The 55,072-nt window shown below is 32.0% G+C and overlaps 4 protein-coding genes across 4 annotated transcripts; 2 read left to right on the top strand and 2 right to left on the bottom strand.

Moving 5' to 3' along the window:
* Window positions 1–13,524: 13,524 nt before the first annotated feature.
* On the bottom strand, window positions 13,525–46,351 carry LOC8262764 (B3 domain-containing transcription factor ABI3; the record flags this gene model as incomplete). Its single annotated transcript, NM_001323705.1, is given in 12 exon segments — window positions 13,525–13,537; window positions 13,539–13,543; window positions 13,545–13,577; window positions 13,684–13,688; window positions 13,690–13,705; window positions 13,707–13,736; window positions 13,922–14,022; window positions 14,140–14,232; window positions 14,395–14,979; window positions 20,758–20,766; window positions 38,872–38,883; window positions 46,336–46,351. Coding segments are annotated over 12 exon segments (910 nt in total), but the record flags the coding sequence as incomplete, so codon positions are not given.
* Window positions 21,970–23,054, bottom strand: LOC8262766 (uncharacterized protein At4g13230). Its single transcript, XM_002521093.3, has 3 exons — window positions 22,860–23,054; window positions 22,635–22,760; window positions 21,970–22,334 (listed from the first exon to the last, which is right to left on the bottom strand). The coding sequence occupies exons 1-3, from the start codon at window positions 22,977–22,979 to the stop codon at window positions 22,119–22,121; spliced, it is 462 nt and encodes a 153-aa protein (XP_002521139.1). The 5' UTR covers window positions 22,980–23,054; the 3' UTR covers window positions 21,970–22,118.
* On the top strand, window positions 32,551–33,250 carry LOC8262767 (acanthoscurrin-2). Its single transcript, XM_002521094.4, has one exon. The coding sequence runs from the start codon at window positions 32,647–32,649 to the stop codon at window positions 33,034–33,036; it is 390 nt and encodes a 129-aa protein (XP_002521140.1). The 5' UTR covers window positions 32,551–32,646; the 3' UTR covers window positions 33,037–33,250.
* LOC8262768 (glycine-rich protein 5) lies at window positions 37,477–38,352 on the top strand. Its single transcript, XM_048376867.1, has one exon. The coding sequence runs from the start codon at window positions 37,672–37,674 to the stop codon at window positions 38,131–38,133; it is 462 nt and encodes a 153-aa protein (XP_048232824.1). The 5' UTR covers window positions 37,477–37,671; the 3' UTR covers window positions 38,134–38,352.
* Window positions 46,352–55,072: the final 8,721 nt, after the last annotated feature.

The raw sequence follows: 55,072 nt of genomic DNA, 5'->3' as shown, positions 1-55,072 counted from the left end.
ACAGATTAACTAAAGTCAATATCCAAAACATGCAGTATTTATCATTCTAAAATTTAAAATGCAGCACATAAATAATAAAAATAAACATAAATTTCCAAAGTTCATAGTTGAATCACAAATACCCATCCACTTTAGTGATTTATCGCATATATAAATATATAAATGGCCTAATTAGAAATTACTAATTAAATTATTTATATTATATTTTTTAATAATTTTATTTAATTATCTAAAATTTATTTTTAATTAAAAAGATATTAAATTATATTTAAAAGATATACAAGTCAATTCAACTTAGATATATAAAACATTTATATATATAATGTAGCCGAGAGCTGTTCATGGCATAACCCTCATGCTGTAAACTCAAAGCATGGACAGATCCTCAAGTTAAGACACAAGTGGCCTCTTGCCATGGGGGTCTTTCTACTCTTTTGGATCTTTAAATTTGCTGAGTTAGCTCTTTTGGATTACACCAGAAACAGATCGTAGCAACTATTAGAACATTGCCATTGGATCAAGAGAAGAGAAAGGAGAAAGTTAGAAAGCCATAAGAGAGTATATAAGAAAGAGAGGTTTTCTTAGAGAAACTTGCTTGAGATTTTATTACCAAGGACCTCTCCTTATATAGAATGGAGAGTCGGAACAAACCTACAAAAGATAGTGGATATCCCACTAATTCTAATAATTCAGCAAAAGTTAGTGGATATCCCACTAATTCTAATAATACAGCAAAAGTTAGTGGATATTCCACTAAGGCTAACAAACAAAAGTTCCCACTAAGGCTAATAAACAAAAGTACACCACAACTATAGCGGCCTCCCACTATCACACGGCCTACCACTATCACCCATAATATACTCCACTTACTGAGTGGATAATTATTCATAATAAAGACACACACAATAATACAAAAGAGTGGCCGACAGTTGCATGTGAAACACAATTATACAGGAGAGTGGCCGACAGTTGTATGTGATCAGGAGACGTCATCATATGAGTCATCATCCATTGGCTGGGAGTCTTGCATGAGAGCTTCGCCTGGTTAAGGTAGGGTCATCTAGAGGAGTTGGAAGATCAGAGAAATAGAAATGTTCAATGGATTGTCCAGTTGATTGATGTCCATTGAAAGTGCAGACTAATGGTGCAGAGACATTAGCTGTCCTTAATTCATTCCTGTATTGCAGGGCCCGCTTTAGTTCTTCTGTGATTGCTGGAGGAGCAAGATGTAAAGGGTTATCAAGTGTTCTCCAATAGTGACAAATATTTTGAGTTGCATATGTGTCTTCTGATAGTCGGAGATAAGGCCTGTGCAATATGAAAATAGCATGGTATTCCGAAGCTCTGGAATTGTTGTCTGAGAATAACTGTTGCTCATGAATAAGTTTAAGGAGATCTCCGTCCATTGATATGGAGTTTTGAACCAGGTAAGGAATCTCCATGGATAAGACCCCGAGTTAGCTTCATTGTTGAAGAAGTGTAAGAGATTCATAATAGGCACCTCTATAGCATGATGATAGACTGTAGATAGGCACCATAGAAACCATAACTCACTTTCATGCTTTGGATGTTCAGGGGATAAGTGGTAAATCAAACACCAAGGGTAGTTTGGAAAGAAGAAGTTGGGTTGTATTGGGAGTGAGAAGGTTTGTTGAAAGTTGCCGGATAATGGAACATCATGTTCCCGCAAAGTCCGTGACTTGTTTGGTTGTAAGGTTGTTGGGAAGATCTGGTGGTGAAGGAGGTTGCAGGTTGGATCTGGAGGATGAGGAAGCCATAAAGATTATGGGAAGATTTATTGTAGAGGTGAGAAGAACTATAGGGCTGATTCCGAGGGCTTGGAAAGTCCGGATAAGAAATCCGGGATTAGGTTTCTTATCCCTTTTATATGCTCAACCTTAAAGTCATACCGAACCATGATTTTAATCGCAATAGTTGGGGCTCGTGCAAGGTCTTCCGGTTGGATTCAAGAATCTTTGGGAAGGAAGAGTTGTCCATTCGAACCGGGAAGTCTTTGTCCAATCAGGAAGAATTCAAACTTTTTTATCCCGTACTTGACCACCAAAATTTCCTTGTAGGTTGTGTGATAATGTTTTTCTGAAGAGGAAAACTGACCCGATGCATATCCACACAATTGTTCCTTGTCGTGGAGCTTTTCTAGGAGGATGGCCCCCCATGCATAGTCAGATGCATCTGTTTGGAGAATAAGTTCTCCTGCTGACGGGATTGTAAGAGGTGGCGGATTGTGGGCCAGCTCTTTTAATTTTTTGACAGCTGTTGTTTGTTCCGCTCCCCATGGAGGAGGGTTCTTCTTGAGCATCTTTGAGAGGTGGCACGTGTAACTAGACAGGTGTGGAATGGCCTCTCGAACATAATTCAGGATTCCAAGGAACTGTTGAATTTGTTTTGCTGATAAATTCTCTTCCGGAAAATTATCAAGTTCCTTTGTCAGGTGGGGACCATATGTGTACTGGCCATTCTTGAAATGCATTCCGAGAAATTCAATTTCTCGTTGGCCAATAAAACTCTTCTTTTCAGATAGCATAATGCCATATTTTTGGATGATGGCAAGGAACTGTTGTAACAGTTCGTGATGGTCCTCTACTGTTTCTGAGAATAGAAGGATGTCATCGATGTAGATCAAAGAAGAGTAAAGGATGGGCCCAAAAATCTCAATCATTGTCTTCTGGAATTGAGATGGGGCCGTCTTGAGCCCAAAAGGCATCACAGTCCACTGGTATTGGGCATTAGGGATACAAAATGCAGTTTTGTATCTCTCTGTGGGCTGGATACCGAGTTGCCAAAAGCCCGCTTTTAGGTCAAATTTGGAATAGTACTCGGTCTTTTGGATGTGGACCTTGAGATTTGAGATTCGAGGGAGAGGAAATTTGTTGTCTTGAAGGAAATGGTTTAAGGGTTTGTAGTCTATGACAAGCCTCTTCTTTCCTCGGATTCTTTCAGACCTTTTTTTCACATAAAGGGCTTGACAAGCCCATTGTGAAGTAGTGGGCTCAATTAGTCCTTGCTGTAACAGTGTCAGGCATTCTGATCGGGCAAGGGCTAGGTCTGTGGGAGACATTCCCATGTGTGTGGCTTTAGTAGGGTTAATGTCTTCATTAAGTTTGAATGGGAGGCTGATATAGAACTGTGGATTTTTCCACAGAGGAAGAGGATGTTGGAAATGTGAATGAGATTCCGGACAGAACTGAAGGAATTTTTCTGTGTATGGAAGGAATGGAGGAATAGTATCCGTCAAGGAAAGAGATTTGAAGTTTCGGTGTATGACCAAATCGCCTCTTGAACTTTATACCATTTGGAAGGATTTGGAGCTTTTGAGCTTGGTGATAAACATCAAATCCTATCGGGATATCCTTGTTTGGAAGATCTGAACCAATGATGTGCGTCCATACAACGCAATCGGGAAAGAACTGAATTCGATCTTCCCATCTTGTGATCGGAGTGGTTTTGAAGGTTTGACCGTTGGGCCGCCTGAAGAACTGATCATGGGCTTCCAATACTCGATGGGAGAACCATTGGGTTCATCATGCTTCTTTGAGCTCCGGTGTCAAAGAAAGCTATTCATCGAGCTTGGAGTATTTTGAGGACGATGTCATGTGGGAATATATGGGACTGGAGGAGGTTTTATAGTAAATTGAAAAGTTTCAGGAGGTGGAGAAGAAACAAAGAAGGAAGATAATAGGGTTGGAGAGAGAGGATATTATATTACATCTTCCAGAATATTCTTCTGACTTTCTTCATGCAGACCAATCATCAAGATTGGTATTTCACTATCATCTGAATCTGAAGAAGATTCTTGTGAAGACTCTGTGGAGTCTGAGAACTCCATTTCTAACCCAAATAAGCTTTCTGGGGTAAGATCATCTTGCTCTGAAAGTAGAGATTCTATTTCCTCTTCAAAAGAGTCTGCAAGAGATAAAGACATGCTGACTTGTTGAATCATCTTTGCTGACTTTTCTGGATTCCTAGGACAATTTTTTGCATAGTGTCCCTTCCTTTTGCAGATGAAACATCTGTCAGACTTGTACCCCTGGTTCCGTTTTTTACGAAAGTATTTGAATTTCTTTGGGTTCTTTTCCCTGAACTTCTTGTTGCTGCGCGTGTATTTCTGGAAATGATGTCCAGATTTCTTCTTGTGATTTATACAAACGCAGTTGGCGGTTTTGCACTTAATCTTGAGGTGGTTTTTGTTGCAAGCCTTTTGGACTATCAAGTCCCTTTGAGACAACCTTTTGAATAACTCCTGTTGATCACACAGTCTCTTAATGGAAGAGAGTGTGAATTGCCAGATTTCTCCAAGTGTAATAGAGGTGGTAGTCTCTTTGTAATCATATTGTTAACCTCAGGTTGTATCTCATCCGGCAGAGAGGTGATGAAGGTATACTTTAGTGTATCATCACCATCATGTCCTCCAATGACATAGTAGAGCTTGGACATAGCCGAATAGTGCTTTTCCAGATCCTTTATCTTGAAAGAACAGCATTTTCGATCAAAGAACTCTTGTTTCTGCTGTCTTATGACAAGGTCATAACTTCCAAGGAACTGATTATGGAGGATCGTTACTGCTGCTGATGGAGTCGGCAGAGTGACAAATTGAAGCCTAGTGTATTCAGCCGAGATCAAACCGCCTCTTAAGCTTCCCAGAACCTTGTGACAAATTCGGCAAGGACTTTTTTGAGTGTGGCCCCTTCAAGGGTCATCTGAAGATCAATCCATGCCAAGAATTCAGAAAGCTTATCCTTCCATTTTGATGGTGGCAAGTCATCAAAAGTGAACCAAGGTCCTGCGCTAGCTGGTTTTGACCTTGGGTTTGGAGCTCCAGCGGGAGCAAAGAATGACTGAGCATCATCGTCTTCATGTTCCACTACTTTTGGACTGGGATCAGTAGCAGAAGTATTCATAAGAATCTCAGTGATATCCGCCATCTCTGAGTTGTCTGAAGAGGATTCTGAATCATACGGACTGATGAGAGATTGCTCTGGAAGTTTGTCTTTAGAGGCTAGAGGAGGAGAGGATTTCTTTTGCTGGGTTTCTGAACTTTTTGGGTAAAGGTGAGAAAATGTGCCAAAGGGTTGATAAAGGGTTTCTTGTGGTTGTTCTGGTTGTGAAAGAAAAGGGAAAGAAGAAAAGTATGAAGGAGTAATAGCCGATGAGGTTGAAGCTGCCGATATGAATGTTGGAATTGCAGTAGACTGGTCTTTCCGGAGATCATTTTCAATTTGATCTATTTGCTTCTTCAGCCGGGAAATCTCCTTTTGCTTTTGCATAAAAGAGGGGGTGATCGGCTGAGGTATCCGGAGTTCTTTGTCCAGAGCTTGATATTTTGCTGTCAGAGATGAGTACAAATGTAGGACTTCTTGTGAAAAAGTATCCAGCTTGTGATCTATGTTTTGAACCAAGTGCAGTGCTTGATCTAGTTTGCCATCTATCTTCTTCAAATAAGTGTTTTGGACAATAGAATTAGATGTTTGCCAGTTGAGTACTTCTTCAGGGGGTGTCAGCGGCTCTAAGTTTCCAGAGGGAGAAATCCGTGTAGGAAGGATTTCAGATCTTTTGTTCTCTGTTTTTCCCAAGGAAAGGACAAGTCTCACAGCTCCGAGATGGAGATGAGAATAGCCTTGTTTCCGCCATTGTTCTATGAAAGAGGTGGGAATTTCTAAAGTAACATACTACTCTTGAGAAGTAGCAGTAAGTGAACACTGAGAAAGGGAGGAGGATTGAACATATTCTTTTATGGTGAGGGGTTTTTTGTGGATGATTTGGTTAAAGGTTTCTCTGACAAAATTTTGTTTCTTGAATATATTGTAAGGGTTGATGATAGGTACTAAAGTATCTTCTATCTGTACGTTATAGAAGAAGAGAAAACTCTAAACACCATGTCAACTGAAAATACCTCTCATACTTCCACCCTTCAATTATCTCCCTCTTGTAAGAAAACCATATCTAACAAGATAGATCATCTTGTTGAAATCTCCCATATTCCTGATAACGTACAAATAGAAGATACTTTAGTACCTATCATCAACCCTTACAACATATTCAAGAAACAAAATTTTGTCAGAAAAACCTTTAACCAAATCATCCACAAAAACCCCTCACCATAAAAAGAATATGTTCAATCCTCCTCCCTTTCTCGTTGTTCACTTCACCGCTACTTCTCAAGAGCGATGTTACTTTAGAAATTCCCACCTCTTTCATAGAACAATGGCGGAAATAAGGCTATTCTCATCTCCATCTCGAGTCATGAGACTTGTCCTTTCCTATCATGGAAGGATGGGATTGCTGTTACAAAGACGAATGTCGCTTTTGGACACTCGTTATCTCAAGTACGAGCATGCGTTGATTGGGACAATAGTCACAACACTCAACACTGGTAGTGTTGTTTTGACTTTCTTCCCAAACTATAACCTCTCTTTGAGTGATCCTTATCTATCCACTGCCTTAAAAGTACAAGTCCAAATCACGGGAGCTAGTCAAGTTGAAAATGCTCTCTCAGCGACTCTTCACCATCAGATCGTTTATCGATTGCAGGATCATGCACTTAACTTGCAGATCCCAGGCTTCCAAGCCTCATCAGATGCTTTGTATATCATGGCTGATTCGGTCAAACCCCTACAATAGTTCAAGCCCTCGGCGACAAGGAAGATCTACAGAAACTAATTCCTATTGAATGGGTAACAAATTATGAGAAGCTCCAGGCATCTCAATCAAAACCAGTACAAGCCACAGATCCCCTCTTTATTCAGCAAAAGGATGGGACTGTTAGGACGATCTTTACAAAACGCTGGAAACCCGGTACCCGTCCAGTTTTGTACAGGAGGTACAAAACGCTGGGCCAGGTATAACAATGCCACGAACTTTTGGACCTACTTGATCTCTGTCACCTATATCAGCGGTACAACCCTTGGTTCAAGAATGTTTCATGTTACAACCAGAGGATTTCCCTCCCTTGGGAAAAACAGAGAACAAAAGATCTGAAATCCTTCCTACACGGATTTCTCCCTCTGGAAACTTAGAGCCGCTGACACCCCCTGAAGAAGTACTCAACTGGCAAACATCTAATTCTATTGTCCAAAACACTTATTTGAAGAAGATAGATGGCAAACTAGATCAAGCACTGCACTTGGTTCAAAACATAGATCACAAGCTGGATACTTTTTCACAAGAAGTCCTACATTTGTACTCATCTCTGACAGCAAAATATCAAGCTCTGGACAAAGAACTCCGGATACCTCAGCCGATCACCCCCTCTTTTATGCAAAAGCAAAAGGAGATTTCCCGGCTGAAGAAGCAAATAGATCAAATTGAAAATGATCTCCGGAAGACTACCATCGCAATTCCAACATTCATATCGGCCTTCAACCTCACTCGGCTATTACTCCTTCATACTTTTCTTCTTTCCCTTTTCTTTCACAACCAGAACAACCACAAGAAACCCTTTATCAACCCTTTGGCACATTTTCTCACCTTTACCCAAAAAGCTCAGAAACCCAGCAAAAGAAATCCTCTCCTCCTCTAGCCTCTAAAGACAAACTTCCAGAGCAATCTCTCATCAGTCCGTATGATTCGTAATCCTCTTCGCATAACCTCGAGATGGCGGATATCACTGAGATTCTTATGAATACTTCTGCTACTGATCCCAGTCCAAAAGTAGTGGAACATGAAGACGATGATGCTCAGTCATTCTTTGCTCCCGCTGGAGCTCCAAACCCAAGGTCAAAACCAGCTAGCGCAGGACCTTGGTTCACTTTTGATGACTTGCCACCATCAAAATGGAAGGATAAGCTTTCTGAATTCTTGGCATGGATTGATCTTCAGATGACCCTTGAAGGGGCCACACTCAAAAAAGTCCTTGCCGAATTTGTCACAAGGTTTACCGGAAGCTTAAGAGATTGGTTTCAGTCTCAGCCTGAATACACTAGGCTTCAATTTGTCACTCTGCCGACTCCATCAGCAGCAGTAACGATCCTCCATAATCAGTTCCTTGGAAGTTATGACCTTGTCATAAGACAGCAGAAACAAGAGTTCTTTGATCGAAAATGCTGTTCGTTCAAGATAAAGGATCTGGAAAAGCATTATTCGGCTATGTCCAAGCTCTACTATGTCATTGGAGGACATGATGGTGATGATACACTAAAGTATACCTTCATCACCTCTCTGCCGGATGAGATACAACCTGAGGTTAACAATATGATTGCTACAAAGAGACCAAATACCTCTATTACACTTGGAGAAATCTCGGCAATTCACACTCTCTTCCATTAAGAGACTGTGTGATCAACAGGAGTTATTCAAAAGGTTGTCTCAAAGGGACTTGATAGTCCAAAAGGCTTGCAACAAAAACCACCTCAAGATTAAGTGCAAAACCGCCAACTGCGTTTGTACAAATCACAAGAAGAAATCTGGACATCATTTCCAGAAATACACGCTAAAGAACAAGAAGTTCAGGGAAAAGAACCCAAAGAAATTCAAATACTTTCGTAAAAAACGGAACCAGGGGTACAAGTCTGACAGATGTTTCATCTGCAAAAGGAAGGGACACTATGCAAAAAATTGTCCTAGGAATCCAGAAAAGTCAGCAAAGATGATTCAACAAGTCAAGATGTCTTTATCTCTCGCACTTTTCAAGAGGAAATAGAATCTCTACTTTCAGAGCAAGATGATCTTACCCTAGAAAGCTTATTTGGGTTAGAAATGGAGTTCTCAGACTCCACAGAGTCTTCACAAGAATCTTCTTCAGATTCAGATGATAGTGAAATACCAATCTTGATGATTGGTCTGCATGAAGAAAGTCAGAAGAATATTCTGGAAGATGTAATACAATATCCTCTCTCTCCAACCCTATTATCTTCCTTCTTTGTTTCTTCTCCACCTCCTGAAACTTTTCAATTTACTACAAAACCTCCTCCAAATTCCATATATTCCCACATGACATCGTCCTCAAAATACTCCAAGCCCGATGAATAGCTTTCTTCGACACCGGAGCTCAAAGAAGCATGATGAACCCAATGGTTCTCCCATCAGAGTATTGGAAGCCCATGATCAGTTCTTCAGGGCAGCCAATGGTCAAACCTTCAAAACCACTATGATCACAAGACAGAAGATCGGAATTCAGTTCTTTCCTGATTGCGTTGTATGGACGCACATCATTGGTTCAGATCTTCCAAACAAGGATATCCTGATAGGATTTGATGTTTATCACCAAGCTCAAAAGCTCCAAATCCTTCCAAATGGTATAAAGTTCAAGAGATGCTTCGGCCATACACCGAAACTTCACATCTCTTTTCTGTGACGGATACTATTCCTCCATTCCTTCCATACACAGAAAAATTCCTTCAGTTCTGTCCGGAATCTCATTCACATTTCCAACATCCTCTTCCTCTGTGGAAAAATCCACAGTTCTATATCAGCCTCCCATTCAAACTTAATGAAGACATTAACCCTACTAAAGCCACACACATGGGAATGTCTCCCGCAGACCTAGCCCTTGCCCGATCGTAATGCCCGACCTACAAAGAAGGACTAATTGAGCCCACTACTTCACAATGGGCTTGTCAAGCCTTTTATGTGAAAAAAAAGGTCTGAAAGAATCCGAGGAAAGAAGAGGCTTGTCATAGACTACAAACCCTTAAACCATTTCCTTCAAGACAACAAATTCCCTCTCCCTCGAATCTCAAATCTCAAGGTCCACATCCAAAAGGCCCAAGATTATTCCAAATTTGACCTAAAAGCGGGCTTTTGGCAACTCAAGATTCAAATTTACGAGAGATACAAAACTGCATTTTGTATCCCTAATGCCCAATACCGGGATCGTGATGCCTTTTGGGCTCAAGACGGCCCCATCTCAATTCCGGAAGACAATGATTGAGATTTTGGGCCCATCCTTTTCTCTTCTTTGATCTACATCGATGACATCCTTCTATTCTCGAAATACAGAGGACCATCACCAAGTACGCTTCCTTGCCATCATCCAAAAATATGGCATTATGCTATCCGAAAAGAAGAGTTTTATTGGCCAACGAGAAATTGAATTTCTGAATGCATTTCAAGAATGGCCGACACATATGGTCCCCACCCCGACAAAGGAACTTGATAATTTTCCTAAGAGAATTTATCAAAGAAACAAATTCAACAGCCTCGGAATCCTGAATTATGTTCGAGAGGCCATTCCACACTGTCTAGTTACACGTGCCACCTCTCAAAGATGCTCAAGAAGAACCCTCCTCCATGAGGAGCGGAACAAACAAATGTCAAAATTAAAAGAGCTCGGCCCACAATCCGCCACCTCTTACAATCCCGCCAGGAGAACTTATTCTCCAAACAGATGCATCCTGACTATGCATGGGGGGCCATCCTCCTAGAAAAGCTCCACGACAAGGAACAATTGTGTGGATATGCATCGGGTCAGTTTTCCTCTTGGGAAAAACATTATCACACAACCTACAAGGAAATTTTGGCGGTCAAGTACGGGATAAAAAGTTTGAATTCTTCCTTACTGACAAAGACTTCCTGGTTCGAATGGACAACTCTTCCTTCCCAAAGATTCTTGAATCCAACCAGAAGACCTTGCCTGAGCCCCAACTATTGCGATTAAAATCATGGTTCAGCAGGTATGACTTTAAGGTTGAGCATATAAAAGGGATAAGAAACCTAATCCCGGATTTCTTATCCAGACTTTCCAAGCCTCAGAATCAGCCTATAGTTCTTCTCACCTCTACAATAAATCTTCCCATAATCTTTATGGCTTCCTCATCCTCCAGATCCAACCTGCAACCTCCTTCACCACCAGATCTTCCCAACAACCTTACAACCAAACAAGTCACAGACTTTGCCCGGAACATGATGTTCCATTATCTGGCAACTTTTCAACAAACCTTCTCACTCCCAATACAACCCAACTTCTTCTTTCCAGACTACCCTTGGTGTTTGATTTACCACTTATCCCCTGAACATCCAAAGCATGAAAGTGAGTTATGGTTTCTATGGTGCCTATCTACAGTCTGTCATCATGCTATAGAGGTGCCTATTATGAATCTCTTACACTTCTTCAACAATGAAGCTAACTCGGGGTCTTATCCATGGAGATTCCTTACTTGGTTCAAAACTCCATATCAATGGACAGGAGATCTCCTTAAACTTATTCATGAGCAACAGTTATTCTCAGACAACAATTCCAGAGCTTCGGAATACCATGCTATTTTCATATTGCACAGGCCTTATCTCCGACTATCAGAAGACACATATGCAACTCAAAATATTTGTCACTATTGGAGAACACTTGATAACCCTTTACATCTTGCTCCTCCAGCAATCACAGAAGAACTAAAGCGGGCCCTGCAATACAGGAATGAATTAAGGACAGCTAATGTCTCTGCACCATTAGTCTGCACTTTCAATGGACATCAATCAACTGGACAATCCATTGAACATTTCTGTTTCTCTGATCTTCCAACTCCTCTAGATGACCCTACCTTAACCAGGGCACAGCAAGAAGCTCTCATGCAAGACTCCCAGCCAATGGATGATGACTCATATGATGACGTCTCCTGATCACATACAACTGTCGGCCACTCTCCTGTATAATTGTGTTTCACATGCAACTGTCGGCCACTCTTTTGTATTATTGTGTGTGTCTTTATTATGAATAATTATCCACTCAATAAGTGGAGTATATTATGGGTGATATTGGTAGGCCGTGTGATAGTGGGAGGCCGCTATAGTTGTGGTGTACTTTTGTTTATTAGCCTTAGTGGGAACTTTTGTTTGTTAGCCTTAGTGGAATATCCACTAACTTTTGCTGTATTATTAGAATTAGTGGGATATCCACTAACTTTTGCTGAATTATTAGAATTAGTGGGATATCCACTATCTTTTGTAGGTTTGTTCCGACTCTCCATTCTATATAAGGAGAGGTCCTTGGTAATAAAATCTCAAGCAAGTTTCTCTAAGAAAACCTCTCTTTCTTATATACTCTCTTATGGCTTTCTAACTTTCTCCTTTCTCTTCTCTTGATCAAATGGCAATGTTCTAATAGTTGCTACGATCTGTTTCTGGTGTAATCCAAAAGAGCTAACTCAGCAAATTTAAAGATCCAAAAGAGTAGAAAGACCCCCATGGCAAGAGGCCGCTTGTGTCTTAACTTGAGGATCTGTCCATGCTTTGAGTTTACAGCATGAGGGTTATGCCATGAACAGCTCTCGGCTACATTTTTCCTTGAACTCATCATAAGAAACGTCAATGACTGTTTTTCCTTCTTTGGCAAGAAACTCAATTGCCTAATAAATTATCGTTACTTAATTCATAATTTATTATTTTTAAATAATTATTATACTAAAAGGACTCTCCACATCATTATTTTATTTTAAAAATCTAGACATTTTTTTCAAAAAATATTTTAAAATAAGCTAAGAAAATAAATATTTATCTTAAAATTTTGAAACAATTAAATAAATTTATTAAGATATTAAAAATTCTATAGTTAAGCCCACACAAATATATAACTTAATGTACTAAAATTTATTTATGATTTGCAAATATAATTTCTGAATTAGAATAAGACTTTCTATTTGCTGCCCAGAACTATTTTCTCCTGTATACATGCTAAAATATTCCAACAAGAAGAAGGAAAAAAAGAAAACGAAAGAGACGAAAAGATTAGAAAAAGGCCATTGGATTAGACCCTTACATAAAGCAGTAACAATACATTAGGTATATCAACAATTACCAGGGCACAACAACCCAACACTGTGTAGTAGTATAATGCCAAATGAACAAAGATTAGAGGCAACTTTAACAACATTATATAGCTATGGTCCCCGACAAAGTAACAAAAACCAAATCATACAAATACTAATATATATATTATATATACACATAGAGAGAGAGAGAGAGAGAGAGAGAGAGAGAGAGAGAGACCACTAAATTAAAGAGAGGCAAATTCAATTTACTGTTGAGCCTCCTTGGACAACTCCTCCTCCTCCTTAATAGTCTCGGCAGTTGTGATCTGCCGCAACAGCACTATTTAACACTTTAAGTTTTTTGACTGATCATAAGAATCAGAGATCAGTGATTGGATTGTGCAGAGAATCTAATTTAAGGGTTCTTCTATACCAAACCAAACTACCCGTAGAAAATCTTCACCATCCACTTGTCCATCCATTTTCATGCATGAAGGAGAGAGAATGTGCTTGTATTGATTATTATTCTTATTATAATAATTATTATTATTCGTCTTCTTCTTCATTCTTTACTTTACTGTTTGTGTCTCTGCTTGGCGGAGCGATGTAGATGATGAACTTGCATTTGCATGGGCGTTTCTTTGTGATTTTCCTGCTTTCTTGCTCTCTGACTTTGGCCCCGGCTGCCTTACCTTAACTCCTCGTATCAACTGTCCAACAATTTTTTTTTAATACATTTTAATGTTTATACAAAAAAAAAAGAAGAAGAAGAAAAAGAGAGAAAAGGGTAATTATAAGTGCATACGTATTTGCCACATTTGACGTCCGAGTATATGACTATGAAATCTCCTTCTTGGAGTCCATTTGTTCTCACAAAGTCTCCTGAAAATCAATACCATTAATGCAATTTAGTTGAGAAATGATGCTTAATTTCCTCTGTAAAGAGTGATAAGAAAATTAAGAAACAAAAAATATTCAAGACACCAACCAGTGTTTTCCAGGAGATACATCCTGCTTTTGTTGTTGGGCCAGAATCTGAAACTCCAAAAGAGAAAAACGGAAAATAACAGCAAAATGTAGCGATTTAGTTTGCAAGTCAGCAAGTCATGAACATGAAATTGAAACGAGGATCAAGTAAAGGAATTTAGAGGTTAATTAAACATGTAATCCAAGATCAGATCATTCTTTTAATCTTTTTTTTTTTTTTTTTTTTACATTTAGAATACCTATAGCGCATGTTCCATACACGAGAAGTCCCTATATCTTCCATTGCAATAGAAATTCCATCTCTTGCCTCCAATTCTGGAAGATGGGTTTCTGCTTCTTTCTACATGATAAAAATTCAATTATACAGAAAACATTATCAATACCCGAAATTAAAAATCATATAAAGATCAACACTACCGATCAATAAACACAAAAAAAAAAAAAAAAATAATAGTACCTTTGGCAACACTATTCTTCCTAGATTACCCACGTCGCTCTGCTTCAACACTTTCTGAAGTAAAAACCTCAGGTTTTTCTCAGGTTTCCAACCCTGAAATAATCAAGAAGCATTCATTCATGACCAAAACAACAGATTTCATCTGCAATTTATTATTCACTGATGATATTCTTTAATCGTAAAATGCATCATTTGCAAATCTGATAACGGGATCGATAATCCCTACTAATAAAACTACCAGATCAAATAACCTACTTGTCGCTTATCTGATGCTGCTTGCTGCCTCTGATTCTGTGCTGTTTGCATTGCGGGCCGATCTGCAGTACGCACTGGGAGGACTGGCGCGGCTGAAACAGCACCATGGGTTGGTGGAGCTGTGGGCCAATAAACCCAATTCCCAGGGTGGTTAGCTTGAGGTGTTGCTGGCACACCATTATCATTTCCAAGCCTTGCATGTTCGTCTGCACCCTGATTTTGGTGCTGGTTTGGTTGATTACTGTGGTGATTGTGATTCCTGTGATGTGATAAAAACCTTTTTTGTCTAGCCATCCTTTTCTTCCTTGCTTCTTTGGTAGCTGAAGAACCCAGCCTCATCAACCTATCACCACCTTGTCCTGGGAGATATTGACATGGGTATTGATTTCCATACCCAGTAAAAACTTGTCCGTGGCCCGGAATAGGTTGAAGATTATTGTCAGGATATGGTGAATATTGAGAAGCCAAAGCAAATTGTGATGCAGGCCAAGACTGGGCAGAGTCAAGCATGTGGTATTCTGCTGGCTGTGGTGGTGGGTAAGAGTGGCCAGCCATAGTAGAAGTTCCATTACCAAACTGGTCACCCACATAACCAACCATAGGTGAAAAACCAGGCATGACTGTCGACGGATCAGAAACATAAGGTGGTGGAGCGATCCAAGGTGATTGTGTGAAACAAGGGGTTGATTGCTCAGGTGGGATAGAGTTGCAATTCGAATTATTAGGGTTTAAACATGGATTAGGGTTAGGGTTCTGCAGAGGGTCTTGACATTGATAGGAAAGATTATTAGTACAAGATGATTCTTTCATGCGCCTTTTTTGAAGATGATTTGTTTGAACCCATTCAAGAATGAGCTTTAACAATTGCTTCATAGCTTCTTTACCACCACCCAATCTCTTAGCAGCACACTCTATTGTCGCTTTCTTGATTTTCACTTTCCTCAAGTCTTCTGCTGATACAGTCTCTTTATTGCTCTTCAGCCACTCCAAGAACACCATCGCTAGATCATCTGAGCTGGCGGCCGTGGCTCCCTGCAGTTGGGTGTCTTCAGTTTGGGTTTGCATGACCAACTGTTCATGTTCATTTTGCGGCTGCTGATGTTCTCGATGCAAATTTTGTCCTTGCTGAAACTCATCTAGAAAATGTTCATCAGATTGAAATATCGAAGACGGATCGAATAAATCATTCTCAATCAGATCCATGTACCCAAAAGTCTCCATCCCATCCATGCAACCACCGTCCTCTACCCCACCACCTTGATCAGATGGCTGAGAGATCTCCATAGAAGCAGTAGACGACATGGCGGCAGTGGATGCTTCCACTTGATCAGGTTGACCACAAAATTGATATTGATGGTGATGATTATGATGATGATCATCATCATAATTCTTTTTCTCAACATCTTCTTCTCCGTCTGACTTCAAAACAGCCCAAGAAGCAGCCGAAGAAGAAGAAGATGAAGAAGCCGAAGAAGATGAAGCCGTAGCCTTTACTGGAGCAGGAGTTGAAGAAGAAGACGAAGATGATGACATGCAAGGAAAATCTGGAAGTGGAGGGAAGTCACCATAGAAAATTGAAGAATCATTCACATCAAGAAGATCTTCTCGCTCTGTTTCTTGCCAGATCTCTCTATCTTCACCACCACCATCGCCGCAGCCACCATAACAGTCGCCAATTGCCTGTTCTTCCTCCATAGCGTCCATGGTATCAAAACAACCAGTTATTCCTGTAGGGTTTGTTTCACTTTTAAGCAGATCTTCAACATGCAAGTGAAAACCCTTCATTTCTTTCAGTTTTTCCAAATAAACATAAAAACAAAAATTAAAAAATATTTAAAAAAATTGCAAGTTGAGGGTTTTCTCTTTTTACTTGTGTTTTTTGAGTTCTGTTGGTTGCAGATAGATTCGGAGAGAGGAGATTTAAAAAAAAAAAAAAAGCGGATAGGGTTTTCTGTGTACGGATAAGTGCAAAGAGAAAGATTGTATACAACTAAGGAAGCAGGAAGAGTAGAGAAAAGAGAAGGGCCCGCTTTAGATATCACAGAATTAAACAGAAATAATACGCAACATAAACCATCTGGGTCTATCAATATCACCACCAACAACGAAAGGATAACATAAACAATTGACAGCGACCTCTTTCTCTATCTTCTCTGATTAATCTATCTATAATTATACCATAATATAAATCAACAATTAACACAAATAAACAAGAAACAGCATCGATCATTCACTCTCAAAGATTATCAAAAGTAGCAGACTAGTAAAATACTTAACTAAAATTGGGTAAAGGCAAAATCTTTCTAGTACCTAAAAAGAGAGAGTGTGGGGACATGGAATGAGTGAGTGAGTGAGTGAGTCTTGAGAGAAACAAACCCCCACACGCACAAAATTATACTACTCTTTCGAAAACTCAAACCCCCATGTGTGTTCTTCTGGTCTGTTCCAGGATTTTCATTGTAACCCCCCTTTCTTTTTCTTTTCTTTTCTTTTTTCTTTTAAAAAATAAGTTCCAAATAATTATTTTGGGTGTTTATGCAGTGTTCAATTAACTAAAAAAGAGAGAAGAACAAAACACTTATAGGGTAGTTTTAGAAAGAGAAAAGAAAGAAAGAAAAACAACCAAAAAACAAAACCTCGTGCCGCTAGTTTCTCCAGCCTGACTCCGGATTTTGTGCCATTGGCCATACGTTCCTTCCTCAATGGTGAAACCAAGCGGTGGCTCAGCCTTTTTGTTTTACTTATTATTTAACTTTATATTTTTCTTTTGTACAGACTAGAGGCTGAACTTACACTACTCTACTACTTTTCCCATTTCATCACAGTTGCTTCCAATTTCAATCTTTGTCCGTTCTGAACTTTGTTCCTATCTAATTAACCATCGTTTGTAATTCCTTTTGCTTTTTATTTATAAAACGTTTAATTAATTTATTAAGAATGAGAGTTTATTGAATTACTTTGAGATTCTATTTATGCATCTATTTCTAATTATAAATAATTAAATATTTTAATAAATTAAGATAATATATCTAATAAATTAACAAATAATTACTATATATATATATTTAATTAGTTTACTATTTAATTATACTAACAAATTATTAAAACTAAAATAATATAATTTTTTTATAAATTTTATATACATATATTTATAATTTATTAAAATGATTTAAAATTGATCACATTATTTTAAATTTTTATTACTTAAATTAAATTTTAAATAATTTTTTATTTTCAAGGTTATATATAGGATGTTGTTTATTATTAATTTTTTATTTATACAAGGGCGACAATACCATAAACTGCACAGTCATTAGTATAAAAATAAAAATTTATTTAATATAAATATTTTATTTTAAATAAATAATTATTTTTATCATTTAAATTAGACCTCAATTGTATTATTTTATTTTATAAATATTTATAAGAAAAATACAACGACTTATTCGATCAAAAAATAGAGGCCTCATAAGAGTATTGGTATCTGCAACCAATACCGATTTTAAGAATTTTAAAACTTGTGAAGTTTGAGTCAACTTTATACGAAATTAGATTCTTTACCTAATTTATATATCATCACGTTGGTATTGATATAGTCTCATCTTTATCTTAAAATATGATTGAAACATTATCCATTCTCTGGATGTTTCTGTTAGAGTGGAATTTATACTGAAATAGACATACTTTTTTGAAGGAACAGATAGAAACGATAATCTCTGAGATTTTAAGCTTGGTATTCATGTATAATCCTACTTTTCTTTGTTCTTTTTAAACCAAAAAAAAAAAAAAAAACATATTTGATAGCCATTTAACTACTCAGAACCTAACTACTTATTTCAGACGAATAAGCATATCCTAATTAGTGTTCCAATGACGGGGATGTTAGTAGGGTAGGATTATAGTTTCTAGACTGTTGCTATTTAGATTGTGATTCTACACCAATCAGATATAGGATAGCTCTAATTTTATACAAAGAAAGTAAGAGGAGACAATAGATATTAGAATCATTATATGTCACTAATTTAACAATCGGATAACTGTTCCACAAAAGTTTAATTTCAATTGCCAAATTTTTATATTGCATGTCTATTTACTTATTTAACAAATTTAGTATTATGCTTGGAGAATTCATTGACTGGCGCCACTGGTGTGGGAAACGAAATTTCTTTTCCCCACTATTCCCAAATTTCTTATTAATAGATCCTAACGAACATTATGTCAAATCCTTCTGACGTTATTATTCCTGAAACCACTACCAGAATAAACCCATCAATAGTCAATATCTAACGCACTTGATACACAAAATCCAGGAATTTACTACACACATCAAGGCCCAACGTTACCGGGTTATTGACAAGAATAGACCACCTCGCTACACAAATAGTAACTATTCCATTCTCAAATCTAAATGAAAACCTCCTATAGTAGCGTTTTGTTCCTCTATGTAATATTCTTCCAGGTAGCATTCCTTCAATACCAAATATTTTAATCAAGAAGCATTATGCCAAGCTCAATCGATAGGAAAGGGCATGGCGAAAATATATGGAGTATCAGCATTTTTAGAATTCAAGAAGATGAGAAATTAGGAGAATAAGTCATGATCAAATACAGTAGATATAGAGATTTAACATCAAGCATTGCCAAAGCTCAAGATTACTCGTAATAAAAGAAAAATGTAAAAAGATTATACAGGAGATGAGTAATGTTATTAAAGAACAGGAAACGAGAATTATATAGGAGATGAATAAACTTGTAGATCCATTCATTCTTCCCTATACTAAAATTACCAGCTTTCGATTCCTTTAACATTTCAGATGATCCAATGACTCATGTCTTTAAGTTTCATACTACGATGAATATATTAGCAATTTTCATACGTCCCTTACTAACTAATCTCGCAAATGGTTTACTAATGCATTTTTTTTATTTTTTTATTAAATTAACGATAATTTTTTTAATTTAGTGGTAGAAATTTCTGTTGCTAACTTAAGGGCGAGGATAAATTTATTAGTGATGGATTTATACTTTATTGAGAAGTGAGCAACGGGAATTAAAATTGTCTTAAATTAGTTATTTTTTAAAGGAAATATAAAGTTTGCCTCTAATTCTTGTTTATTTCTCATTTTTTAAAATAATATTCTTGAATTACTTGGCTAATATTTTTATTTTTATTTTAGTGTTGAATTGATTTTTTTTAAATTAATTGCTGTTAATGTCCAGTCAATTTTGATTTTGATTATTATTATTATTATTATTAAGTAGGAGGAAAAGATGGAGATATAAAATAAATATTAATAGAGAAAAATGATTAAAAAATAAAAAGAAAGAAAAAAGAAAAACTATAAAAAGAGAAAAAGGAAAAAAGAAATGAAAAAATTGAGAAATAAAAAGAAAAGAAACAGTGATAAAAGAATCGAAATGAAAAAGCAGGCCAGAGAACGATAAAGAATGAACCTAGAAAAGAGAAAGAAAAGAATAATAGATTAAACAAATAAGAAAATCATAAAAAATGAAAAAATGATGAAAAATTAATAGTAAAAAGAAAATAGGAAATGTGATGGATGGTAAATTATCATATTAAAAAAAATCTCAATTAAGATTTCAATATCAATATTGACATTGTGGTGAATAGTAAATTATTATATCTAAAAAAATAATATTAAATTTTAATATAGGAGACTAAATATTTTTAATTTAATGGTTACTGTTTATTTATATATAACTATATTTTTTTTATTTGGCTCTCAATTTTATTTTAATGTCATTGCATTATATCAATTAAATAATGGTACATTTAAGTATAATAACCTTTTTAATATTTTTACTGTAGATAAAAAACCAAAAATTAAATATAAAAATATATAAAATAACAATTACAGACTTAACTTGGCGAAATATATATCCTTTTGAATAAGATTTTAAATTACACATTTATTATTATAAAAAAAAGGAAACGACTCTTGTGTTTTGTCTGGATTCGTGGGCTAAACGGCGGATCCATTCCACTACCTTCCATTTTGTTTCTGCCAAAATACTTTACGTCTCCATTTCCTATCGGACGTCATCCTTTTTTGGCCTTTGTTCCCTCTCTCTCTCTCTCTGCCAATCGCCTTTCTCTTCCGTTTTCCAACTCCTCCCTCCCTCCTCTTCTCGCTTCCCTCTGCTGAGCTGGCCTGCATTCACATACCTCCACTCCACAACAAGCATACTTCTTCTCTGACAGACTTCTAACTCTCTTCCACGTGTACCATAACTCATCATGTCTGGATATCATTGGTCGCTATGGTTTTCTCCGGATTATCTTCCGTACATTTTCACTAGTATGGTGGGCTGTTCACATGGCTCCCTGCTCCATCTCTTACTTTTTAATTCAATCCTGTTTTGCCACGTCCGTCTCCCCCTTAATTCAAATCTTCATTAAAAAAAAGTATTAAAATTCATGTTTATTTCTTCCTCTTTTAATATATAAACATTTATTTTACCAGTTACTTTGTTTCTTCTGGACTGACATAAATTTAAATGTGATGGGCAGGCCAGGCTGGACACGTCAGTCCATATAAACATTGATAGCAATTCTTCAGTTTCCAAAAGATGAGCGAATAAGGCATGGTCTCATAGACTAACAGTTTATTTCTGCACTCAGTAATGAAAATTGGATTCAAACTAAATAAACCCTTCTAAACAAGTTAAGATTTCTTGGCTTAAAAATAAAATATTTTTGAAATTATAATAATTTATCTTTGAGAGTTATTATCCTTAGTATTGACAAATTATTATTGAAATTATATTAAAACTATTGACTTTCTTATTATAATATCAGTTTTAAAAATTACATTCATATCTCTCCTTCTTCTTCAAGTATATACTTAATTTTGGCCATAATCTATTAATTAGAGTTATATATTAAAAGTATATCTTGTACTTCTATATCACTTATATAATAGAGATAATTAAGTCAAAATAAGAATTTTAGTGACTCCAATTTTATTAAGTTCTAGTGTTCTCGTAATAATAATGACAAAAATAATATTAATTTCTATTAAGAGTATGACTGTGAAAAGAGTTACCGTGTAACAATTAAGATGTAAGTAAAAGTAATTTTGATTTCCTGTGATTTATTTTAAAATTTCATTTAAATTTAGGATATTATTTATTTTTAAAGAAATTTTACATGCGCAACCAACCTCGAGTCGAGTTCATCAATAAGGTCTAACGTGTGATCTAAGGGTTTGCTTTTCGGCAATATTGTTTGAATCATAGGAAACATTTTCTTCTCCTTTTTCTCCCTACAACCATATCAATTTTGGCCATGAAATAGGTACCTACGGCATGTGAATTAAAAATCAGTACAAATTAGATATACGTACCAATTAAATTATTAAGATTGTATTAACAAAAGTAGTTTAATAGTTTATGTTTATTATCCAATTTGTATTGATCTAATTGATCCTTTTAAATACATTTAAATTATTTTAAAATATTTAATTTTTTTCAGCAAAATTCCATTTAGATGTTATATTAATTTCAATATAATTAAACTAAAATAACCTACACTTGCTATAAGTGTATCCGACGGACAAAGAATATAACATTTTATTTAGTAATAAAATGGAATGCAATAAGTTTTTGAATCATATTACATACTTAGATGTTGGTGCATATAATTGTTAATATTTTAAAAAAAATTGACTCGATTAATAAAAATTCAAATTCTAGAAAAGAGCTCAAATTTTGCTGTTCATGCTGCGCTTGACAGAGTCAGCATTTTCTTTGACGAATTCCTTAGATTCCTCAGCTAACCCTACAGCAGTATCTTTGATCTTCTGTGTGGTGTCTTTAACTGATCCCCATGCGCCTTCCACTGTTTGCTTTGCTTTCTCTGTCACATCCTGTGCTGTTTTTGATGCCTCTCCTGCTACTTCTTTTGCTTTCTTGCTTACCTGATTCAATTAATTGTCACATAACAGAACAATTATCATAATCACTCTAAATTACACATGAATCGTTTAACGAAATTAATGTTTTGGCTTGTAGGTTTTCAGTTTGAATTTAGCATCCTTTTATTTGGAATACCTTTTTTAGCCGTAAATCTAAATTTTTTAATTTTAAAATAAAAATATAGTTCTTAATTTAGAAAAATTTTAAAAATGTCATTTACAGCTTATGAAATTTTTTTTATATAGGCTCAGTGTATTATCCCTATCTTGCTTGGAATAACTAATATTCCTAATTATGCTTACATCTTCAGCAGCTGAAGCAGCCTTGTTTTTCACATCTTCGCCAACATTCTTTGCTTCATTAACGCCTTGTTTTGTTGCTTGGGAAGCCTTATCATACGCATTTGATTCCTCATTACGTGTGGTTGCCTGCCATACATTTTCGTACAAAGTTAACATACCAACTTACTGTTATAAACAAAGTTCTATAATGTGAATGAAATCAGGTGAAAATCTAAATTTAGATACCTGAAAATGCCTTCTTGTGATAGGGAGGAAAACCCTAGAGCTCCATGGGCTCTTCATAACTAGTGCACCAACTTGGCCACACTTAGGAATAATTGTTGCTAAAGAGGGTAGGCTTGCCATTATCAATTTGCTTTCTGAAAATAGGGTTAGGAGATTGATTTTATGGATTCTTTTGGATTATGAGTGTCTACATATCCTGACAGGTTCCTTTATATATATATGAGAAGTAAATGTCTGAAGAATGCAAGTGGGGATGCCATGTGGATTCATTTTACGTTTTGTGATGTGAAGTTAGCTATTTGGTCTCCCATTAGTGGTTGCAAATTCTTGCTTAAGTTCAGCATGACCCAGTATTATAGGTTTGTTTGTTGTGATCAAGAAATTGACTTTCATGTTTTTCTTTTTCCTTTCTTTTTTTCATGTTTGCATCTAGATGATGGAGTTAGATTAGGGGAATTCATTTGGTTTTGTTTAAATCATTGATTCGATAGTCTAGCCAAATTACAAGAAATAATTGTCTTTAGTGATAGTCCCGATTCTAGTAGCAAAAACTGGTTGCCAGTTTCATTTGAACTTGAGAATGTATATAATTCAAATAATGTACAAATTCGACAGCATATAATTATCAATAAATCCTATGAGACAATTGAGTCTAGATTTAATTATTGAACTGAAGTACTAGTTGGACATAATAAATGGGTTCCTTTAAAACATATTAGCTTAAACATTTTTTTTCTTACACTGAAACCGTCAATAATTTATGAAATACTTTCAAGAAATATTTCTTATAATTCTTTTAATTTCTATTTTTCTATTTTTATTGAAGATTAATCAAATTTTGGACAACCCATCCTTTATAGTAAGTTTTAATTTTAATTTCTTTTTCCTTTTTATGTTGTCATCTACCTGAAATCATGACACCATGTCTTTTTTATAAAAAGAAAGAAAAAATTATATACTAAATTATGTCATGAACTGTTAAATATTTGGGAGACAGTCAGACAGGACAAGACTAGCTTGCAAACAAAGAATTGGGTCGATTTCGAGTCTGGCAAGCTAGGCCTATAAATACCCAACTGCCCAAGATTGTGTTATGAAATTCAAAAATTCCTATTTCTTTAACTGATTGTTTCAGAGTTTTCATGGGCTTAATTTAAATGCTATGTTATAGAAGTGTTCTAACTCAAAGGCCATCAAGATAGGCCTGTATAAGGAACAATGCACCCCGATAAGTTTTTTTTTTTTTGAAAAATACATAAATTTCAATTAACAGAAATTTAGTGATTACGTGCCAAAGTAGAACATACCATAATAAGTTTAAATCTTCTAATTCACTGTCAAGCCATTGCTGGAGCTCCCATTAACTGAAGCAATAGTCTCAGGCCAAAAACCGGTTTGTAGGCACTGGCTTGATAAAAACATCAACGGTTTAATCTTTAGATGAAAGAAAACGAACATGAAACTCCCTTTTTTGCTACACCTTCTCAAATAAAATGGTAGTCAAATCATGAAATGCTGAATTAGAATAAAAACATATTGCACCTATATTATCACATCATAAATGGATGGGAAGGGTACGAACCCAATTTCCTTAAGCAAGGAAGACAACTATAAGCTTCAGCTGCAACATTTGCTAAAGCTTTGTAATCACCTTCAGCAGACGATGTTGCCATTGTAGGTTGTTTCTTAACTGCCCAAGAAACTAGATTTCACTTTATAATCATTTGTTGATCTCCTATCTAGTTAGTCAACAGAATAAGACAACTCGTATCTAGTTAATTTTTATTTTATTTTATGTAAATTCATATAATTTTATCTTATAGATTAACTTTTTTAGTTCCTATCCTTAATTTCTGTATAAATATTTATCCTAAAGCTCATTAAACTAATGTAACACACAATATTTACATAGTATTAGATCATCCATAGCTTCCAATCTTCTCGATCTTCTTCTTGCTCCTCTTCACTTTCTTCATCTTCTTCATCTCATTCTTTCCATTCACTAAGCAATGCCGCCAATATAAACCAAATTAACTCTATTACAACTGTCGCTTGTATATTTGCAATTAAACTAAAATTTACAAATTACCTAACCTGAAAAATACAATTAATCCCTTTCTTAAGGTATCAAAATCTAATGCATTATATGAGTTATCTTATCCATAACACTAAGAATAATCAAGAGAAAGAAAATGAGAGAGGGTTATTAGAATAAATAAACACAAAATTTAATACATGTAATCTTTCTTATTAAGTATTAATAGGATACCAAATTGTTGTAGATTCAGTTCTCATAGACGCAATTGATAAATTTTGTGAACTTTGAAAGGCCCTAAGTTAATAGGATCTCCAAAATAAAAGAAGAGAAGAGGCGGTCAAAATGGATGGTGAATTCTGGCGATTCAACTCCGATATCTAAGTTAGACTATAGTACAGAAATTACATATCATATCAAGATTAGAGAATGAGAAAGAGCCTGTGATACGAACTCGAACCGGATACGTTCAAACACCAAGATAAGTAATGGTGAGAAAATCAAACTGATAAACGCTCTCCCTATTTAAGAGGAAGCACCATTTCCATGCGTTACTCCATTTTGAGCTAGGGGCAGCACTTCTGCTCTTGGTTTTTAATTGCTTTTCCACCTTTATGGCCATGTGCAACATGTCCTCCATCTCTACATAATGCTGCAATTCAATTATGTTAGCAATATCACGATTCAAACCATGCAGAAATCTTGCCATTGTGGCTTCCCTATCCTCATCTATATTGGCTTTAATCATAGCTATCTCCATAGATTGCCAATACTCCTCAACACTCTTACTACCTTGTACTAGATTTTGTAACTTGTTGTACAAATCCCTTTGGTAGTGCGATAGCACAAACCTTTTATGCATAATGCGTTTAACCTTATCCCATGAACCAATTTTGTGTTTCCCATAACGCCTACGACTACTCACCAATTGATCCCACCAAATGGCAGCATAATCACAAAATTCAACAACAGCAAGTTTAACCTTTTTAGACTCACTATAGTTATGACATTCAAAAACCTTTCAATCTTCTTTTTCCACTCCAAATAAACTTCAGGGTTACTCTTACCATAAAAAGATGGTATTTTCATCTTAATGCTACCCAAATTAGTGTTAATTTTGGGTTGGAGATTATGTCTAGACCCTTTAGACTCACTTTCTTGGTCATTATCAAAACCATCCCCTTTAGACGTTTTAGGCATATCATTCAATAACATAGTTAATTTGTCATCTTGTTTTTGAAATTGTTTTGTCATATGTTCTACTACATCTCTCAATGTATAATCTAAATTTTTCAAAGTCAATGATGGTTCAGATGACATGGTTAAACCAAAAGACTAGGAAAGAAAATAAAAAAAACGTGATCAAGTGTTATACTCTAGAGGCTTCTTATAGTCAAAGGCAAAATAAAAAAAGATCACTCCCTCACGTGTTTCACTCATAAAGAATTGAATTCCTTATAGAAATTAAATCAAATTGTTCTAGTAATCACAAGAACAAGTTTTTCACAACCTCTTAATGTTTATTAATTCTGAAGTTCAATAGAACACTCGTGAATCAATAAAATGAATTATAAGCGTGTGAACAAAACAAGCTTACAACTAATCGAACAAGACTCAATTAACCCAAAAGAAAAGCTTCTTAGGAGAAAACAAACAAAATTACCCAAATCAGAATTTTAAGAATGACGAACAGCTCCAATCAATTAAAAGAATTGCGAAATGAATCAATTCTTCAAGAACTTCCCAACACCAATGGTTAGGGTTAGTTTTCCGTTCCTTTTTTTTTTTTAAATCTGCCCTGGTATGCGGGCAGCAATGAAAATAGTATATTTCTTTTCTTATGATGATGCGAACAGAAATTGAGATGAAATAGAAGACAGACTCTTAATTGAAAAGAAGGTAAACCAACTTACAAATTTGGCTCTGATACCAAATGATACGAACTCGAACCGGATACGTTCAAATACCAAGATAAGTAATAGTGAGAAAATCAAACTGATAAATGCTCTCCCTATTTAAGAGGAAGCACCTTTACCAATAAGTTCGAATTTGTCGCCCCAGAATCTAACTTGAAAGTTTACAATTGATTATGGAACTAACAAACTTAGCAATAGAACTACTAAGCCCTTTATTTATAAATAGATGAAGAATGTTCAAACAACTCAAGAAACTAATAAAAAGTTAATTGATTGATCAAACATGTAGATGTGAAACTAAATCAAACAAGTTAATTTAATCTCAAGAAATTCAATAAGGAACACCTTAAGGATTAAGAGTTAACAACTTAAATAAAACTTCATTCAGAAATGTATATTGATCTTATGTGCTTTAGCCGAAATACATAGCTCTATTTATAGAGTCTTGAAATGATTCTAACCCTAAAAAAGACTAAGAAATAAGCAATAAAGAATCAAACCCTAAAAGACTTCTAATGTGTGGCTGCCTTCTTCTCTAAACATAAGTGGTGGCTGCCCTAGGGTTAGGTGAGACCTCCAATGCTTCTAGAAACCCTAATGTGCGGCCCAATGCTTCTAGAAACCCTAGGAAAACCTGTTGATTTTGATCCTTGATCTTTGACCTTGACATTGTTCCATGACGAGAAGTTTAAGCTTCATTAATAGCAATTAATGTCACTATCTTCAAGGCGTTGTTATCTTCATTAAAAGCATCATCATTAGCCATCTTCAAAATATTCTCCAAGTAAGAATTTAAGGCTTGCTTGAACTTTTTACTCCTTGCTTGTGTCATTGGTCCTCCATAGGCTAATGGATCCATGCTAGTTGACTTAGATGCATCCTTGGTTGCATCAGCCTGGCCTAGAAAAACGGTCCGATGAGGTGGAAAGTGGATGTTGGAATAAGAATAGAATGTTTGGACAATGAGCTGTTTCTGACAGATTTCTAGAATGACAACACTCTAAGATATGGAGTAACATAAATGAATCAAATTGCATATTGAAATGGGCTGAAAAATGGTTGATAGCAATATATATAAAGAGTTAGAACTAATCATGGAAGGATATTTTAGTTGTTTAGTTGTGGAGTTATAGTAATTTTAAAGTTAAACGTGCTTGGTTCGGAAAATTTCAAAATGGTCGACCTTTTGGGAAGTTCTTGAATCCGACAAAGAGACAAAATAGTGAGGCCAGTGTGACCAAAGCAGATAATATCTCATATAATCTGATTCTAGATCGTTACAAATGGTAGAACAAGACTCCTCTAGTAGATGTGTGGTTCGAGGACGAACTAGATATGAAGGTACATGAATGAATCAACTTGCGCATTGAGATGGAACGGAAAATAGTTGATAGCACATGAGGTGTTTTTAGTTGTTTGGCTGTAAAGTTATTTTTAGTTATTTGGCTGTAGAGTTGTAGGAACTCTAAAATTAAACGTGCTTGAATTAGAAAAATTTCAGGATGAGTGACCTCTTTGAATCCGTTAAAGGAACAGGTGAGTGGAAGCTAAAACATAGAATATCTTTATGTGACAAATAAACCAAGCTTTCAGAGTGCTAATGTCATCCTCAATTTATATTGTGCCGATTAAAAGCCTAAAGCTATTTTTAAACACTAGTAAGACCGGGCTGAACTGCAGGGCGGTCTTATGTGCGTAGCTAGATCAGATGTATGTTATACTTAATTAGCCAGACTGAGTCTTAAAAATATTGCATCTCCGAGACTCGTCCTAAAAAATTAAGTGGTTCATTGGGATATTTTGCAAATATTTAATTAGTTATTATAACATACAACTAGATATTTTTTTAGGATGATTTTATTTTAAAATAAAATCAATTAAACAAATTTAATAAACAAGTGATTTTGTCTATAATTAACACGGTAAATTGAAATTATATAAAAAATTTCTTTAAATAAAATAAATCATACTTTATTAATAACTATGTTAAATGATAGATGTCTATTCCATTTTGTAATAAGAGATTTAAGTAATAAAACTGTAGGATACATCATTAAACTATTCACATAATGAATCATTTCACTTATCATTTTCCAAATAAGAATATCTTAAGTGCAATTTCAGTTAAATAGTCGTACGAATATCTAAACCTATAAATAGTTGTACATCTGACAGTATAGTTAATACTTAATAAGAAAGATTACCTACATGAAAGACTAATTATAAAACGTCTAATCCAAAAATCAAAGAAAAAGAAACTAGGATGCGGTGGATGAAATTGGGCAATGAAGGGGTGGACATGAACAGATTTAGAAATAGATAGCTGAGAGATAGTAATAATAATGCCAAGCAAACTTTCTGACAAAGCATTTAACTCATAGGCACAACAGCCCTTTGCACACTGCAATCTTCCAGCAAATTCTATCTATCAATGAGCAAGCAAGCTGTCATCCTTATACACCAACAGCCTCTCTCTCTCTCTCTCTCTCTGCATGTGCATAAACATGTAGCTGGTGGGACAGCTATGGTTGAGATCTTTCTTTAAAGTTGCAGATTAAAAAAAAAAAAACATACCAGGTTAAGGTGGGTGAGAAAAGAAAGCAAATTCCTTTTCGAATGTATTTAATTTAAGAATATGTCAAATTACTCCGGCGATATGCTTCACTTCAAGCGTTACAGGGTTGTTGTAACAGGTTAAACGAGTCATGGATTAAATTTTACTATAGGTCCATGATCCGAACATGCCCTAGGGTGCTTCACAATTGATTTCAAAGAAAGTAAAGTACTGTGCAACCCTTCCTTGCATGTATATAACCCAAAGGACAGAAAATGCTATTCTCCTTTACTGTAGTGTTGCATTTTAGCTCCCGTCGGGTCATATTTGAGGCATGTCATGTTGGACAATCATACATAGAGTTGCAGAATTGAGAGATTCCAGCTCTACCACTTTATCTCTTTTTGATTAATCTCCATTTCTTTTTTAAGACTTAAATACTGGCTATGGACTTTGAAATCTAACTCAAGTTGTACAGAGTTACTTTTTAAAATGAGAAGTATAAATTCAAGTCTTTTTTTTTGTGCACTAAATAAATTTTTGCTTTTATGACGAGTGCAATGAAATGATATCCTTATATTATATAGTTTATAATTTATTGTGCTCCGATATATTGCTTTTTTTGTTGAAGTACCTCCTTCCTATAAAATAATATATTTGCTATGTATATGATGGCAGAAAATTATTCCTTACTACTCATTATAAAATTAACAGCCCCATTTGGACTGTTAGATCAATTTGGGTTGATGATAAAAGAAGAGACTCCCAACTCAAGTTAGACCATTCTCATATATACTCCCAATTAATTGTCTTGATCCACTGTCATGGAATTACATTTTCAGTACTTAAATATCCAACTACCAACATTTATATCCTTGTTTGGGAATCTCCATCAAGCCTTTTAACCGGGTTAATTGCTTGAATGTTTTAATTTAATCTTTCACTTTATTTTAGATTCAATACTAGATCTTAATATATATTAATTTAGTGTCTAAATTATAATTTAATTTTCTCGATAGATGTTATTTTATTTTTTTAATCAATTTTTAGTGACGTGACACTGTAATTATAAGTGGTTGCCACTGATGTGATTTGAATAATAAAAGTTTTTATCAAATTTAATCCTAATTACAAATAAAAAGCGTAAAACCCAACAAATGAAACAAAGCAGAAAAAAACCCAAATGAGAGATTATATTAAACATTGATTCACTAAGTGAAACTCATCCATATGTTTGACATTCAAAGAAACAAAACGCATGAATTTGCATCAATCCATGATGTTTTTAACATAGCAACTTCTTGGCAGCTATAATTAAGAACAAAAATTTAGTATTCCATTTTCCAAAATAACGATTTGGTGATGAACGAACATTCAATCTTCAATAGAAATTGACAAAGAGTTTGATATTTTAATGGAAAGCAATAAGCAAGGGGTGAGAAGAAAGAAGAGGTAGATGTGTGTAAAGTGAAAAATTAAGGTTTAAAGTAAAGCTAAAGTTAATTAAATTAGAATCGACTAGGATGTGTATACTTTTTGTTATACAAATAATATGGATTATAAGTGGCAGCCATGTATAGCTTCGACTGCCACACTATTAAAATTGATCAGTAAATAGAAAAAACACTAATCGATGAAATTGAATTAAAATATAAATACTAAATTGATAAAGTATAAAGTTTGATAATATTCAAGCAATTAATCTCTTTTAACTTTTGCATATATTGGAATTTGGAACCCCAACTACATAAATGGAAGGCCAACATGATTAACTTTCAATAAGAGAATTACATATAGTGAAAAGTGTTATATTTGATTTATTTTGGACGGTAAGGTTAAAGAATAAATTATCTCTGCAAAAAAAACTCTAGCGGGCTTTTCTCTTTTTTCTCTTATTTTTCTTTTTATCTTTCATCAACATTTTATTTTTTGATCCACCGATCACTTTTAGATCGGTGGGGTCTTTTTTTTTTATTATTATTAATTAATTTTATAAATAAATTTTAGTATTTTTTTAAGAGTTTTGTAGTTCTCCATTATGAGATTTTAAATTCTTTTATTATAGGAGTTTTATAGTCCTCTATTATCGGATTATTAAGTTTTCTTTCTATACAAGTGATGAAAATAAAAATGAAATTAAATATGATATTCAGCAATCCGACTCAGTAAAAAATATTTACAAAGTCGATATATAGTTTAGTGCCACCGAATGAAGTGTTTTTTATGCAGAATTGCAATCTACTGATTCATCAATACGATTGATGATTATTAAAAATACTTTACATGTATTTTTTAATGTTTGATGTTTATTTTTATCTTTTATATCAAGATGTATTTATCAATTCTCATTAATGGAATATCTATATTTCTTCTAAAAAAGAGAAAGTTGGAAAATGAAACCGAGTCAAGGCTACCAACTTAAAGAAAATGAAGATCTTTCTCCTATTAGTGACTTTGGGTTCTTAAAAATAAATTTTACTTTGTAAATAACCATCATTGGATCATGAAGAGCACTCTCATCCTGCGAATAGGAAAAAATTAAAAATCTTTCTAATGATTTAGTGCTAATAAATATAAATTGTTAGCAAATTTTATTTTCAAACTTTTGTATTGAGAGTGTTAAGACCAAAAGTTAAATAAAATTCTACATTAATTATAAGTGTACCCATCAAAACAAGACCATTTCTTGAAGACGATGCCACCAGGAGATTCTTGCAAAAGAGTTGATTAATTACTCGTACTGCTCAAACTTTGTCTAATTAAATTGTATATATTAGCATAAAAGTATATATATAAATATACCCACAAATATTTATTTGTTAATTAAACTCAGAGTTAATTTTCAAACTAAAATTATCAGTAAGTGCACTAATAGATTCCAAATAATTATTCACAAATAGTATTTCCTTTTGATCAATAGTGGCAAGATTTATTTCCCTTCACATATGATTTCATCCTCTCCATCTCAAGAGAGAAAAGAAAAGATAAAAAGCTAGATTACTTTATGTATTCATCCATTTCTTATGTCTCCCATTAGTTCTCCTTCATAATCTTGAGATCTGTAATAAATTCTATAGACAATATATATCTACTCCCATCTTTGAAGAGGCGAGAGACCATATGGATTCATTTAATGCAATTTAATACAATAAACAGTCCCCCACAACCGGATTCTTACTATAAAATGTCATCCGGACCATGGCAGAAAGTATAGCAGAAGATCGCTGATAACCTTTCAGAGAATTTGTACGATCGATTGAGAGTAATATATATCAGATCAAAATGGCAAGGTGGCATTACATTCTTGTACTTGTTGTTCTTTCAGTTGCTCATGATGCAGCTGCAAGAAATGTGCCTAAAGAAAGCACTAATGCAGTTGGCCTCGATGACGAAAAGAATTTCATTGTATATGGTGGGATAGGTGGTTTTGCTGGTGTTGGTGGTGCTGGTGGTGGTGGTGGTCTTGGAGGTCTTGGTGGGCTCGGCGGTGGTTCTGGACTTGGTGGAGGCATTGGTGGTGATGGTCTTGGTGGCGGCATTGGTGGTGGCGGTATTGGTGGCGGCGGTATTGGTGGCAACATTGGTGGACTTGGTGGAAGTATTGGCGGTGGTATCGGTGGCGGTAAAGGAGATTGTGCTGATGGTGGTGCTGGTTCTCTTCTTCATCCTTGATTACGCTTCATGCATGCATGGGGTTAATTTTATGTTCAGTTACGTACTACTTTGATCATATATGTTACTTTGTTTTGGAAGTTTTGTATTTCAGATGGTGTATTTTCAGTTTTATGAGTCATTATTTGCTTTGTTATGTACTGGAATTTGGTTGAGAAGTTTGTAATTTTGTTCATTATAATTTCGTAAAATATATGTTTTTTTATTTTTCTTAGTACGTCTTTCTTTAAGTGTGATTGAAGTTCTTGAACACAGTAGATCAAATTGTGAATGTGATGTCATCTCTCTTTTTTATGGTTTTTTTGGACGGCAGTGGGCAAGGGTGGCTGTTTTGGCATTCCCTTTCTTATGTAAATGTTATATTTTCTTCTGTTTAACCTCTAATTCATGTGTTAGTGTTCATAGTTCTGATGTCAGGGTTACTCTTTTCTGGACTTCAAAATGTGGCTTTGTCCACCCGTCGAGCTTGCTGGAGTTTCGTTTGACGAATTTGAGTAAGAAAAAGGAAAAGTGGTTGGAGTTGTAGTGGAAAGAAGGCAGTGGTGGATCCTATATAGATCGATTGGCATGACTGATTCACTCTTCCAAAGCTAAAGGAAGTGTGGTGGTTGTCGTGGCTTATTGTTATTTTAAACCTTGTTTTTCTTGTTTGATGCTTTGCTTCGAGTCATGAGAGTATTCGGCTGATTGGGTGCTACAGAAAGAAATACGTTGTGATTTCTCATCTCTTCTATCCATGGAAAGCAGAAGGATGATCTCCGCCAACGTGTGTGTTTTTCAGGCTCCAAATTGCATTTTTATATACGCTAGATTTTTTTTTTCTTAAATCAGGGCTTATGCATTTTTATTATTTATCAAATTTATAATATAATATAATAGTAGTTTTTCTATATAATACATTACCGTTATTATTATTTTAATTATAAAATCAGGTTGATAGATATAATTTAAAAAGAAAATTTAAAATTTAATATTAATTAGTAATATTTTAAAAATAATAAAAACTAACTATTTTAAATATATTTTTTAATTTTTTTAAAATTTTATTAGTGTAATAATATATAAATATTTTTAAATATTTATTAATTAATTCTACATTATATGAATTAATACTATCAATATAATTGATATTACTATTTTTAGATTAAAATTTATTATACAATAAAAAATTAATTTATTATTGAATATAATATAAAATATTATTTTAGATATTATTTTTTTAGAATTAGAATTATTATCTAATTAAAAGATTAATTTATTAGTTAATATAATATTAAAATATAATTAATATACTATTTCTTATAATAGAATTAATATACTATTTCTTATAATAGAATTAATACTATTATTTGATTAGAAAACTATTTATTAGTTAATATAATATTAAAATATAATTAATATTTTATTTTTTAAGGATAGAATTATTATTTAATTAGGAATGTAACTTATTAATTAATAAATTAATAGAGATAATTATAAAACCATATATCAGCTTGAATTTCATGTGTCAAAAATAAATACATATGTCAAAATAAAAAATTTATCACATGTCAAAAGTTAATTAAATAACATTTCTAAAAAATTATATAATAAAAATAATATTTTTTATTAATTTTAAAATATTTTTCAAAAGTTTAATAAAAAAATATATATATATGGATGATAAGTCTAAGTTCATCAATTTGACCCTTGTAGTCTTAGTAGGGTAATTACTTCTTTGTACTCCAATTTTTCTTGTGAAGTTTTCAGATGTTTGAAAAAAGAAAAAAGAAAAGAGAAAATCAATGTCATCTCTTACACTGTGCGACTGAATTTCCATTAGTGCACTAGCAAAACAGTGACTGTGAAGGTAATTAATTTCCAGTATTAAAAATTTGAATTTTATTCATTAAAAAATATTTTAATTTTAATATTTTAATTTTTACTTTTTTTTATATATTTTTTTTCTATCTATTGTTTTTAAAAACTAGTTATAGAGAAGAAATAATAAATTATAAGAAAGAAAATAAAAAGTAAAAGAAGAAAAAAAAAAAAAAAAAAGCTATGTTGAAATCTCCTTAAGGAGTTGCATCTTTCGGCAATACTTAGTTCTAAAGATTTTGATGAGAGATTTGTAAAATTTAAAATTGATTGATTGTGATGATAATTGTGCTTAATTTTTTACACGTAAACATATAAGATTTAAGCTCATGTGTAACTTTATAACTTTTCTATTAATTTATTAATTACTAAATTACACTCCTAATTATACACTTATTCTAATCATAAAAAATAACATATTAATTATATTTTAATATTATATTAATTAATAAATAGTTTCTTAATTAAATAATGATATTAACTCTATCCTAAAAGTTAGCATATTAATTATATTTTAATATTATATTAACTAAAAAAATTAAATTTTTAATTAAATAATAATTGTAATTCTAGAAAATAACATCTTAGATTATATTTCTAATATTAAATTCAATAATAAAAGAATTTTTAATTATATAATAAATTTTTAATTCTAAAAATAGTAATATCAATTAAGTTATATAATACTAAAACTAATTAATAAATATTTCTAAAATAATTTTTGATAGGAAAATTATAATAGCCTGATGGGAAAACCCAAAGGGTGGGTAGTGTTATAATGATAGGACAATTCTAGAGCGAGTGAGTTTGAAGAGAAAGGACGCTTTTATTTTTTATTTATTTTGCTGGGTTGTACTTCCTTACAAAATTTAATTTATGGACTTATTGAGTGTCTATTTAACGTTGAATTAATTCCATATAGTCTCATCACTTATCAATTTTCTGAGTACCAAAATCATTTGTGGAAAGATAGTTTTGGCCGGCCTTCTCCTAGTGGTGCTTGTAATTTGGTTATGCTTATGTGAGCCACGTTCTCATTTTTGAGATGAAAATTTTAGAAAAAAGAAAACCAGAAATTTCCATAGTCAAACATGGGCCAAGTACGTATTGGCAAATCATAAATAGAGATGGTAAAGAAATAAAAGTTCCTGCCGAGCAATCAGTGCACATAAGTAAGCAGTAATAAATCAGAGATAGTACATCGATACATTTCTTCCAACCACTTGTCATCGTTCCAATAGCTACCAAAACTTTTCTGCTCATGGAAATGGCCATTTAGCATCAATGCATGTCTAGTCTGCCTATTGGATAGCTGCCCTTTTATGAATTTCTCTTAATTCAGATCAAGAAAATAGCAGTAAGAGTTTTTCTTTTTTAAGCTAAAATTGAGTTGTTCGTCGTAGAATTTCAACATAATAATATGAAAATTTTAACGCCCTTATAAGACAAAGGCTAGTTCATTATGCGCTCGAGGCATGTACGTAGAATTGTAGGGGATTTTCTTTTTTACCCGTTACAAACATATATTTTCATCTCTAAATCCATAACTAATCGATACATATTTATTAATTTTAGTGTAATAAAATATATATTAATCAAATTTTTTTTATCTAAGTTTAATGTATACATCATAACTAATAGGTTAATGACATGTATGTATAAATATTTTATACTTTTATATTAGATGATTAATGTATATTCTATCATTTAAAACTAATGAATATATGACAATCATCTATTGTTTTAGTGTATAAGCGAGGACATACACCAAGCTTGTATGAGAATTTTTCATATTAATCATTCAATGTCAATATATAAAGAAAAATTCTTACTTAAGCTTGGTGTATATACCACAATAAAAATGAGAGTGTTTATATTTTGGTATTGAATGATGGACACATATTTTATTATATTATTTAAACTTAATAAATATATGTCAATTATCTATTGTTTAGTATATAGATAGAGACATAAATCAAGCCTGGACAAAAATGTAAAATATTTATATATACTCTCACTTTCTATTTATTGCAGTATATACAACTCAGGGAAAAGATTATCCAATTTATAATTTCTTTTAAAAGACCTCTGGGGCTTAATTGTAAAATTATCGTACTGCAAGATTTTATATGTTAATTCTCTTTGTTCTACGAAAAGTTTGAAGGGCCTTTATAAGAAAACTTCCTAGGTGCTTTGATTTTAATAAGGTAGACGTAAAGCTAACTCACACCAAATGCATAAGTTCTCATATTATCAGATTTTAGCGGTGAGACATTTTATAGCGAACTAATTCACACCAAATGCATAAGTTCATCTTTCTGATTTAGTACATAATGTCCATATGGGTAACTTTCTTACCATCAAGTCTAAACCTTAATAAGATTATGACACTACAAACATGTTGGAGTTTAATGAGTAGGTTGAGTCTGCCATTTAATTATGTGGCTGCCAGTACTTCTGCCTTTGACTGCGCTGATAACAACTGATTCCTCTCTAATTTTGTTATGCTAAGAGAGACATTAAAACCTTCTAGCTGAATCCATTCAAAAGATTTAAAACAAAAAAGAAAAGGAAAGAAAGAAAGAAAAAAAAGAGTGTAAAAACTCGGCCTATAAAATTTGAGAGAGAGCTAAACCCTAAACTTGTATTTAACTTCATTTACTTCTTACAACTGTTCCCACCGGCTCCATTTGCCTTTATAAAGCCCGTCTTCCAACACACTGAGAGATACACCAAGAAAGAACAACAACAACAAAATAAGAAAAGAGAAGAAAAATGGCGAGGTGGTTTGTTAGTATTATGCTAGTGCTCGCAGTGGTGCACGCTAGTGCAAGAAATGTGCCTACTACAACAACAACAACTACTACTACTACTACTACTACCAAGAATAAGCCAAGTGATGCTGGTCTTAATGACCAAAAGAACTTCATCTCTTATGGTGGTGTTGGTGGCTACGCTGGTCTTGGTGGCAATGGGCTTCCATTCGGTGGCGTTGGTGGACTCGGTGGAGTTACTGGCCTAGGTGGTACTGGTGGTATTGGTGGTTATGGCGGTGTTGGTGGTGGGCCTGGAGGCTTGGGAGGTGGTGTTGGTGGTCTCGGTGGACTTGGTGGCGGTGCTGGAGGCGGTGTTGGTGGTGGTGTTGGTGGCGGTGTTGGTGGCGGTGTTGGTGGGGGTGCTGCTGGTGGACTTGGTGGTACTGTTGGTGGTGGAAGTGGGGTCCTTCCTTACCCTTGAAAGAATGTCCTGTACATTCATATTCCTGCTGCATCTGTAGTGTGGAAGAGTAGTTTATGCATGGCAATTATGTTAGTTGTTTGAGAGTTTATGCTCTTTGTTTGATATAAGTATGTTTTCGTTTGTGTTTCAGGATTTTAATTGCTCTTCGTTTGTCTTAAGTTAATTACTTTTTCATTATTACGTCTAATTAATGAATAGTTCTTCTCTTTTCCTTTTCACATAGAGCATGATTCTCTTTAATTATGAGCAACAATTAAGGACATTAAGCTTACATGTACCGATTAACACATAATCATTATCTAAGCCCTCCTTTGAAACATTTCATTTAACTCCTTCACTGACATTTTCTTTTGGCTGAAAATAGAATGAATAAATGTTTGACCAAACTTGCTTCAATTTGAATTCTAAAATTTGGATTTAAAATGGCAAGAAATTTTTTTAATTTAACTAAAATCTTAAATTTAAATATTGAACATATAATTATTTTAAAATATTTTAAGATAAATAGTCTGTCGGGCAAAAAGGAAAAGAAGTGTATATTAATTTTTCCATGCAATGCAGTATGTGATAAGATTTTGGTTCTCATATTTCTAAGTCAGTTCTTTAACTGGCCAAACCCTACGCTCTGCACTTCATTAATTGGGAAAAGAAAAAGAAATGTCAAAAAATGTTGGTTGGTGTCTATAATTAATATTGAAACATATAAAGTGAGTTCATCTAACCTCCGTTGTCAACTCAAGCAAAAACCCTACTGTTGTAATTTATTAGCTTTTCAATATATAATCAATAAATATTTAAATCAAATTGACAAGTCTGAGATGCAGTCATAATTATGAAAGGCTACTCTCTCTGCTCATTCTCAATTTATTTGTAAATTAAGAAAAAATGCTTTATTAAATTTTAGTTTTGTGTTATTAATTTGCCATCATTAAGTGTTTATGTGTAACAGCGATTTGTCAATGGCCCTTTCTTCTTAAATTGAAAAGCAATTTTCCTTTATTCAGTCAATGCCCTCACTCCTGTTCACTTCCATAGATAGAACCCTCCAATGCTTTTCAAAAGAAGAAACTCAGAAAATATATGCGGATGCTACTTTAGGAATTGAACTTGGGTTTTCAGAATTTATGTTACAGCTGACATTTTAAGTTTTAACTTGAGAAGTTAATTGTGTTAAATGTTTTTAATGGATTTATGTAATACTTAGAAAACATATAAAAAGAATTATCTTGCCATTTACTTTTTTTGTTTCTGGGGATAAATTGAGATATTGTTATCGTTACCATTTTAAGGATTTTGATATAGTACTGTTATGGGCAATATTCCTGATGTCCCATTGACATGTTAGAAATGTGAATGTTATGTTTGCTTCTATTAATAATGTTGGGTTTAAATAGTTAATAATGTAAATCACATACCTGATTAATCAACATTAGAATAATATATCTTAAATTACTAACAGTAATAACCACATATCTCAATCTCTCATAAAAATACTGTACTTGTTATATTTTTTCCTAAATATTAATAAAATATATATATAGAGATAGCCGACCTGAGTAAATTCTCAAATTTGAATTCTTCTCCAGTAATAATATTCTATTTAAAATAATTTATTTTAAATCTATCGTATAGAAATATAATAGATTTTTTATTCCTATTTGAGATGGCTATTTATGCATCTCAGTCACATATTCCTAGATTAAATTAGAGCAATCTATAAATTTCTATTATATGTTTAATAATCAAATTGCGTTAGACCAATTTTCTAAATTTGATCTCGTATTAATCAATTGAATTAGGACAATTTATCAAATTGAAATCTACTAGTTAGTACGGGGACTCAAGGTCAACAAAACCAAGAAATTAGAAAAAATCAAATTGAACTGATATGTTAAGTTTGATTTTTGAATATTTTTAAACATTATTTTGGTTTGATTTAATAAAATACAACTAATAATTTAGTATGATTCAATTTTTTATAAACTTGCGACTATAATCAAACCGGTCAAAATGCCCATAAACATTTAAAATATTATACACATACATATATAAAGAAAAATAATTTATTTAAACCTAAAAACGTATTTATTTATGTATTTAAACTTTTTTTTATCACAATCGAATAAAGAATTGCTTAATTATAGATATTTACAGTTAAATTTATAAAAAAAAAAAAAGAAAGAAACCAAACAAGAAAAGATCCAAACCCATCAATGAAAACAAAATGTTTTAGTTTGGCTTGATTCAATTGGAGAAATAAAATTGAAAACAACGCAAATGTAAGTTTTTAATTAAAATTAAACTAAACCGAAGGTTATTGAAGTCTGATTGGGAGTAGGAAGAGAACGAATAATGAGTCGGGGGAGTAATAAGCTATAGTAAAGAGAAATCACCAACCGTGCCTACTGTCTCTGCATACACTTGAAGTCTGTTCAAGAGTGAGCAATAAGCTGTTCTTTTCTTTACTTTAGGCAGCAAATGTGTAGTCACAGATCATGCGTAGGTCCTTTTAAGTTTTCTTTTTTCTTTTTTGGACAGGCAAGCAGTATGTCACGTGGTCATCACTGTCACTTTTAAATCTTCTTCTATAAATCCTCACTAACATGGCACCATATTGATCAATGGACGATTGTATCATTAAATCTCTCTCTCTCTCCCTTCTGAGTGGTTCTTGTAAATCTATGTCACCCCCACTTGAAAGATTCAAGTATATATACATATTAAAAATATTATATACATAGAATTAAATAAAATTTGTAATTATAAGGAAATTATAATTTAATAAAAACTTAAATATTAAAATCTTTCTTTCAGTCTAGTATTTCATATGATCGGTGAAATGATAGAGATTAGAATAAGACAAATAAGTATTTTGTCATATTATATAAATAATATTGATGAGAGAAAATAATATTATAGTAAAATAAAATATAAAATAACATATATTTTTTAAAATTATATATATATAAAATATGCTATATAGAGGAATATTTTTCTAGAGCGACTTATTCCTATTTATAACTGGCTCAAATTGATACCATAATTTTTTATCACTATATAAAAACTATTCATATATAATATATTACTGGCTCAAATGATTTAACTTATACTTTTATTTATAAAAATTAAAAAAATTAAATTAAATTTTATTTATTATTTATTAATAAAAATGTATATATTTTACAGTAAGAAAAATATAAAAAATGTAAAACCCGTCACTGTTGGCCGATAATTATAAGATGCTCTATTCTAAAAAGATAACATTTTCATTTACATATAAATTAAGAAGCTAAAACTTTTCTTATATTAATTGATGACATTAGTTTGTAGTATTCTTTATTAAGATAGCCTTGTTAGACATTTAAGTAATAACTATTAATATTAGTTTTGTAGGATAACTATAAGATTAAATAAAAAGATATAGTATTGCATTAGAATTCGAAATCACATTCAATAAAAATTTATAATATTGAAGCAAGAAATTTTGAAATTTAGTTTTAGATATAACATTGAGACAACAAAAAGAAAAATGAGCTATAAATTGAGACAACAAAAAGAAAAGTATAGCATTTCTTTTTTAATTGTTAGTTAAATGCTTCATTTTTTAAATAGTTGTAAATAGTCATTTGTTTTAGAATGGAGAGAGTTCTCCAATTACCTGAATGGTTGGTACCAACATTTATAAATACGAAAATGACCACTGAGGACTGTGAAATTTTTACTTTTCTGCTCTAATTTGTTATGTGTTTTGTCTTAAAATGACAGTCCACTTCAAGTTTACACATAGGTTAATTAAAGTCCTTTTTCTTTTTTTGTAGTTGATATCATTATTTATTTTTACTAAAATACTTTTTTTTTATAGATATTTTAAGTATCAACTGATCATATAATTTTACTGAAAGAATTTTATGAATAATATTATTAAAATTAATGAGTTTAGTTTTTTTTTGTCTTCTAATTTAACACTATTAATAAAAAAATAATAATATATAATAGTAAAACTTTATATAAACACAAGACACTAAAACTTTATAAATAAATAAAAAGTTGTATAAAAAGACAAAACTAATGATTGTAAATAAAAACACTAAAGAAAATTCTATTACAAAAACCAACAGAAAAAATATAAAGTTTTTAGATACATAGCAAAAACTTCTAATAGGACCACTTCATCATATCATCATTATTTTGTCATTATTTTCATGAATGCAAGTGTGGATAAATAGTAATTAAATTTCTTAGAATCTATTAAATAATAATTTATATTAAAATATTTCATATATATTATACAATTTAGAAAATTAGAAAATAATTAAATATAAAATCGTATTAGAATTGTATACATATTTTAGTTTTATATATATTAAAGAGAAAAGGATCTTAAATCATAATGTCTTACACTTTTATATTGTAAAATTTTAGTATTGTTTATAATCAACTATATAAATTTAATAACAGAAAAATAATATATATAAATGTGAAACTCATAATTTATCAACTTCTACTTATAAATTAAATATGAAAGAAACCAATATCCTTATTTCATTAACTTAAGACTCCTTTTTCCTCGTCCGATGGTAGAGGTCGATCCCTTATCACCTTCGGTGCCTTCTTGTGGTAGCTTTTCCTCGGCCTTTAGAGCTAGTTGATAGGCCACTTTCCACATCCGATGCATCAAGATTTCATCTTGGATTTCTAACCTCAAGCCCTATCAAGCAAGGGATTCTTCATCGGATTCTTTCAAGCCATTGCGAATAAACAATTGGAAGAACTCCGCAAATGTTAGGAGTAGGGGCTTTCTTGTACGCTTCTCTCCCCTCTATCTATCCTTTAAAGCGAAGTGAAACCTTTGGAACAAGCTTTGGGTCTAATCGGAGGGTAGAAATTTCTCCCGCAACCTCGATCGCATCTTGTCCCATGTATTTCACTTTGCCTTTCCGCTCACTTGGACTTGATCTGATCCCACCAAATTAAGGCATGACCAGTGCGAGACAAGCAACTAAATGTTATAGTCTTCTTAGTATTTATAGTATAAAAATTATAGTCTAAGGTTCTTTGTTTTTTTTTTTTTAATTTATTAGAAGTTTAATTGTTCTTGGATCTCATTATAAAATACTAAATTCTAATTAATATTGATTAGCAGTGAAAAGACTTGCATTCTTCTTTTTGTATCACAAATAAATATATTAAATATATCACTTTTTAATTCACAAGATTCTCTGTTTAACTAAATGTGCAACAATAAAATAGTAAATAAAAATAAAATTAACAACAAAATCAAATGAATATATAAAAGAAAAATTGTAGATGAAGAACAACGATAATTACAATAGAAAAAAAGAAAAGAAAGTAAAAGAATTAAAGATAATGAGTTTGGATAAGTTTAAAAAATAAATAATATTTTAAATAATATTTTATAAAATTATGCCTAAAGTATTAATAATGATGTCAAATATAGAAGTTCGTCTTTTTAAAATTAACCTTATTATGTTATGGTCAATAATTGAATCTTGTAATTTAAAAATTTATAATTTTTTTAATATTAGAAAGTCTTTGATTGTAAATTTAGTAGTTATTCTAAATATTTAGATTAACTAATCTAATTAGAAACATACTTTTGTGTAACATTAGAAGTGTTTATGATTCTAAATTTAATAATTTTTTTATTATTATTGAAATATAATAAGTACATATAAAAGTGCAAAAATGAGAAACAAATAAATTAACTTAAAGAATCTTCCTGATTATATAATCTGGTTAATTTAATTATTTATTAACTACATTTATTAATAGATAATATTAATACATTAAATACAAGTCTAACTTTAAAAGTCCGACTCTATTAGAATTTTCAATATTCATTATAAAATAAAATTTTTATTGAATAGTAAAAAAATTAATACTTTATACATAATAGACCATTAAATTTGATAAAAGAAAACATGAAGTCTAAAAGTAACTAAAGATAATATTTCTATTTTTTCTTTTTTTATTGGTAGAATATGATTTTTAATGAAGAAATAGAGTAAGCTATAAAAAATATTATTAGTAAATAATATGAAGAATATATTAAAATAAAAATCTAACTTTATATATAATAAATTATTAAATTTGATTAAAAATCATGAAGTATAGTAATTAAAGATGGCATTCCTGTTGATTTTGTTTTGGTTGAATAGATTTTCTAATGTAAAACTAAAATAAACAAAAAAAAAAAAAAAGAAAGATCTATATAGAAGAAATAATTTTTAGTACTTTTGTATAGAAATTTAGACTATACTGTAAGTAAGTGTGGTATTTATCATCTATAAAAAATTATAGCAGTTGAAATTATAAATGTAAAATAATTCTTATACTAAAAAATAGAATTAAGTTGAATATTTAAATTAAATGGATCGTATTCAGCAAATAAATATATGATGACATGTTTGAAGAAATAAAAAATTTATTTTTATAGATGTAATTTTATATAGTATTATACATTGTCTTATTACTAAAACTAATGAAACTCAACCATGGGCTAGATACAATTTAATAATAATGAAATTTAATTTAGTTCCAAATTTTTTGGCTAACTTCAACGACAGAAGCGATGGATTGGTGATGACATTTAGCGACAAACAAGTATTCCATCGATAAAGCATGGTGTGAAAAAGGAGCTACTTTCAGCCAAACTTAGCAACCACACCCTTCATCGATAAAATTTATTTTTCCAACAGTAGATATAATTAGTATAAATCAAGTTCAATTTGGCCTTAGAACTTTGCAGTCAGGTTCAATCTGACCCTTTTTAACTTTAACTCCTAAACTTTTTAAATATATTCAATTTAGTCATTCTTTTAACGAGTTCTTTGCACGCTTTATAACAAAAGTATAAAGAAAAGGCCAAATTGATTCTGATTACAAAGTTAAAGGGCTAAATTGAGCTCGAACGATAAGTTAAAGGTCCAAATTGAGCCTTATTTTCTTCTAAATTAAAAATTAAAAAATAAATATAAATTTTTTTAATTATCACAAAATAATAAAACATCAAAATCAACTCACCATTGCAGTTGTTATTTTTTCATTACTATCACCACTATTTTTTTTTAAATAAAAAAATATCAACATTAGTACTAGAGAATTTTACTTTTTATCTAAATCTATGTTAATATTCTGGCCCATAGAGTAAGCTAAGGTAGATAATTGTAAACTAGAATAGCACGTTAGCATGTATGTCACTATCTTTACTTGTTTGGTAAGAACTTACGAATAATTTTGGCAGTCTTCCACATATTAATTAATTCAGATATTGAAGCATATGTTAGCTAATTCTTTTTCCTTTTTTGGTGTATATATGTCAGAATTCTTATGAGTGGTAAAATACTTCTTTAAAAGTTTTGATGCAGCTCCATACCCAATTCTCAAATTTGAAATCTTAGTTAAACTAAAAAAAAATCCTAACCGCTCATCTATGCACTATTGGGTCAATTCTTTTTTTCCTTTCAATTTAATTATGGATTGACCATATTCATTTTCTTAAAAAATTTCCTTTAAGTTGATATTCGATTGCACAAACAACTCTTTGGCAGCTCTTACCTGTAAATATATTTTTATCTTCTTCTTTTCTTCTTGCAGTTAATCAAGGGTTGGTTTCTCAAACAGAAATCGTAATTAACGGAAGCTCGTTGTCTCTTATCATATAATTTATGTCAATTTCTTTTTCAAATTAAAATACTTTATCCATTTTTTTACACTTCATTATTCTTTTTCTTTAAATGGTTTGTGCTGTTGTTGCAGTGAATATTCGGTAGAAGAAATGAAAAAAGCGGAAAAAGAAGAGAGAAGAAAAAGGTAAAACCATAAAGATAATTAATTAAAAACACTAAAAAAAGGAGACTTTTAATTAATGGGATACAATAGTTCACCTTAATTAAGAAAGTGTAAAACTTGTCTAATGACCGCTCATTAACATGTCCCCATAAATTTATATATATACACAGCCATATGTAGTAGCTAGCAAAATACAAAAAGGGTTCTTAATTTGAATATTTATTCAACATGAAGATGATCAAATTCTTGTTTGTTTTGGCATTAGCCATGAGTTTCTTTGTTACACCGAATAACTGCAGTGATCTTTCTTATCACGTACATATCATCAACGAAATGAAAAACCACAAGTTCTTGCATGTGCACTGCAAGTCTAAAGACGATGATCTTGGCATTCATCATCTTCAGCATGGGCAACAATATTCTTGGCATTTCAACATAAATATATTTGCTACTACCCTTTTCTGGTGCTACATGTCTCCCGACCATAAACTTCATGCCAGGTTCGATGTCTTCTGGGACGCTAAATATTTGTATGATAGGTGCGGTCCTCATGATTGTTGGTGGGTTGCTAAAGACGATGGAGCTTATTTGAGAAAGCGACCAAACCCTGATGAGTTGCAGCACAGATGGGAAAAGGGCAGGTGGTGAATGCCAAAAAGATTTGACTGAGTTTAGAGCCTGATTGCTGATGTGGCGATTGGAGGTCTCTCTCTCACCTTTTACATATTTTTATTATTATTCAATGTTGTTTTTAATAAATTATTTTGCACCGCATCCTAAATCTAATAATATGTGTATATTTCGACTTGAAAGAAAATTTGAAGTTTGAATTTTATTTTTTCTTATTTTATGTATAAATAAATTGTAACAAGAGTACATTTAATATCTAGCTCAAGTGGTAAGAGAGTGTGCTATTGAAAGTCAGAGATTTTGGATTCGAGTTATTTCTTTCACACTAAATGAATTTTGCATTTATAACAAGTGTCAAGAGATGATTATCCTTTATTGTATAGTTCATGCTTTCTATGAATAAAAAAGAAGATAAGGACAAACGTATTTGAGTGAATTTAGAGGGTGGTTGCTGATGTGGCAATTGAATTTTTCTCCCCTCTTATTTGTTACCCGTTTTTTGTTATTATTATATTAATTTTAATGATAATTATTTTTCTATGTTTGATATTCTGTAATCTTTTCTTATTAATTATTATTTTTAATAAATTATGACAAAAGTATTTGAGCGAATTTGGGGAGTAATTGCTGATGTGGCAACTAGAGGTTTCTCCCCTCTTATTGTCACTCTTCTATTGGAGTATTTCTTTTACACATTTACTATCCCTTTATCTTTATCTTTCTTAATAATGTTGTTTTTAATTTTAATAAATTACAATTCACAGCTTGCTTATATCTGATGAGGCTAGTTAAATTCTTGAATTCATTTTTTCTTTATGCTTTTGCTAATTTGGTTAAACTTAATAAAATGCGACTTATACTTGAATATAAATTTGGAGGGAAAAAGTCAAGGATAGTCTTAAAGCTAATGGACGTTGATAAATGGAGGAGCTAATAAATAATATATAATATTAAAAAATTGAAAGAGAGAATTATAGTCTTCCTTTTATGAAGTTCCAATAATGAATGGAAAATACGAGCTAAATTAAGGGGAGGACTAAGAAATAGCCTAACTAACTAATAGATTTCTAAGATGCTTCACCTTAATTATGAAGTTCCAATAATGAATGGAAAATGCTTCTTAATTAACATATTTCCTGTGGACAATAAATTTATATACCCCATATGTATTAGCTATAAAAGATACAAAGATTTCTTTCAACAATCAACATGATCAAATTCTTGTTCATTTTGGCATTAGGGCTGAGTTTCTTTGTTACACCGAGCAGCTGTGATCCTTATTACGTTCATATCACCAACGAACTGAGCCATAACAAGGTCTTGCATGTGCACTGCAAGTCTAAAGACGATGATCTTGGCATCCATCAGCTTCCCAGGAGCCAACACTATTCTTGGCGTTTCAATTTGAATTTCTTTGCCACTACCCTTTTCTGGTGCTACATGGCTCCGGACAGTAACTCCCATGCAAATTTCAAGGTGTTCTGGAAGAGTGGATATATGGATGACAGATGTGCTGGCCACCATTGTTACTAGGTTGCTAAAGATGATGGAGCTTATTTGAGAAACCCACCAAGACCTGATGAGCTTCAACACAAATGGGAGAAGGGCAGGTGATGCTAATTGCTAATACCAACTACAGCATCATTGTGCATGCACCCTATTTGTGAACTTCTTTTTCTTTTTTTCTAAAGTTTTTGTCTAAGTTTATATTTGAGAAAGAGAGGAAAATGAATAGTTGAGCAAATCCATGTTTCTATTCTTTCTAATTTTCTTCCTTTTCAAATAAAAGCTAATTCATAAGTTTAGATCCTAAACTTTAACACAATTTTAAAATCAAAATTTATTAATTTAAAATCATATTTTAGTATATACATAAATTTTATTAACTTTTTTTAACTAACATTTAGGTGACATTAAAAATAAGTATTTTGTAATAATTTTGAATCAGATTACATAAAATATTGTCTATTTTAGTTAAAAATTGATATCACAGTTTTTATTAGCTTTCAACAATTCCTGATTATCGTTTTAGGATCCATTGCATTATTTATTTTAATTATTTAGGTTCTCATTTCTAATATTATAAAACAGCTAATAATAAAGCCTCTTTTTTTTTTCTTTTTTCTTTTTTTAAATATATTGCTCAATTTTACTTAATTTTAATAACACACTTAATTTTTAAAAAATACTTAAATTAATTCATTTATTTCCAATTAATACTAGCATATTTTTAATTAATAATTTTTAAAATTATTAAGCTTAAAGAATTACTCAGACGCATACTGAAATCAGTTAACTCGCTTTTAGTTGTCGGAACCCGATTGACAATCCGAGAGTGTCTATGAACTCGAAATAATACGCGAATAAAGCTTCAAATATTTGATCTTTCACTTTAGCTCCCGATTATCCAGAAATCTCGCCAACAGTTCTTAACCGTAGATTTTTCAACGGAGTTTGATTGCTGCGAAATTAGTGTCATCGGAAAGCTTATAATGCGTAGATCCCGAATATGGTCCATGATCATTTAAATCTCAACTGTATTTTTTGAAAAATCTCAAAAACTCAAAACAGCCCCACTTTCTCTCTCCACTGTAACTCTTAACTCTGGCCACCATTTTTGTTACCGTTGCTCCTATTAGAAAGGTCTCAAGTTGTTGGTCATTTAAAAACCATAACCACCGCCATTGGTCACCGGAGTCACCTAGAACAAGGTCAACAAGTGGCTGCTATCTACACAACCTTCTCGCCGCCTATCGCCTGCTGGAGCTGCTGCCATTCTCGCCATCACGCTCACCGGCCTTCACTACACCTCCGGCCAGCTTTCCTGCCTCTCAGACCAGCTCCTCCTCCTGCCATTGTTGGCAGTCGAGCTTTCTCTCTCCCCCCCTTCTTCTTCGTTTCTTTCTTTCTCTTCCTTTCTTTTCCTTACTTTTTTTACCCATATACATAACGAGCCCCTCTATTCTTTAGTTACTATTAATCCCTAAAAGTTTTTCTTAAACCTTCAAGTTCAATTTCATTTTTTCAATTAAGCCCTTAGTTGTTATATTTGGGCCAAATTAAAATTATTATAAACATAGAGTTACTTATTTGCCTTTGTCTTTAGTATAGATTACTAAGCTAAGCTACTCCACCGACACACTTATTTACAAAAGTACTAAAGATGATAATTTTCATTTTAACCCGTACTAATTTAATTATACTTTTAGTCCTTATCCCAAATATAAATTTCAATTTAATTCTAATACTAAATTAACTTAATTAATCAATTTATTGACTATTTATCAATTAAATTCAATAATTAAAATTTACCATTCTCCTAATAAATTCTTTTTATAAAAATATTTTATGGCTTTCAAATATTATATTTAATTTATTTATCCATGTTGCAAGAAAATATAAGTCTAACATTTACAAAAAAATAATTTATCTTTTATATAAATAACTTATCTGATTTGCTATTTAATCAGACTATTTAAATATAAATTCATAAACTTTTTTATTTTAGAATAACATTAAAATTCTCTTTAAATTCAAAACTCGACAATAATCTCTTAAATTTCATTTAGAGTTTTCAAAATATAATTTATTACTTATATTTCACATATTAATTATTATTATTATTTATGGGTGTTGCATGTTTTTCCTTCTTTGAGAATCAAATTGACACATTAAATGTTACGATAAATCAGAAAAAAAAAAGAAGAAGCAAAACTAAACGTTCAGAATAAATTAGTCATAAGGTTAATTGAGGGAGTTGATAAAATGTTTAGGCCATATAAGCAAGCCACATCACCAGTGGCATCCGTCAAGTGGGACCTCAATGGAGCTAATTAATATTTTTAAAAGTTAAGAATAAAAGAAAATGCACAAAGATGATCTAATTAATAGAATGTGTGATTATTCAAATTAATTATACTAATACCTTTTCTTTAGTCTTCTCGTAATCTAAATATGAATCATTTGTTTGTTTAGTACTAATTGTTATTGGTTCGGTCGACCCCGAATGAGTTTTGGTTTCTACTGGAAAAATAATATAGGACATAGTAATTTTAGAAATTTTTAAAAATATTCTAAAATCAATAATAAGAAAATCAAAACTGTAATTTCATAAAAATTTTAAAATTGTATTTTTAATATATTAATACAGTAAAAATAATAATAATAAAATAAATTTGATATTTCTGATACTTTTCCAAAAAATTTAGAATAAAAGTTACAATGTATATTGAATTACCAAATGTTGGTTTAGTAAACTTAATTAGTCATTTTATTTCTTGGAAATGATTATTAAGTGGAAAATGACGTCTCTTATTCACTTTTTTTTTTAATTGTAATATATATATATATAAAAGTCAATTCTTTTATGTTTGAATAAACATTTAAATTATCTCTAATGATATTCTTGACTTTTCTGGGATTGAATTGTTAGATATTTGTAATATGACTTTTTAAACGTCTATCTCCAAAATTAAATCACTTAATTACAGGGATATGAGTGCCATATGATTTTCTTCTCTTTAGTTTTTAAATATATGCCTCCGAATTGGAAATAATTATTTAGAAAATATTCTTGACTGCTTTTATATATATATATATATAAAAGAAAAGATAAATGTCCATTTTCAAAATGGAAATAAATGATTTTGCACCATTAATTATTCATAGCAAATATCTGCACTGTATATATATGCTTTCTAAATTGGAAAACAAATTATTTGATTCATATTTACATATTTGCTACTTCACCATAAATTTTGCACTATATTTACGTTGCCAGTATGAATTACCATTTTCCCAATTGGTCAAGAATTTCTAAAAGGGAATAACTCGTATTTCTCTGTATATATATATATATACATATATACTTGCTGTGGACTAATAAATATAGCTGCAGGCTTCAAGTAAACACCAGATATATGCATTAGCTGGAGAATTAAGAACAGTCAAGAAAATGAGCCCTCTCAGTATGAACATGAAGCTCCTGTTTATGTTTGTAATAGCCATGAGTTTCTACGTTACGCCTAACAATTGCCAGTTTTTCATAAGGTATCATGTTCACGTTGTCAATGGGTTGAGCCCAGGGAAGATCTTGTTCGTGCACTGCAAATCTGCAGACAATAATCTTGGCGGTTATAATGTTGGGAACGGGCAAGAATTTTCTTGGAGTTTCAAGATGAATTTCCTTAGGAGGACCCTTTATTGGTGCCGCATGGCTCCTGATAACCAATCTTATGCTGATCTCAAGGTGTTCTGGGATGACAAACATCTGCTTGACAGCTGCGGTGATGATCACCAGTGCATTTGGATTGCTAAAGATGATGGAGTTTACTTGAGAAATATCCCAAAGAATATTGACGAGTTTCAGCACAGTTGGGGGTCAATAAGGCACCACGGTTGAGCCCAAATTAGAACATGAATTAGCAGTAGGTTAAGTGCATGGCATGGCTAATTTGTTGTTTCTGCATGCAGTCAGATGAGCGGTTTTATGTATCCGACTTGTTTGAATATTATAATGAAACGTAATCTTAATCTAACTTTTTCCTCTTATTATTTCGTGATGAAATCAATGCAATTAGAACTGATTAAGTGGATAAAAGACTTCATCAAAGTTGCAAATATTGATTCCATAGCTATTTCTCTCAATCTTTGAACTATTGCAGTATCTCATGGTATTATTCCTTTGTTTTTTTTGCCTATTTTTATAGAAGGAATTATACTTTTTTAATTTTGAACTTACTTTTACTGGATTGAGTAATATCTACCCATAGCCAAAGGCTACGCCTACACCCATATGATAATAGTAGATTTCTTATCTCTTTCTTTTCTGCTGTTGCTTAGGACTTTAGGGTCGGCAGAATCATGTTCTTGGCCTTTGCTTTGTTGTATTAGTTTCTGGATGGGGTTCTTTTTTTATCACTAGAACTATGTGCTTTTGGTAGTTTTTGCCTTTTATTTATTAACATAAATTAATCTTATTATAAAAGAAAAGACTTTAGATTTGAAGTATTATAAAGATAAAACTGAAAAGCAATAAATAACTTGTTAATAACCATGATACGTGGCTTAAAATAAAATATTAAAGACAAAAAATAGTTGAAACTAATGAAAAAAATTTAATAATATTGATTATTATCCTTATAACATATTTATGCTATTATTTCTTTTATATATTAAAGAGAGAATACTCCAAAAAAAATAGAGCCAACAAGCTTTAGACTGTACAACACAATAAGAAATAATCAGCTCTTTTATATTCGCTATAAAAGCAAAAATTTACCAGCGAAGAAGAGAAGACTCAAACCTAAGATCTCTCTTACTCTCAGTAGTAAATGTTCTTTCCACTTTAACTAGACCTTAAATATAAATATGTTATTATTTTGACACCAAAATTTTTATTTTAACTTATATATATATTTCTACTTATGCTAATGTGTAATATTTATATTAACTAATAAATTATTTTTTTAATTAAATAATAGTTATAGTCCTAATAAATTAATATTTTAATTATATTTTTAAATATATATTAATCAATAAATTAATTTTAATTTAAAATTATAAATAATATATTAATTATATTTTAATATTATATTAACTAATAAGTAATAAGTTAGTTTCTAATTCGTTATAGCATGTACAGTATTGATTATATAAATTAAGAAATTGATCAATAAATATTTCTATAATCGTTAATGTCTGTTGTTTTAATAAAATCGTTAAATATTATAAATTTTATTAATTATATGTATAAAAAGTTTTAAATTATTATTATTTATTAAAATATAATCATAATTATAAAATATTATAAATTTTAATAAATTTTATTTTATATTATTATTCATAATAAAAAGAATAACAGCAACCAAAAACTAATTACTTATTTTATATAGTTAAGATATTATAGTGTTAATATATATATGTATATAGGTTATCTCATTTTTATGCATTATAATATAAAATTCTTAATGCTCATAATATTCCTAGATATTAATAAATGATAAAAAGCCAATACGTAGATAGGGCCTGGCTCAATGGATATGCTGATATGGGTTTTGGTATACATATTATTATACTTAAATTATAACGTCTGACGATTGAAATGAACATTTTAGTTATTTCCATATGATTGTCTTGACGTTTTTTAAGCGTCAAACCCTCCAAAATAAAATCACTTAATTATAGGGATTTGAGTGGCATATGATTTTCTTTACTTGGTCTTTTATGTGTCCATGTTCCCAAAATGAAAATTAAATTCTTGCACTATATTTACTGTGTATATGCTTTCTGAATCGGAAATAGTAATAAATTGACGCATTTTTAGGGTTTTTATTTGACGTTGTGGTTGCTTTTAATTGGGCATTTGAAAATCAAATATTTCTGCTACTTCACCAATAACTGATACCCTATTCTTTATTTGCAAATTTTTAAAGGACCGATCTAACATTACCATTTTCTGTAAAACATATTATTCGAAGATCAAGAATCAAAAGGGAAGATAAAAAATACAAATAAATGGAAGTAATATTTTATCTACTTCCTCTTCCTGTGGTGTTTATATCTATATATATACCATGTGCATTAGATAGGCAAAACAAAAATATGAATATGAAATTCTTGTTTATTTTGTTACTAGCCCTGGGCTTCTATGTTACACCGAATTCCTGCAAATTCTTCCCCAAATTTCATGTCCATGTCGTCAATGGATTGAGCCCAGATAAGATCCTGTTTGTGCACTGCAAATCTGCAGACAATGATCTTGGCGCTCGAAATCTTTCAAATGGGCAAGAATTTTCTTGGAGTTTCAGGATGAATTTCTTTATGACCACACTTTATTGGTGCCACATGGCTCCTGATGACCATTCTTACGTGGACATGAAAGTGTTTTGGGACAGTCAGTATTTATCTGAGAGGTGCGGTCATGATCAACAGTGCATTTGGATTGCTAAAGATAATGGAGTTTACTTGAGAAACATTCCCATGAACATTGACGAGTTTCAGCACAACTGGGAATCAGTAAGGCCGCACTAAGGCTGAATCCCATTTAGTACATGTCAGTATGTGCATGAGTACTATTTGTTGGTTCTATGGTCAAATTAATGGGCTGTTCTTTTATGTATCGTACTCCTTAGATTATTACAATAAAACTTTTAACTTCCTTTTTTTCCGGTTTAGATACTTATTATTATAGAATCTTGCGTTTGGATTATTTCTAGTGTTACCATATTTAATATATATTTAAAATTAATTTAAAATGTGTAAGATATTTAGTTTTATCAAAAAATATAACGCAGTTATAAATTACATATATTTTTAATTAAATTAAATAATTAAAATATTTGATTGAATGTTTCAGTAAGCTAATCAATATGGTGAAACATTAATTTGGTTGACCCGATTCATTATTTAAATTAAAAATTATTAATTTAAAAAAATTATAAAATTGATCTCACACTATAATTTTGAAATATGTTTAATATTCAACTATAAGTAA

Source organism: Ricinus communis, chromosome 7 (assembly GCF_019578655.1).
Source record: "Ricinus communis isolate WT05 ecotype wild-type chromosome 7, ASM1957865v1, whole genome shotgun sequence".
NCBI classification, from domain to species: Eukaryota; Viridiplantae; Streptophyta; class Magnoliopsida; order Malpighiales; family Euphorbiaceae; genus Ricinus; species Ricinus communis.
The sequence above is the reverse complement of the archived record's forward strand: the minus strand, read 5'-3'. Positions and strand labels throughout refer to the sequence as shown.

Bases quoted from the DNA above. Each gene is read 5' to 3' on its own strand.
- LOC8262766 (XM_002521093.3), bottom strand. From the start codon at position 22,979: ATGGCAAGCCTACCCTCTTTAGCAACAATTATTCCTAAGTGTGGCCAA. The intron at 22,761-22,859 runs GTATCTAAATTT...AATGTATGGCAG, and splicing joins TCACAAGAAGGCATTTTCAG to GCAACCACACGTAATGAGGA. The intron at 22,335-22,634 runs GTAAGCATAATT...TAATTGAATCAG, and splicing joins CTGCTTCAGCTGCTGAAGAT to GTAAGCAAGAAAGCAAAAGA.
- LOC8262767 (XM_002521094.4), top strand. From the start codon at position 32,647: ATGGCAAGGTGGCATTACATTCTTGTACTTGTTGTTCTTTCAGTTGCT.
- LOC8262768 (XM_048376867.1), top strand. From the start codon at position 37,672: ATGGCGAGGTGGTTTGTTAGTATTATGCTAGTGCTCGCAGTGGTGCAC.